This window comes from Solanum verrucosum, unplaced genomic scaffold (genome assembly GCF_900185275.1).
Source record: "Solanum verrucosum unplaced genomic scaffold, falcon-dt-bn FXZP01000182.1, whole genome shotgun sequence".
Taxonomy (NCBI): Eukaryota; Viridiplantae; Streptophyta; class Magnoliopsida; order Solanales; family Solanaceae; genus Solanum; species Solanum verrucosum.
Window position 1 is genome coordinate 6,495,358 of NW_026020378.1, and position 65,837 is coordinate 6,561,194.

Sequence of the window (65,837 nt, forward strand, 5' to 3'; positions counted from 1 at the left end):
ACTTCCTGGCTATCCTGAAAATTATGAGATGGAGTTTCTGAGTAACTACCTACAAAGGCGGGCATAGCGGACTGAATTGCTTGGCTGCAAGCGTTGGCCTTTTGGACCACTTGGAATAAAAACCTTAAACGTTACCCGAGTTCTTGGCCCTTTTTTCCCATGCCTTAGCTTGACCGTCTCGCCTTACCCCATCCACTTTCTTAACATAGTCTGTTACCTCATTAAAGCTCATCCATGCAGAAGTCATATGAACAGATAATACTTGCAACTAAGGCTGGCAAACGGACAGGACCGGGTCAACAGGACCGGTTTTACCGGAACCGGTCCTCGTTACCGGATTTCGTTATCGGAACCGGGTCTTATCGGAACCGGCTTTACCGGAAATTTCCAACGGTTCCGTCCGGTCCCTTAGTTACCGGATTGGAACCGGTTTGGACCGGACCGGAACCGGTTCTTACCGGATCATTTTGTACCGGTAATTTTTTTATATTTTTTTATTAACTTTAATTATTATATAATATTATATTATTAATTAATAAAATTATATTATTAAAAAACTTCAATTTAAAACTTTAAACTTTAAAGTTACTTTAAAGTTTCAATTGAATTTAAGTTTAAACTTTAAACTTAAAGTTTAAAATTGACTTTAAATTTTAAAGTTTATAACTTTATATTGAATTTAAAGTTTAAAATTGACTTTAAAGTTTAAAGTTTAAAGTTTATATTGAATTTAAAGTTTAAATCTTAAAATTCAATTTTATATTAAAGTTTAAACTTTAAACTTTAAACTAATATTAAAATAGTTGAAAATTAAATTTCTAAAATGACTTGGATTAAATATAAGAGACTATTTTAAAAGAAAATCAAGGCGAATAGCCGTATATTTATTCAAATAAATAAATTATACAATACAAATATTAGAAAGAGACAAAGAGTACATAATCTAGGTATTGAATATTAATTATTGTACTAACAATTGAAACTCTTTTTAAAATCTTTTCGTAACTTTTGTATCATTTCAAAAGAAACATTTTTTGGAACTTGTATTTGTCGTTCTTCTTCCATTGCTTCCATACCATCATCACTATTATCACCAAATATTTCATCTATTTCGTCTTCCATTTGGCTATTTAATTGTGGTAGTCCGGTATTTCTTCTTTCGGCATTGACCCAATCTCGAAACAACACCGATATTTCCAAACTATCTTTTGCTAATGAATATCGATGATCTCCAATCATAAATCTCGCTGCACTACAGGCTTGCTCCGAAGCGACCGATGATGCTTGAATCGCTAGCACATCTCGAAACAATCCTAGCAAGGGTCGGAAATTGATTTTCACGATTCTTCCACCATACTAATATTGGAGCTTGAAGTTGTCCTTCTACATGCCTAATCTTTTCTCGTGCCTGATTGAAATATAAATCAAAATCATTATTAGTAGATGATTCAAGCTCCATCCAATCATCCGTATCATCGCTTCTAGGTTTACAAGATGGAGGTTCAACTATTGGAATATTTTTTTCCATAGATTTATATGTATTATATAACTCTCTAGCTTTTATATATATGCTACTTTTACAATCTTCAACACTAGGAGTTTCATCATCTCTAATTTCTAAATTTGCATAAATCTTTTCAACCATTCTTTCAACACCTTTTAATTTGTAATTTGGGTTGAAAGTAGTAGCAGTCAAATAGATTTGAGGAATAGGAAAAAAATATTTTTTGAATTTTTCAATCATAAAAGCAAGGGAATTTTCAAATCGATCTTTTCCTTTATATTTTGCAAATTCAGATGAAATAGCACAAATATTTACTAAAACAGAAGAAATAGTTGGATAATATTGACCAGAAGCAGCATTTGTTGCTTTATAAAAAACACTTAAAAATTCAATAAGTTCTTTTGTATTTTCCCAATCTTCATAGCCAATTCTCAAATTCAGGTCCGCATTATGAGCATTAAAAACTAATTGTACCGACTCTTGATAAATATAAGCAACTTGAAGCATTTCAAATAAAGAATTCCATCTAGTGCATACTTCTTTTGGAACTTTTCTATATTCAAGTCCACATTCTTTACAACGATTTTTAAATTCTGTAATTCTAGCTTTTATTTTAGCTTTAAAAATCCAATTACAAACAAGTCTAATTTTTTCACAAGAAATTCCAAATTGAGAAACACCATCTTTTACTATCAAATTATACACATGTGCGGCACACTTAATATGAAAAGAATCATTATCAATTGAACAAAGTCTACATTTTAAATAATCAATTGCTTTCAAATTATTAGAAGCTTATCTAAAGTGACACTCATTATTTTATCACATATTCCATAAAATTGTAAAACAAGGCCTATTTTTGTTGCTATATAAGCACCGGTTTTAGTTTTTTCAACATATTTATATCTTAATATTCGTTTTTGCATGTTCCATTCATGGTCAATCCAATGGACAGTAATTGTAAAATAATAATTACCATTAGGACTACGTCCCATATCAGAAGTAATAGATAATCTACCATCATAATAAACAAATAAACAACGAAGAAAATGACAATATTCTTTTTGATATTTAAAAAGATCACTTTTAATTGTACTTCTTGGAATACCTTCATAATCTGGGTTATACAATTCTCGAATATACTGAATAAAACCAGGATGTGAAGGAAATGAAAAAGGCAAACCACAAACAGCAACCATTTTAGCTAATTCTCTACGATCTTTTTCTTTACTATATGTGCGGTGTGTGCTTCGGCTAGCCGGGTTAGTCATATTTAATTCACTTTGAACCATATTAGAACCTCCAACTCCCATAGAATTTTCAGGTTGAGGTATTCCATTTCTATTAGCCCTTTCTATATCATCTAGGCGAGCAAATTCTTTATTACACTTTCTCAAATGTGTTCTTAGTCGTCTCGTTCCCCCTTGTGTACCCGTAGTTACATGTTTCATGATCAATTTACATTTCGTGCAAGTAACAGTAGTTTTTTCCTCATTTTGTACCAAAAATTTCCATACTAAAGATCTTTTAACACGTACAACGGTCTTTGAAAAAGTAGGTAAAGAGGGGACTTCATCTTGTTCCGGTAATTCGGTAGCCGGACTAGTAGGGGTAGGGGTCTCATCATCTTCCTCATTTATTTCTACTTCCTCATCTAATTCTTCCTCAAAATTAGTAAAACATCTATTTAAAGTTTCATGATCTACTTCATTTTCGGAATTAAATTCAATAGGTCGTGAGTCTCGTGTAAAAGAAGTTTCATCAACATGAGTATAATCATTAGTATTAATTCTAAATCTAGGAGGTGGCAAATTTTTAGAATTAGAACTACTTCCTCCTCCCCTATTATTTTTTCTTTCCGACATTGGTCTTTTACCACTATATTTTTCAAAATTCATGTTCAAGTTTAAAATAATTAATATTATGAAAAACAAGCAAATATAATATAACAAAAAAATAAAATAACTTAATTAATAAACAAATAAAAAATTAAAGTTGGAACGAATGTACCGAGCGTCTACGTAAAAGTAGACGTATAACCAAAGCCGGAATTGAGAGATGCCAATTGAAGCTTCCGATTTACTTCAGATAAATCTCCGAAATTCGAACTCCAAGTCAATATCACAAAATAATAATTATGAATTTATGAGAGATTGAAAATTAAGAGATTTTATAAGATATTTATAGTTTGTGAATTTGTGATTTAAATGAAAAAATATGATATATTTATAGTGTTAAGGGGTAGAGAGGGGTGGGGGGGGGGGGGGGGGGGGGCTGTTTGGAGCCGTTTTGGGCCCCAGCCCAACGGCTAAAAGGGCCCAACGGCTCCTTTAACGTTCACATTTAAAAAAAAAAAAAAAAAAAAATCAAATTGACCGTTGAACCGGACCGGAACCGTTCTTACCGGACCGGATCAACCGGATAAAAATCCGGGTTCCATTTCGGTACCGGTTCCGGTACCTATAAGACCGGTTCCTTACCGGTTCAACCGGTACTGGTCTGACCGATACGGGAACCGGACCGGATCGGATAAAAATCGGTCCGTTTGCCACCCTTACTTGCAACTCAGAATTTAGTCCCCTAATAAATAACTGAATCATCTCCTCCACAGTAGTCACCAATTGAGTAGCATATCTAGACAAAGCATAGAACTTGGCCTCATAAGCATCCACAGTCATACCACCCTGCTCCAAAGCATGAACTCATCCTTCTTGCGATCCCTCAAGGTCCTAGGCACATACTTCTATAGAAATAAAGCATGAAATTGGGTCTAAGTAAGTGGAGGTAAAGTAGAAGATCGACATTCCATATAAGCTCTTCATCACTGCTTAGCCTCACCTTGAAGTTGAAAGGACACGAACTGAACACCATATTGATGGACAATTCCCAACTTATGAAGACTCTCATAGAAATCTAAGATGAACTCATATGCATCTTCATTCTCAGAACCAAGAAACACATGAGGCTTTAGCTTCAGAAACTTAGTCAATATTTCATGTTAATTACCAGTCATAATAAAACCCAATAAAGGACGGAAAAACGCATAATTACCTCCAGTCTCACCCACCTTGGGCTCAGTGCTAGCAACATGAGGATTAGTTGGAGGTTGAGTTGCTTGAGCAGAAGGAAGCACTCCAGGACCAACCAACACTTTCAAGAATGACATGATCTGTCAAGCTAACACTGGGTTTATGGGAGGAACATCGGTAGTTTCAGTCTGCACCTCTTCCTCTTGTCCCACAGCCTCAACATTCTCAACATCAACATTCTCCTCCTCAATCTCTTCAGGATGTGCATGAGGGTTATTATTCATAGTAGCATTCTCAACAAGAGCTCCATTCCCAGCAGACACTACTCTCGCTGCAGATTTCTCAACAGGATCATTGACAGAAGCTACGGGTCTGACGTCGTTGAATCTAGTGTTAACCATCTGCGTATAGAAGAGTGAAGAAGGTTAGATACCAATTTGATTCGCCGATTACCAATTGGAATCAAGTAATAGCACGAAACGAGACAAGTGAAAACATAGAGATTTTCTAAAGTCCTATAGCTTCTCAAAGAAAAGTAAAGGCATCCCCGTACTGTTCCGCGAGACTTTACTAGACTCGTTTTGGTACATTGAGATCAACGAATCTAGGCTCTGATACAAACTTTGTCACGACCCAGACCATCGTGATTGACACCCACCCTAACTATCCGGTGGAAAAACCACTACTACAACCCAAACCAAGCAACTAACCCAAAACTAAGGCATTTAAGTTACAGAAGCAAGTTAAATACTAAGGAAATAAATATAGTTCACATAAACTCTAACAAAAGTCTAACAATAATAAACTAACAATGCGGAAATAATGCCTAGAACATGAAAGTCAATGTACCAAAACATCTAACAATAAACCAAGTCTAAACAAGAAGGGATACAACCCCAACTAATGTACGAACTATCTAAGTCCGAAATATGGACATAGACGAAAGGAGAACTCATGGCAGCCCGGAAGAATTGGCTCACCCTTGAATTTGAACGACAATCACTGATCTCCTAAGCAAGGTCTGTCAGTAGCCGCTTGAAAATTACCTGTATTCAACAAAAATAAAAGCAAATGCAGAATCAGTACACAACCACAGTGTAGTAGTAGGATCACGCAGTTATCCCACTAAGTGCAACTTAAGCAAGTCAATACAACAATATAATCACATGTATATATCGAACATATATAATATCATCAACATTTATGAACAACGAACAACATTACATGTCTCAAAATACACAATTATGACAAGTCATTGGTCCTCTCATGAAACTCAAACCCAAACAGTTAGCATACCGGAACGTGGAACTCGATCCAATGTTTATGTCGAAACGTGGCAACCGATCCATTCAACACACCATAATCACAATCACAAGTATATCCTCAAGATCATACAATTAAGTCATGATTTCATGGTAACCATCATTCATCTATCTCATTTACAACAAGTGTGATCAATAATGCAACATTCTTATACATACATGTATCATAATAAAGCAAGAACAAACATACATCACACAATCATAGAATCATAACCATCACCTACCTCGAAACAAGCTTGAAACCCTAAGAAACTTGATCCTTCCCCTTCCGGATTCGTTCCTCTTGTTCTTGGTCTACAAACAATCAATATAATACGGGAATCAATAAACAATCACTAATTACCCGAATTACTAACAATTCTATGAACCCTAGAGCAAACTCATTATCCAATTATCCAAATTAGGGTTGTTTCCACCATAGAATCTATAACACCCCCTCCCCCATCAATATTCACCCATTCTATTACGTTCTACGGATCGAAAAATGGATTCGGGGAGTGAAAAGCTTACCTTTTGCCTCAAGAATTGTGAAAAACGAGTAGGAGTCGCCTGGGGTTCGTTCTTTAGCTCTAAAAGTCGAAAAGTACATAATAAGGTCGTTTAGGGTTTATTAACGACCTTAAGTCGCGTCGAGCCCGCCACAACGGCCACCACCCCGCTACAGCGGCCCCGCAAAATCGAGTTTCACGAAACATGGAGCTATTTAAAGAATTCCAAAATCCCCACTTCACAATACACCTCTAACCCACAACGCTCAAAAAATACCCTTCACGCTAAGATCGATTCCGGGAGTTCTACTCGCCCGAATTCAATTTCGTAAAGTCGTACGGATTGCTTAACGAGTTATTTAACCACTCATGTAACCAGAATCATAAATAAATCAATCGATTGTTACCAGATTTTCCTATACCTTAAAGACTCTGATTTCGTCCAAATTTGAACTAGGTTGGGAAAATCCAAATATTATGAAAAGAAAATTCGTCCCTAAATTTTCTTCTGTTGGCATTTCTATAACGACGGAAACAGGTCGTTACAGTTTCCAGACAAAATTCTGGTACTCACTCCATATTTACTTGATTAATAATAATGTATACAATTGTTTAATTTGGTCATTTCTATACCTGCATTCACTTGGTACTTTATCTCGGGGCGAAGCTACAGTATAATTCACGAATTCTGCTGAATTTAATAAATTTAATTCAAATACTATATATCTATTTTGTGAAATTTATTTATTTATATATAAAAACTAATAATTAAATAAAAAATAATAATTTAAATCTTGACTTCGACTATTATTTATGTACATGGATATCTTTATCCCACTAGTAAATAATGATTGCTAGGCTCCAATTAAATAAGTTAAGTAAGAACTTTTTATTGCTTACTTTAAAATAACAAAAGGTTACTTTATATCCCATCTAGCATCATTTTGCACAAAAAATGGTATCTAATTGATAAAGACTTGTCTACATGAAGGAAAAGAGAAAGCAAAAAAATTAAATTAGTGCACATATAAATTTTCAAGTCATAATTTATTCAATTAACAATATATGTGAACTTTTTTTAAATGAAAAGTTTATAAATATAACTTTATAATGACAAATATAGAATCATTCTTTCCACTTCCTCTCCTCCTTTGTGAAGTATCTTTTATTTATATATATATAAGACAGAAAATTAAATCAAAGTGGGAATATATCATGTCTTCCACTCTTTTTCTTTCTCAATTTGTTTAAATAATTATAATTTTTAAGCAGTTTTCCTTTTTGAAACTAATTATTTGATGAGCCCTTTAAGTTCCAAGAGATTGATTAGACAGCAGTAGGGACTTAACTTTCTTGTGAATATTTGTATTTAATTTCAAGCATCCCCACTTACCTCAATTTGTCACTTATTTTTAATATTAATAATAATAATTTGCTAAGAAGGTTAGAATTTCTAAGTTTAGCAAACACTTGGTCATTATAATTAGCATATAGTATTAGTTAATTAGATGTTTAAGTAATTAGGGGTGGATTATTTTTATAAATAAATAAGCTTAAAAACTCACTATTTTCTTGATTGGTTACTTTATCTTTATTTGTAATTTGTGCCTTTTACAATATAAATAGAGATGCTTCACAACTAATTAATTAATTTGAGTGGGTATTTTTTTAATTTAATTAACCTATGTAGATAAAGATATATTAGCACAATGCAAGTAAATAAGTTAAAATATTTGGTCTAAATTGAACTTTCTGTCATTGTTTTATGTACTTGTTAGTTTTGTATATGTGTTTTCACACTTCTAGTGATAAGCTAGTTCTCAAGTTAGCCTAGCTTCTAATAATGACCAAATACAATGTAAAGTTCCTTTGAGGCTTTCTTTATTTTAATTTATAACATTTCCCTATTCAATCAGAGACAAAAATACTAAGATGATTTCTTCTCATTTGTCGTATTCTTGGTGGTCAGAGTAATTGATATTTGTTATTGATGGAAAGTGATAAAAAAACATATCCCTATTCATTGTTTAGTTTAAACACTTTCAATATATATATAACCATATAATTATTTATGAAGAGAGAAACCCAACCTTCGAAATATTGTTTTTGGTCGGAAAGGAATTGCATTTTATATAAAATAAAAATAAAAATGTAAAAAGAACTAACTAAGTACAAAAGGTTTTCAATGAAAAAAAAAAACAATCTCTATATAGTGGCTGACACAAATTCCATTTTAACAAAAAAAAAAAAAAAGGAATTGCAAAAGGATCTAACAGTTAGTAGTACTTTTTTCCCAATATCTAACAATAATAACTAATCCCACCACCGTTTAATATTATTTGGCTCATGTTAATCTGACATATTTTTTTAAAAAAAAAATAATTAGAAGTGTATTTTATTACATTAATTTTATTAATGATATTTTGAAATTTTAAATCTAACTATTATTATTTTGTGTAGTTATTTAATGGTAAGATTGATATGGAAAAAAATTCTTAAAACTATCTTGATTTACTAAAATAAACAAGTAAAATGATTTTTGTTATAGGAGCCAAATTAAATGAAACGGAGAAAGTAGTGATATGGTACTTTTTTGTTTTTCTTTTTTCTTTTGTATAAGGGGAAAATATACAGCTTTTCGTCAAATTCAAATTAATTATTTGTTTATATTTATTTAATAATTGTATGCCTACTTAATTATTTATCCAATGTCCAGAATATATGTCTTGGCATTGTTAAGGCATTTGAAATATCATATAAATTATAGGAACCACATATTATAAGTACTAAATAACATCCTATCCCTTCTAGTTTTCTATTTACCAAAAATCCCTTAAAATTAATGGGATACATAGCGTTGTGCACGAAATACATTAGGTTTGATACATTTCACATAGCGGGATACATAGCGTTGTGCACGGGATACATTAGGTTTGATACATTCCACATAGCGGGATACATAGCGTTGTGCACGGGATACATAGGTAAATAAGAGATTTTTGAAATTTTTGAAATAAGTAGGGATAAATAGATATTAAGGTAAGTAAAGGAGTATAGTTAAGTAATTTGTCATTTCAATAGTACTCAGTTCTCAATGATGCCCATATGATATACATTATATACAGATATGATATCATAAAGGACGATTCATTCCTTAAAAGGAAAGCTTAGTCATTTATGATACCCACATGGTATATATTATATATTGACAGGGTATCACAAAAGAGTAATTCATTTTGTTCTCTTATAGAAAATTTCTCGAATTTTATGATTTTCATATGGTATATCATATACTAATAGGGTGTCATAAGGACCGATAGTTCATTCCTTCAAGAAAACAATCGGCCCCTCTATGATACCAACATGTTATATATCATATAATGACGAAATATTATAGATAACCAATTCATTCTATCACTACTCTATCCTCTATAATTCTCATAGTATACATCAAATATTGAATATACATAATTATACAACATATACATTATAGTGTGTGTGTGTGTGTCTTTGCTATATGGGCCACACAAACTAAACTTCTCTAGTCCCATTGTGATCCATTATCTGGCCTCTAGAGATCACATTGGGTTTGGATCTTTAATATTTTTAGTTAGCTAGCTAAAAGTAACTTTACCCACCTAGACGTAGTAGTTTGTAGGGAAAATTAGTAAACTAGTCACAATCCCTAACTTAATTAGTAAAAATATCTATACTTTAAAATAATTATTTAAAATGTCAAAATGTCAATATTTTAGAAAATAACTTGTATCCAAATACTATTACTTGTCTTTCATTTTATTTCTCAAAACAGTCCAACATGAAATACATTCACTACCCATTTACACTTCTTCCTAGGCTTTAATACCATTAAAAAAAAAATCCATCTTTCACATTTTCAATTTTTTTTCTCTTTCATCAACTTTTCAGTTTTCACCATCCCCATCATTCCCCTTTTTTCATTTTTTTCTCTTTCATCAAATTTTCACCATTATTCTCTCCCTCATTGTTGAAGAAGAACTAATTATTCAAGTTCATACCATTTTGTTCAGATCTATCAATTAATTCAAGAAATCTCTCAATTGATAAAGGTATTTTCGAAGTCATCATTTATTTTGCGAGATTTCATGAGATTTTGTTTTCAAAATCACAAATTATGTTGAATTTTGGATTGTATGTATTACGGATTTTCCGTCATTTTTTTATTTTTATGTGAGTTTGTTAACATACTCATCAAATATTTATGCATTTTGGATTTTTAGTATTTTAAACACTATTGTTCGATTTTTTTGTGATAGTGTTTACATATTTGAGATTTAGTAGATTGTAATTTGTAGTAATCTAAATTAGCATTCATACATAATATATTGTTTGATTTTTTTATATATTCATAATTAATAATTTCGAATTTTGCTTATAGAGTTACTAATGCACAAGTGAATACAGATTCAGATTTGGGTTTGGTGAAAAAAATCGGAAAAAAGGAACATAGCAGACGAAGAAGAAAGAGAGAGTCAGAGAAGAAGGTTGCAAAATTGTATTCATAACAGAATAGTATTCATATTAATTTTTGTTTGTCAATTGTTTTTCTTTTACTCATCATTTGTATTTTTATTAAGAACATGTATTTCTTTTTTAGTTTGTAGTCATTCAAATAGGTATGTCAAATGGATTTGTATTTTTAAGCATAGATGTATCCTATTTTTTCACAATCAATTTGTATTATTTGTTTTTAGAATATTGTATCCTTCCTCAACATATTGTATTATTTTCACTATGTATGCTATTTGTTTTCCAGAATCTTGTATCCCTATTTCTTTCATAATCAATTTGTATTTATTTTTTTAGAATATTATATCCTTCCTCAACATATTGTATTATTTCCACCACGTATGCTATTTTTTTTCTTCAGAATCTTGTATCCTTTCATAAATCATATTCATATGTAATGATTAGATTATGTTGAGATACAATCAATAATATTTTTGTAATACAAATAAAAGAAAAATATATTTGGCAAACAAGTAATACAATTTTGATCACTGAAATACAATTTGTAGTTTTCACTATGAAGGTAAAAAAATCAATTTTAATTTGAATGGTAAAGTGAGCACATAAAATGTAAAAATTATTGGTATACAATTATAATGAAAACATAATAAAAAGGAAAGTTTATCCAATCAAATGAAAAAGGGATTTTTTTTTTGAAATTGTAACTGATGAGAATTTTAAGTGATATGTTCCTTTTTAAAAAAAATATTATCTCCCTTGATTTTCTCCTTTTTAAATAATTGTAATCTTGAAAATCAAACAAATAAAAAATACATAAATCAAATACATAACAAACTAAAATATTGACATTTTAGATAATTATTAAAAGTGTGACTAAGAAAACCCATTAAATATCAAAATATTGACATTTTGAAAAAAATTCCTAGTTTGTACTCATATGTTTCATTTTATATGACACTTTTTTTAGTCTGTTATAAAAATAACGTTATCTTACTATATTTAGATATAATTCAACTTTAAATTTCTCGTTTATCCTTAATGAAAGGATTTATAGTCAAACAAATATTTGATGATTGTTTAGATCACACGTTTCAAAAATCTTCCTTTTTCTCTTGAACACCATGTCAAATTAAATGACGCCACAAAAAATGGGACCGAGAGAGTAATTTCTTTTTAGTGTATATTCAACATATAATACGTATATAATTAGTAATTGTGATTAGTATACACAATAATTATACATAGATTATACATTAATGTTACACTATATACTGACTAAAATTTATTAAAATAAAAATAAATACTAGTGTTACTTATGGTTGTGGCTTTGTTGGGAAATATGTAGTGTAAAATTCCCTATTAATAACTAAGAAACCCATGGAAAAAAAAGAGGCATTTATGAGGGATTCAATTTAAAGTAAATATATACTAGTATTATGCAATTTGTTGGGCTAGTATGTAGTTTAATGTTGCTCATAGGTCCATACAAGATTTAATATTGAGGACTAATGGACTTGAATATCACATTGGTACAATCTGCGACATAATCGAGTAGAGATGAAATGTAGCGGTGTGGGGCGGGTTGAGCTTAACCTCGATAAATTTAAACATGTTTTGTTTCATTTCGCATAACAATCTTTTTTCTTTTAACCCGCCTCGTATAGACCCGCCCGCATGAATCCTCCCGCATAATACTTTTTATATTATTTAAAAATTAAATTTGAAACTAAAAATAAAATTCATTTTCTCATTAAGTTGTATTAATTTAATAGATAATGACTTAAATTTTTATTTTATAGAGGTGAATTGGGAAGCATGTAGTGTAAGAAACCAAATTAGTTTTGATTGAACTATTTTCATTTATTATCTTGAATACTTTAGTAACTTTAAAGAACATATCTTAATAAATAATGATCGATCACTCTTATAACATATAAAAGGTTAAAATTAAGTTTGAACTCGCATAGAGACGCAACCCCCCTCCACATTAAATTTTAAAAAACCGACTTCAACCTGTCCTGCACAACATTAAAATCATCCCGCCTCGCATCTGCCCCGCCCCATTGCCATCCCTATGCGGCTATACTCGAGTAGGTAATTAGAATTTGCAGCCATTCTTTAGTAAGCTCACAAAAAAAAAGAGTTAAATATTATAGACTCCAACAATTTTTTTAATGTACCATCTTTAAAGTGATTAATAGTGTATCTTTTATGTGGTGAGTGTGGATTCATCATATAAATAGTCTTACCTTATTTGAATATAAGGCATAGTTATAATTGTTATCGTTGTTTTTGTATCTTTTTTGTACTGTAATAATTATAGGATGTAAGTAAAATATTAGTGAGCTATACGAGCCTACTACTCAGTACTTATGAACATTGTGTATGTGGATTTTTTATTAAATCATTAAGAATGTGAATTTACTAGCACAGTTAATTCAATTCTTGACCACATAACTATTTTTAAATGAGAAGTATTTTATACTAAGAGGTGTTTGGATTGGCTTAAAAGTTGGTCAAACCTACTTTTAAGTTAATTTTTAACTTCTAGAAGTGTTTGACAAATATAAAAAATAACTTAAAATAAGTCAAAATGACTTAAAATGAGTTGGGAAGTGTTTGGTAAGGTAAAAAAAATGACTTAAAACAAGTCAAAAACCAAAAGTACGTCACCCCCCTACTTTTTATTTTTTTGATTTAAAAGTCATTCCAGTTTGATTTTTTTTAATTTTTGGTATCCAAACGGACTCTAAATATTTCTACATTCACAAGCAGGGGCGGACCCATGTGGTCTCCAGGGGGTTCACCCGAACCCACTCGACCAAAAATCTCATTGTATATATAAAGTAATTTTTTCTGAATTTATGTAGATATAATAATTTTGAACCCTCTTATGAATAAGAAGTAAGTTGTAGCGTAGTAGTAGATCTCCTTTTAGATTGGCTCTCATGTCGAGGGTTTGAATCTCATTGTGGTTATATTCTATTTTTTTTTCCTTCTCTTCATAGTTTCAGGACCAATCTTTCACGTTTTTTGAAAAAAAAAAAAGAAGAGTAGATTTAAACCCAAAAAAATTCAAACGTGCTTATTCACACGTTTATATTTTTTATTTTTTAAACCCCTAAATGAAAATCCTGAATCCGCCACTCATAAGACTGACTTTCATCCTAGATCTCTTGTTAACAATATGTTTTTATTCTCTTGTCTAGTTTATTATTTTAAATAAATTTAAATTCGAGTGAAGTTAAGCTTTGATTTAACATATAAAATTTTATTTGTCGAACACAAGCAATTTCAATTCAATATTCCACAAAAGGAAGAAAAGGAAAATTTTATTATCGAATCTTTTGTCTTACTCCACAACTGCCTCTCCTTAAGTTAAACCCCCTTACAAAATAATGTTTAAAGACTATTTATAGGTGTAGAGTGTAGAATACGTCTTAATTCACCCCACTTTGGCTCCTCTTAAATTCTTTAAATCATCATGTCATAATCACCACCATCCTTTAATCATATTATGTGAGTATAATTTTTAATCATTATTCAATAATTGCATATTCATTATTGAATTTAGTTTTCCCGTTGTCTTCAACAATTTTGTCCAAATTCCCACATTTTTGCAATGTCTAAAAGTTCTAAAATATGAGGTAAATAATAACTACTCGAATTATCTAACTTGTATTGTTAAAAAAAAAAATATAGCTCAAGATTTACATTACAATTTTTTTGTCCAAAACACAATTTGATATACAGTAATATATATTCGGTATATAGTAATATACAAACGTTCATAGATTATATTTTTATAAAAGTATTTAAAAACTTGGTATACACTAATATACAACACAAAATTATTTATAAATCCATATATAATATATCAATTATTATACAAAAACAGAATTTTGTCAAACATTGCCCACTTGATTTCTCTCAAATGACAAGATAGAGTCTTTTATCCCCAATATATGAGACATCATGAATTGAATTTGATCGGGTTTTTTTTTTGAAGCAACCGACACTTTGCTCTTGAATTTTGCATTATTAATCCGTTTGTAATTTGTGATTTTTTTGGAGTTGTAGATGGAATTTTGAGACGATTCACATTACATTGGATTCGTCTCTTCAAGATCTATCATTTGGCTCGGAGTTTGGATTTTTTATAGTCCGAGAGGGGCTATGGCCTCATGGCAACCCTCTACTCTCTAGGGCCCTTAACCTCCTCCCCAATTAAGTGGCCATTAAAAACCTTGATTGAATTATGTAAAATAATTTTATGGACCTCACTATAGTGTAATTATCTCATAAATATATACAATCATTTTAACAAAAGCAGGAAATCCACATACATAAACTTAAAAAACAAAAAATAAAATAAAAATGGATACATAACATTTGGTAATTAGTAGTAGTAGTTGCATACTCTTTCTTACACCAAGTTATCAAAAACCAAGAAATATTTTATTCAAACTAAAAATCTAATTTAAATTAAAGTACTACCACTAGAGTTAGTGAAATAAGGTTTCACATATCTCTGAGAAAACCTCAAAAATAATCTTGTGAAAAGAAGGTGAATTTAATGATAAAAAACAATGCAAAAGCCTTTGAAGATCTTTGAGTCCAAAGATTTGTTTTTCTACTATCATCTCTAGCATTGATGTTCTGAAATCATTGTATGGATCATTTGTGTTCTTCTCTACTGCAATGCTCTCTTCAATTCTTCCATCAATTACAATTTTAAACTTACCCATTTCATCAGAGCTAGTTGAACTTGATTTCTTGATTTTCCGGCGACATTTGGTGGTTTTCCGGCGAGTATCCCTAGTAAAATCGCTGTAATAATCGAACTTTTCAACCGGGATGGTTTTCCGGAGAGTTCTTCTGCTGGATCTTGGGGATGTTTTATTGCTAGTCTTTCCTCTGTTTTGCTCTGTTTTTGAGGTGGTGAAGTCAAGTTCGTTTATTGATTTAACCCATTTTGACTCGTCTAAATTTGAATTCACTCGCCCGTTTATCCTTGACAATGCGGAAGAAGAAGGAATCATTTCGGATTCCTTCTGATTGGCTGTTTTCCGGGCTGTTCTGCTGGTCTTTCCTCTGTTTTGCTCTGTTTTTGAGCTGGCGAAATCTAACCCGTTTATTGATTTAACCCATTTTGACTCGTCTAAATTTGACCCAACTCGTCCATTTGTCCTCGACAATTTGGAAGAACAATGAGTCATTTTAGAACTGTACTTTTTCCGACAAGTTCCACCTGTTTCCCGGGAAGTTTTGCTGGCTTCTCCTCTGTTTTGCTCTGTTTTTGAGTTTCCATTTCTTGATTTAACCCATTTTGACTCGTCCAAATTTGACCCAACTCTCGAAACAGAATTCACTGACAACTCAGAAGAACAACGACCCATTTCAGAACTCTTCTGATTGTACATTTTCCGACAATTTTCATCCGGTTTCCGGCGAAACGACTCGGAAAAATAACCAGAAGACAAGCTGAAAAAAGCATCCTCTGTTTCATCATTTTCTCCTTCACTAGTAAACCACCCACTATTTGATGAAGAACTCTTCATAAAAGTGTTCTTGTTTGATTTGGATTCTTGAGTTTTGATCGACGAATTGGTTCTCGAAGAAACTCCGGCGAGAACATTATTATGGAGAAATTTAGAGTTTTTGGAGATTATGAATGAGTTTTCAACAACATCTGGTATATTTCGAAACTGACAAGAAGTGAAAGAGGAAGGGAACAAACGAGAGAATTTGTTTACAATATGATTATCCATCATCTAATATTTCAAAAAAACTGTCATCACTTGCATGCATATTTATAGTAGGTAGAGGTAGAAAATTATCAAGATTCATAGGATTGGGACTGTTGAAATAAATATAAAAAAAAGCAATATCTATCCGTTTTTTGGAGTTTGTTGTTTGGTCTAAAATGGTTTTAAAATACTCTTAACACAGTGTAATATTATTTGTTTTGGAGCTAACTTTGTATTTAATATCTTATAAGTATTTTTTTTTAGCTATCAATGTGAGACTTTATTCGCATATCAATAATTTTACCTTCAAACTAAGATCCATATGATGAGTCAGAGAGTTAACGTGTCTATACAGTCAAGCTCAAAGGGTGTGTACGTGTCTTTAAAGCTAAGGTAAATGTTATAAATCGGCCTATAAACAGGCAAAGATACTAAGTCGGTCCGACTGCATGCCAACGTCATCTTCATACCTGTCCCGTCAAATCATTGACTCTGATACTAGTTAATGTGCTAAAACGGTCCATGAATACTCTTAATTGGGTGTAATGTTGTCCTTTATGGGTCAAACTCACACAATTTTCTCAAAAATCTCACACCATTAAGAGTATTTTACATCTTATAAATAACTTCATTTTTCTTTTCTACGACCAATATGAGATTTTGGTCACGCACCAACATTTGTCACTACTTGATCCAAGCCTATTTTAGTGAGTTGGATTATTCAATTTTAGAGGAATCATACAATCGTTAAATTACTTCACACCTAGACACCTTGAGGTAATGAAAATGAACTCCCTTTCGACCTATCTTGTATTCACAGTCTTTTGATTTAAGTAGTCATCGACCTTTTAATACACACATCTTCCAAAATATCTCCTTGATTTAGAACAACGTCAAGCTGATACATACGATAGGCAAACAAAAAAAACCCTCATTTCATTGTGTTTAGAAAATGCAAGTTGATCAAGAATTGGATAGGAGAGGATATAATTCTGTACATTTAATTTAATTGGTTGGTGTAGTTTAAGTTTATTCTTAAAAAAGTTAATTAAAATAAAAAGTATAGAAGATGAAATTTGCAGTCCACATATATTCAAACTTGTGAATTGTAAATTTATGAAGATGTGTATCACATACTCACATGGGAGCAGTAGGATTGAATCATTCCACCTCATTTATACACATGATAATCCCCTCCCTTTTTTTCTTCTTTTAAATAATCTTGCATTAATTATTTTTAAAAAAAATGAACAATAAAAGTAGGGGAATTCAGAATATTAACGTCAAGTACGTTACTTAATATAGAAACTTCAAATCTTTTGAAATAAAATTAGTTCCATTGAAAAGTAAATTAATTTTAAAATAATTCATCAACTAATTTAATTGGGTGGAAATGTTTTGTATCGTCATCAATCATCATTGTTCAAACTTTGATCACGTACATGATTACAAATACTAGATGGAATTAGGACATAGAACATTTTAAAGATTATTATTACATAAAAATTTTAAGTTTGTTGACACAAAATTTATATATTTGAAAATAACGTAAAAAATATTGTAAATCATAATATTTAAAAGAATATAAAAAAATCTCAATCAAATAAAAATTTATTTTAACTTACAAATTTCAGAAAATATCATATAGATTAGAACAGAGAAAATAATACGTGATGATTCTTTCAGTTCTGCACAACTTGAGTAATCCATTTCAGTATTTGGAAGCAATCTATGAACCTAAAAAGGTGATAAAAATAAAGAAAAAGCTAACATGACATAATTAGCAACAAGAAGATAAGGGGTTTCCTGATTTCAGGAAAATATCCTTAATATATTTAAATTTTAATGATGTGAAATATGACCAGCTAAAATTATAATCTTCTTTTATAACTAAATACTTCAATCTATTTCATATTAATTGATTTTTTTAGATTTTTTAAAAATTTAAAATAAGTGAATTGTTCAAAATTCAAGATAAATAGTTGAATATTTTTTCATTTTTTTCTTTTAATTTCATTTTCTTAATAAATATGCATTGCCTCACAATTCACTTAATATAGAGTAGATCTGGAGAGAGTAGTATTTGAAATTTAATGGGTTATCTAACTTAGAGGGTTCATTAAAATGGCAAAATGATTTCTATCATGAATTTCTCCGTTTCTAAAGCTTGAACTCAAAATAATCGATTTTGCAAAAGGGTCACTGTCATCCACGACTAGTTAGAAAGAAATAAATATTTTTTCATCGCGAATCAATAAAAAAATTATTTCTTAAAACATGATTTTCTCACTTATTTTCTATCGAATCAGATCACTCAAAAAATGCAGTGAAAAACTTCCTATTTTTCCTGTATAAAAATATTATTACTATGTTTTTCTCATTTAATTCAATCAAAATTTAGTGAGGAAATAGTGATTTTTTAATAGTGAGCCTACCATGCCCGTTGATGTTAATTTTTACTTTTATTTGGTTCCTTTATATTCAAATTAATCTCAAACTATTGGTTTATCACATGCAGAATATAAATCTGACCAAACTTTGTAGCTTGTGATTGAATAGGCATTTTTGGGAAACAAACATCCAAAAAATATTATTACTCCTCTTTGATGTTTTCTGACCTAGTTGTCTAATTCATTTCAAACGTACACCACAAGTCAAGATTATACTATACCTTCATCTATCCAATAGTAAAATTGATTAGACATAAGTCAAAATTTTCATTAAGATGGTAATGCAAATAATTCATGCTTACCTAAGCGTCAAATTCAAAACAATGCAACTACAAATGTTAAGGAGTTGAAGGATCAAAAACGCATTTAAACTATATCATTTTTTTGAGTTTCATACTTGAACTATTGAGAGTGTGAGTTTTTACCTGAACTATCACTCAATAGTTAGTGACACCCTGACTAATTTCTGATGATGTGTGTACACTCTCTCTTCTGTTTAAAAATTCTGTCACGTGGAAAAATAATTTCACCGTGACAAATCTAAATAAATTTATATTAGGCTAAAAGCTAAAGTTAAAACTATCACCGCATAAATTAATTTATTCCAACCGTGATATCCACCATTTTTTTCTCCACTTTCTTAGTCGTGGTGTCGTCTTTCTCGTGACATTGATATCTCTGACTTGAAAGGGGAGAGTTTAAGGTTTTAAAGAAGTTAGTTAAAAATATATTTTAACTAATTAATGTGTCAGCAAATAGAGTCGTTATATATGTCAGGTGGACGAAGATCTTAAGGAGAAATTTGCTTAGAAGCATTTCTAGACAAACATTTGGTCTAGTCAACATCTAGATGTGTTACGCTAACTATTGAGTGACATTTCATATATACAATTCATATTCTCAATAATTCAGATATGAGACTCAATAAAAGAAGATATTTTTTCCATTCTTAGCTCAACGGTAAATGCCTACAAACTAATTCATGGTACTAAATTAGTTTGGCCTACTCAAGTTATTTTATTTATTTTCTTCTTTTTCCTTTTCCAACTTTTGATATCTACTTCCATTTCAAATTGTTCATTAGATTATAATACTTGAATTAAGAAGTTACAAATAGATATAGATTAGAGTATATGAGCTCAGAGGAGAAGATTCCAACACGTAGCAACTCATTTTTTATGTCAAAATGTCAATATGCCTTTGTCTTATGCCTAATTCCTTATATTAAAAGACAAGCAAATTACTATTTTAATGACCTTTTCATAGGAATCCCCAACCCCACCAACAGAAAAAGCACAAGTCTAAAGATACAAAATAAAATATACTATGTGTTTAATCAATATTATAATGGTTATACTATTAGGTAACTTATTTTTTATATCAAGTAATTTATCTTAGTTTTCAAGTACTACACTAAAGAAATAAAAGTTCTTTTCTTTATCACCGCACAAATCAGTGTAAACTTTGTACTAAAGAATATGATTTTTCCACTCATGTTTTTATTGAATTAGTTTACTAAGAAAATGCATGATGGAAGATAGATCCTCAAAACTTTCTAATTTTTTCGTATGAAAATATTATTATTTTTCTTTTCTCACCAATTCAAACAAAATATCCATGTGAATAGTCACTAAACATTTTTCAGTAGAAAAATATTGTAGTACTGTAATTTTTAGTAATGTTAAATGTTAATCCCATTTTTTTCTATGAATTATGAGTAAATATATTTTAGGCGACTTGATAGTGTGTAAATCTGATGCATATTAAACTCGTTTAAGTTATATGACCGTTACACTATTAAGTCATCCAGAAAAATATATACAATTGAAATTTGTAATCTTGAAATAAGTTAATGTTCCTCGCTATAACAAGTAAAGCAACATGATGATATAATCAATTTTTTCTTACACTAACAAACTATATATAAGTATATAACCAATTAACCTCATATATATTATGAACTGAAAAATTTAAATGGAAAGGGCATCAAAAATATGAAAGAACTTCCAAGAATATAGGACCAAATAACCACAAGAAATAGTGTTTTGAAAACTTCATATTCATATCCAACCAAAAGCAAAAAGACATTATACTTGTTGGCTTCATTTTTCCATGATATATATTGAGTTTACAAAACTTAATTTACTCATTATTGCATTCATGTCAGCTCATTTTTCTCCCACAAAATGCCTTAATTTTGAAATTTCAAAACGCTTGTTAACCTAATTTTGTATATTTCCTATTTGTCCCTCTTAAGGATTTTGACTTATGGGTGATTTAGGGTTATGGATTCTTGAGTTAATTTTGTCTTTTACATTATGTAGTTATTCCAATATTAGCATAAGGCACGAAATCTTAAGTAAAAACTAATATTTTTTTTGTTACTTGTGATTAAATTAATGCACATACTACGTTAACATGATGTCATTGCACAAGTCTGAATTAATTTACCTGCAGCTAAAGTAATTTTTGAATGTATCTTGTTTGTTGTTCTCTTGCAAAGTGTCAAAGGGTTTAATTAAGTTTGGCGCGGAGATAGAACTCCGGATACAAATTCAATCGATTAAAATAATGTATTTGTGTATGTACAAATATTATTTAGATTAGAATTCAGTACTGCCACTTGAAATCGTCATTTTAAAATTCAAAACTTATAAAGTTGAATGATTCATTTCGCGCCTATGAATCTGTTAGTTATATATTTACTTTATTTATTTAGATTTGAATTTGGTACTCTCTTTTTTATTATGAACATGATGTAATGGTATTTTTAAACGAGGAGGAGAAGGAAAGTGTTGGAGACGATTCAGAGAAACTGCAAATTTTGTGAAGTGCAATTTTCAAGATTCTAAGTTTTGATTATCTATTTGTACTTTACTCACTTGCTGTAATATGCTTTTCCATGTCAAATTTCACGCAGTCAGAGGCGAAGCTAGGTGGGGTTCATAGGTTCGAACGAACTCATTAATTTTTTCGTAAACTTTATATTTATATTAGAAAATTAAATTTTTTTTTATGTATTTTAACTTGTAAACCCCCAAACAAATTGATTTAGAACCCCCAAACTCCTAATTTTGACTCCGCCTCTGCACGCAGTTTCGTTTTTTTTTTTTCAACTTATCATGATGTCATAGGCTCATAGCTATTGGAGTCGGAGTCATGAATTTTTTTTCTCACAATTGTTATCCTCGGTTCAATTTTATTTGTCTATTATTTTAAAAGTAGATTTTTCTTTTTTACTGTTTCTTTTAATAGGGGTAACATGGTAAAACAATTATGTTAGCTATTATTTTCTTATAATAGGTATGTTAAATTCAAATGCGACAAGTAAAAATGAATAGAGAGAGTGACATTTATCATTTGTACACCACATAATTTTTTAGCTATATCGTTTGGTTGGGAACAAGTTATTCCAAGATTAGTTATCCTGGGGTTAGCTATCCTGGAATAACTTATCTCACCATGTATATGAGATAACTTATCCAATCACTATGATATAAATTGTGGGATAAGTTATTCCAAACATGGTAGCCAAACAAGATGCAAATTTTTTTATCTCATCACTATTTTCTTATCCCATCACTATTTATCTTTATCCCTCACACCAAACGACCCCGTGTGCATCAGACCAGTACCCTTCGCCTAAGATAGCTCCATCCTGGGTCATTGCAACGTTGGAGTTAACAAAATAAAATTTAAAAAAAAAACTACTTCCCTTCATTTCAATTTGTTTGTCTTACTTTTTCTTTTTAATCCGTTTAAATAGAATGTCTTTTTAATTTCCTTGTTTTAACAATTTTTTAATTCTAATTTTCCAAATGACATATTTAAGATCGTAAAATTAAAATATATTTTGATATACCTTACATATTTCAGTTTAAAACAAAATTAAAAATATTCTTTTTAAATTTTACTTATTTTTTTCTTGTATTAAGTTAATATCAAATAAATAAATTAAAACGGAGAAAATTATCAAACTAGCAGTAGTCACATCATTTTTTCCCCTCAAGCAATATATATTGAAGGCAACAAAATATTATCTTCTCATCATTTTTGTTGTAGAGATTCCACTTGTTTTTTGTTTTTTTTCCAAAAAGCAAATGTTGTGATGATCTCATCAACTCTGACTCTAGACTTTATTTGAAAGGGCACTGGGTAAATTTTAGGGATGGTATTTAAACAAATGATTAATCGCATTAAACTAAATTTATAACTAGAATATAATTTACCCAAATTCTACCTTTATAGAATGGAACAAAATAATACAAACTCATACTTTTCGTATGAAAAAAATAGTTTCCAACAAAATAAATTCACAAATTATTTTTTAAAATCTAACATGAGTCAAGCTTGATTGAGATAGTTAGAAAGACAAATTTGTGTGGGCGTAGGTTTAAACTGGGATAATATGTGCTATGGACTTGGATCATGACAAATATGATATCAAACACTTGTATTCTTGCAGTACGATGATGGGGAAAATCTCGGTGAGTACAATGAGTCACACATGATATTTTAAGTGAATCTCACTTCAGAAAAAGGGAAAAAAAGTGAACAGTTTTACAAGACATAACTCAAGTTCACATGATATGCATGTTTTTGAAGCTTCATGGAGCATAAGTCAAAAGACAAATTTATACCAACCTAGGCCAAAAATAAATTATATATGTCATGAACTTAGATCGTGACATCAATCCAACTCACCTCTTACTAACTTTTTAACACATTTACCCCTTAGCCAAAATATCTATCCTTTTGCAAGAGTTCATTTTAACAGTACTGGGGATATATATGGCATCGCAACGCCACAACTACTGATATTTATTTTATTTTATTAAATAAAAAAAACAATTGTAGGCTAAAACAAAGTTATTTGATGTGATGAAAATATACAAGATGGTAGTCTGCAACACATAATGATGTGTGATTACGAGCTCATCTGATATTTTGAACTTTTTGATATATTGTGCATTCAAAATGATTTATATTTGAGATATGTCATATTTTATAATTTGAGCATCGAAGATCTTCAATTTCATGAACATCAACTCAAAATTTTTGATATGCTCCTCATAATATTTAGATTATTTTGATATATTATTCACTTGAAATTTTTTACATATATAATAGATCAAATTTTAAAATCTAAGTGTTAAAAGCTCTTTATAACGAATTTCAGACTTGAATATGGAAGATATTGTGCTGGAAAAAAGAAGAAGGAGAACAACACACACATACAAAATCTAAGAAAGATGTAAAATAAAGGGTACTATTTTAACAAAAATGGCCATTTTTGGTAATAATTTATAGAAAATGGGGTCATGTTGAGTTAAAACAGTGATCGAAAGGCCACTTCCATTAATTTTCCCTTGAAAAAATTGGGTGTAAGAGGTAAATAAGTTTTAGAAGTTTTTGAATTGGCTTTTTAAATATATCGCAAAAAGTTAAAAGTCATAAGTTAGTCATACAGTAAATGTTTATTTTTATATTTTTTAGTCTAAAAATAAATGCTTAAAAACATTTTTATCCTTTTCAAACACCACAAAAAATAAAAAAAGAATTATATAAGTCAAAAACACTTAAAATAAATTAATCATAATCCCCTTTTAGAATAATACATGTAATTACAATATTTAGTATAGATTGTGTAAAGGATCCCATAGATGGTGGGTTTATTTATTTTTTTTGGAAATTTTCACAAATAATCATTATAATAAACTTAATTATGATGGCTATAGTTTGCATATTTATGGGATGTACCTACAGTTTAAATTGTCTTATTTATATAATTCGCGAGGTGAGTTTGTATTAGCAGGTACATTTGTATAATTGAACTTTTTTTTTTATAAACTCGAAATAATGAATATATGCAAACATATACATCTGAACTTTAAGCAGTTATACAAAAATACATCATACAAAAGTTATACAAATTCAGAATTATATAAATGTGTGAATTATAAAAACTCTAAACCCCAACCCATATAATTATCATTGAATGTTGGTCGTGAGTGGTAATTAACTAAAACCATAGCTATGATGACTAATTAACTAATATATATTTGCTTAACTATGTAATTTTACCTATTTGTTACCCTAAATATAAATGATTTCTAAATTGGATATGTTTTAAATAGTTTCCTTCTAATCCAACCAACCAAACAAACAATTGCAGGCCCAAACAAAGAAACAAATGGACTTCATTTCCAGGCCCAAATCGTAAAGCAAAAAACCAAATAAAAACACTGAAAACCCTAAAAACCCTACTTCCTTCTCGTATAATTTTCTAGCCAAGACATCGTCGAAGCTTAAGGAAAAGCTGCACAAATGGTAACTCTCCAATCTTCAAAACTCATAAATGGTTCAATTTTGATTGTGTTTAATTATTGTTGTTTGATGTATTAGGGAAAAGGAACAGGAAGTTTCGGTAAGAGGAGGAACAAGACACACACACTGTGTGTTAGATGTGGTCGTCGTAGCTTCCACATTCAGAAGAGTCGCTGTTCAGCTTGTGCTTACCCTGCTGCTCGTCTCAGAAAATGTATGTTCTTCTTCATTTTTGAAGCACCCTTTTCTGATTTTAGATGTTTCAATGTTAGAAATTGATCTATTTTTTAGTTGATTTGAGGGTAGGTTTTGAATCTTATTAAAGTATGAGCCTGTTTTGGTTGGATTAGATAAAGGGTATGTGGTTGTTTGCATAAGTAATTATGTAAGGTATCTGATGGAGAAAGTTAGTTTTACTGAGCTAATAGTTGCTATTAGGTTATAAAGCTGAATTTTTTGTACTATCAGCTAACTGAGATTTTGATTAAAGAAACTGGGTATACAAGGTGAAATAGTGGAAGCGGGTTTTGAAATGCATGGTAATATGAGTGCACTTGTTGGGTCTAACAGTGTTTAGGAGGGATTCTGATTAGGGGACATTTTTTGTATGATAGTTCTTAATTGGATGTTGAAGAGTGATGTATATTTTTTGTCTATTGATAAGAGCTTAGTGTTGAATCTCATCAAACTTAGGGTCTGTTTGGTTTGGATCATCCTTTTTGTTTCCAATTGTTGAATAAGTAATTACTATAGTATTGATTGACATTGTTACTGAGTTAGCAGTTTACTATTAGCTCAAAAAGTTGATTTTTTTTGTAAATACTGGGTAAATTAATGGGAGCCATAGTTTTTTTGGGGCTTTATAATATCTGGTGACAAAGTGTAAGTTGCAAAGAGATGGAACTGGAATTATTTTGATACAAGTCTTTCTTAGAGTTGGTTGGTGTAATGACAATGAAGTGAGTATATTTCCTGTAGCTCCACTTTAAGTGGTTAATCATGCATGCTTAGTAGTCAAATAATTGGTATTTGAGCATGCCTAGAACCCTAGACAACTAAGAATTATTGTCCAAGCGATCTCGAGGAAGTTGGTTTCAGTGTGCAGCTGTGTGGTATTAGTTGTCCGGAATTTTCCCTCTACTGATTAGGAATGTGTGTAGATACAAATGGATTGAGTTTATCATCCTTGTGGTATTGGGCTGCTGGGTACTGGAAGGTGGTAGCTTAGTTAATGATGTCTTACTGGAATTGTAGGATTGTAACTTCATTCTTCATATTTGACCTGGAGCTTCAACTAATGAATTGGATTCTATAATTATTATTTGCATGGTATCATGCTATGCTTTATAGCTATTGTGTTCTTCTACACTTTAGTATTTTCATTTAGTATGTGTCTCACAGCGTTGTTTGACTAAGCTTACTCTTATTTGGAAGGTCTTAAGTTTGGTTCGTGAATACACATTGTGTGTTTGTTGGTTTGGAAAATAGTGTTTGGAGTTGGTTATGTACCTCTGATAACATTAATTATAAGAAAATTGATTCAAACTGTTTGCTACTGAACTTCATTTTTGAGTAATTAACTTCAAGCCATATGGATCAAACAGGGGAAAGGGAAAATAGTTTGGGCCTGTCAGTCCATTAGGTTAACCAACTGTCAAGCATAAAAAAGTGGTTTTAAAATATGGCATTATAGATGATATAAAGGGGTATGAGTCCCCATGTGGGCGCTTCATGAAGATTGGTTTTCAAGTATCTGTTTCAAACACAACCTTATCTTCTTATCTGAAAGAAATAAAGGGGGTATGAGAACTCTTAACATTACAAATAAACTGAAATAAGGGTTATGGCTTATTTCTGAAGCCAACTCGGAGATCCAATTGGATTTTTGAGAAACAATTGATACAATTGTTTAGTTTCAGAAAGCAATCCAAGCTCTGAGTGGTTTTTGCAACCTATTAAGGGGATAGTGTTTGCTGATTATTGTATTTCGCTGTAGATAACTGGAGTGTCAAGGCACTTAGAAGAAAGACCACTGGAACTGGTCGCATGAGGTATCTCCGCAATGTTCCCCGCAGGTTTAAGACTAACTTCAGAGAAGGTAAGTTTTCATTTTCAACTTTTGTAAATAGAGTATTTTTTGTTGGACTTTAAATTTTACAACCCTGTGCATCTAACCCTGATTTAGCAGATTCTATTAACTTAATTGTCTAATAGACAAGCTAGCTATCCCATCACACGAATATTACTAAATGTAAAACTTTGAAATTGAATTTACTTAGTTTGAACAAAAGCATTTGTGAAAAATAAATAAATAGGGGAGAAATTAAAACATCAGATAGTGTTTAGCAGATGCAGGCTTAAGTTCAAGTGGCTAAGATTGAGGAACTTGTGAGTTAGATCACAGGTTCGAGCGCTGCGCCGTATGAACGAAGCATGGCATTTAAGTGGAGTAGGGTAGAGGGCAGCCCCATTATGCCTGAGTTTTGAAGGCTGCGAATGGCCCCTAAGGGTTGGCGCTGGATGAGCTCTCTGTTTTTCATCATAAAAAATGGAACACAAACTAGCTAGTCCTTGCAACCCTTACAATTTATGTTTTCATGCGTGCTTTTTCTAGAGGTCACTATCATCTTCTAGGTCTCATTCTGAGGGAAGACTGCTATTTTTAGGACATGAATACTGTAAAATAAATCTTTGCCTCTTCTTTCGGCTACAAGGACAGAGATCTGAGGATCGATTTCTTGATGGCTTTGTTCTGGGGGAAAACATTTATCTCCTCCTCCAATTTGAGGGTTTCTTTTTTACCAGATTGTGTTTCCTCTCTTTATCTGGGTTCCCTCTGTTTGGTACATTTCTCTTGTAATCTTTTCTTTCTTATCCATTATTTCACACACTAAATGAACATGTCTGTTTGGAGATAAAGATTATCACTCACTCACTCAATACTTAAGTTGTGGGTTTACGGTATATAAGCTTACCTAGTTTCCGTTTAAGATGGATGTAAAAGGTTAAATGTGCAATCTATAGGATGCATTACCACATCTCTTGTAAAAATACTTGATGCTTGCAAAGTTTGGTCTGTTAAATCGTTGATTAATAACTGGGTTTATTGTTTTCGTGGGCACTTCAGGAACTGAAGCAGCTCCAAGGAAGAAGGGCACTGCTGCGGCCTCTTAAGTTTCTAAAGAAGCAGTTTGACATTGTTTTGTTTTGATTGTCTTTCATGAATCAAAGTTTTGAATATTTGTTTGTGGAATATTACCTCTCATCTGTTGGATTGGAGTTCTTGCTGTTTAAGATATATTTCCAATTGACTGCTTTCTGTGTTTGATATTCCACTCTTCTTAGCCTAATCGTTTAAAGGCTAATGATATACTCTTCTTAAATGTGGTATAACTTAGTATTGTTTAGGATTGAAAAAATTAAATCAACCTGTCAGCTGCTATGTTAGTATTGAAAATTCACTTAATATCTCTTAACAACTCGAAAGAGAGATAATACCAAAAATACATTCTGGCACTATAGCTGTCACTGCATTATAATCTAGTCAACCACTTCAACAACTCTTAGTCATCTGTTGACATGAGGAACAAAGATATATTTTCTGATATCATCAAAAAATAATTAAAAAGGAAAACAAACACATCTTCCCAACTTCCCAATGAATATTATTGTTAGTATCGATTAGTCTAATAACAATAATATGATTATAAGGAATCACTTATTCTTTTTACACGTCATCCTCACTATAAATAGATGGTTTATAATAATTGTCCTTTTATAAAATCAAATGCATAAATTACAATACTCTTTTTGTTATACCTTTGATGATTAATTAGTTTTGAAAATAGATATTTGACCAACCTAAGATAATTAATATTCATTATAATTTCTTCATACATTGATTAATTACTCCCATCATTGTATTACTTTATAAACAAGTTTCTATATTTATGTGGTAATAAATATCTCATTAACCGTAAATGGAATATCTGATAAATATGTAGGAGGTGTTGATTAATAATTTTAATTTTATTCTAAAATAAATCATCTCATCCTTTTTCTTCAAAAACCTATGTGAGGACTTCCATAATTAAAGTATAGATAAAGGGTAGGAACTTAAAACTAAAGGACATTGCTAACCTACACATTAATTAAATAAATAAATAAAATAATAATAATAAAAAATATAAATAAAAAATAAATAAATATATATATATATATATATAAATGAGAAACATAGACAAGGTGATGTGGCACCTCCCTATGGCCTCCATTTGGATTTAGGTGATGTGGCACCTCCCTATGGCCTCCATTTGGATTTTTTTTTCTCCTTTTTTGGCATTTTTTATTTAAATTAATTATTGTATTATAAAATCAAATTACTTAATTTATTATAAATAAATATTTTATTAATGGAGTAACATTTATAACAACGACTCTTCACATTCTTTTTTTGCTTTGTTAACCTCACTTCTAATTATAAAATTATAATATATTTTAAGTGTTTTTTTCTTTATTGTTTAATTTATTTACAAGGAGTAATTATCCATGACCTATACCTCTTTAATTTTTATTTTTAATAATATTGAAGACTCTCATTATTTTCATGTCCATAACCTCCAACATTAACTTGTAAGTTTATGATGTCTTATGGTATTCCTATATTTTGCCTATATAAACTTATATTTAGTTTCATGGATATTCACATTCAAGATTATTCTTTCCCTTCTTCATCATATTGGTTTGTGAATTAACTAACATGTAGCAAAAAAGAAATACATGAAAAGGTGAGAAATATTTTATTCCCAAGTCTTTCTTTTTATTTTCTACATTTTGCCTAATTTCATGAAAATTCACATTTTAAGAATATATTTTCTCTTCTTCATCATATCAGTTTGTGAATTAACTAACATGCAAAGAAAAAGAAGTACATGGAAGGTAAGCAATATTTCATTCTCAAGTCTCTTTTATTTTATGTATTTGGACGTGCTTTCTTAATATTTTATTTATGTATGTATTATCATTCTCCAAGCAAGTATGATAAAATTTTTTTTGTAATAATGAGCAATGTGGTGTTAGTATGCGATTGTTCTCTTTAATAGTCAATTTGCGGAATATAATATAGTTTGATTACAATATTTGTTAGATTTTAAGATATGCTTATTATTTATTGTTTGTACAATTGAAAAAATAATTTACCGATGTATTACATATAGTTTAGATTTCTTTCTTTCTTTTGTTATAATCACTTTCAATTGGTATGATATTTTATTTATTCATAATTTTTTTTTATTCAATTAGTAGCATATGATGAAGAGTTTGACATATGAAGTACAAAATATGATGGCGGATTTCCTTGCAAAGAAAGATGGTAGAAGAAAAATATTTTTTGAAGCATAATTAAGAATTATTTTTGTTATATATATATTTTTTACTTTGACTTGTATTGGTAAGGTAGATACTTTTGCTATAACTTTTTAAACGTTAGTTTGTATAAGTAACTTAATTAACTACAGTCTACATGTATGGACAATGCTACTCATTTGGTTCTTTACTATTCTTTTTTTTTTTTGGTTATGAAGCACATTTAATATAACTATCTAAATTTTTTAAAAAAATATGATGATCGTGAACTTCATTTTGTTATGTTTACAAGAAAATAATTAAAAAATAAAATATTAATTCTATGATGTCTTTTTTTTGTATGTAACAATCTGTTTTCGTCACTATTTTTTTTTGTTTGAAATGTATTTATATTTTTATGCAATCACCAATTATTATTATTTTTGTTCATTATGTATTTCTATCACTAATTTCACATTTATTTATTATTTATTTTTACAAATAAAATTAATAGATGATTATTAATGCAATTAATGTCTAATAAAATTCATAACTCATGCCTCTTCATTTTACTTGTAACTTCTATTCTTAAATATTGTTGTAACTTTTTCATGTTTCTTTTTTCATTATTTTTATAAATATTTAATTAATATTTAAAATTATAATAGACAAATTTAATAATAAAGACACAACCAAGAACTTCAAAAGTTTTTTTATGAAATTAGAATTTGTGTAGAGGATCGTAAAAAATATGTGATACAATATATTGTTATTTCAAAATATGATCTCTTATTTTCATTTACTTCACCATGATAAATATTTTATTTTACTATATACTTATAAATAGTTTACACTTAAAAGATGTAAAAAAAAAATCAATTTTATATATTTAAAAAAGATGAAAAAGTGTATCATATCACAAATGAAGAAAATATCAATGTTGTCTATACATCTGATACTGATCCAATAAATATTTCTTATAGCCGCCCAAAATGCGGCCAATTTCACTAGTATATATATAATATCAATAATTCTGTTGCTAAAGCAGACACGTTCATAATTGTTGCGTAATTCAGAAAAAAAAAAATCAAGCTGTCAGCGTAAAATCTGCTAGGTTAGAATTGAAAATTCACTTATATTATCCTCTCTAACAAATCAAAAGAGCTGTAATACCTAAAAAAATTAAAAAATCCTGGCCGCTGTCACTGTATTATATTCTAGTCAACGATTTATATGTGTAACAAAAGAATATAGAGAAATTAAAGTGAGTTTGTGTCAAATGGAATTTTTTTTTCTGAACTAAAAAATAAAATAAAAATTAGCTACGTACAAAATTTATAGGTAAATACTAAAATTCATTGTTAATTCTATTTAATAACGACCTAACAATAGATTATTAAAATTATATTAGCTACCAGAAGTTCGAAACTAATTTCAATTTTTTTTAACAAAAAATGTGCTTAAAAGAGAAAAAAGAGAACTATTTCGATTTCACCTTATTCTTTTTTTTTCTCCTTAGATAACACCTTATATTTATTTTAATCTTTGATCTAATTTCACATGGTGTGATATGATTATATATGTTACCAAGAAAGCCTTCAACAGCTTCAATTCATTAACTCTGGTGATCTGTTAACACATGAGATAAAGATCTATTCTATGAAAAATAATAAAAAAAAGAAAACAAACATATCTTCACTAATTTCCTAGGAGAATTATTGTTAGTTTCGATTAGTCTAATGACAATAATAATAATAATAATAATAATAATAATAATCTAATTTTAAGGAACTTTGATTTATTACTTTATGTGTCTGAATTTATGAGATACACATTTCTTTTTAAAAAAGAACGTCACCTTTTTCTATAATTAAAAACTAGTTTATGTCACTAACTACAACAACAAGAGATAGTAGAGTACTGTACATAAACTTTATTCCTATACTGCACACAGAGACAGAGAGACTGTTTTCGATAGATCCTCCTCTCAAGAAAAATAGAAACATAGTATTATTAAAAATTATATTAACTACAACTAATTTATGTTCGAAACTAATTTCATTTTTTTTTTTTAAATGTGCTTAGAAGAGAAAAAAGAGAAGTACATTGATTTCTCCTTGTTCTTTTTTTTTTCTCCTTAGATAACACCTTGTATTTATTTTATTCTTTGATCTAATTTCACATGGGTGATATGATTAAATATGTTACCAAGAAAGCCTTCAACGGCTTCAATTCATCAACTCTGGTGATCTGTTAACACATGGGATAAAGATCTATTCTATGATATGAAAACAAAAAAAAAAAAAAAAAGCATATCTTCACTAATTTACTAGGAAAATTATTGTTAGTTTCGATTAGTCTAATGATAATACTATAATAATAATAATCTAATTTTAATTAAGGAACTTTGACTTATTACTTCATCGAATAGGAATTTATGAGATACACTTTTCTTTTTAATCCGTTTAAAAAAGAACGTCACCTTTTTCTATAATTGAAAACTAGTTTATGTCACTAACTACAACAACAAGAAATGGTAGAGTACTATACATAAACTTTATTCCTATACTGCACACAGAGACGGAGAGACTGTTTTCGATAGATCCTTCGCTCAAGAAAAACAGAAACATAGTAATATTGCCTTTTATGACACTTATATAAGGAAACACATGATGAGTATATTGATGTAGTTTCTTATAGCTACTAGTTATAGTGTGGAACTCTCAATTGCTGGTTATGGCGATTCGAATGATAACATCTCGTCTCTCTCACTCTTCATCCTCCTCTTTGGCTTACCTCTTTCAAGGTATCTACTATATAGTATGTATAAAAAGTATGATTTTGTGTCCAAGAAGGTTCAGATGAACCCCTCGGCCCTACCTCACTTTATTTGTTCTGATAAACTAGTAGTCAAAGACTCTAGATAGTACATGAATGAAGAAAAGTTCAAAACATATATATGTATTAGAAGTAGTATTTGTGCAAAATGTTGTTTCAAATCTTTATCCAATATTCATGTGTATACTATATCGTGTAAAGAAAGAAAGGCAGATCTAAGATTTAGAGTCCGTGGGCACATGTTGTTACCTATTGTTTCATAATGTATCGTATTGTATGATACAACATGTAACAACTATCCAAAAACATTTTGAGTGAATTATTGTGTTTTGTTCAGGAAGAAACTCTCGTGTGGCCGCAACAGCAGCTCTTCGATACACCACAGCAGCTCCCATTGCTCAAGACCCCATCAAACCTAGTGTCAATGTAGAATTTACTAAACTTTTTATCAATGGACAATTTGTTGATTCTACATCAGGTTAATTGTTGTGTTCCGAATCTTCATTTCTATATGATTTTGACTATGTAATGTACAATTGGGGCTGAGCTTTGTGCAATGTATATATATAGGTAAAACATTTCCAACACTTGACCCCAGAACAGGGGAGGTGATTGCACATGTTGCTGAGGGTGATGTAGAAGATATTAATCGAGCAGTAGTTGCTGCTCGTAATGCTTTTGATGAAGGACCATGGCCTAAAATGAGTGCTTATGTATGTATATACACTTCTTCTTTCAGTATGTTCCAATATGATATTAATGTTTACACCAATCCAATTCTTCTTCAGGAGAGATCAAAGGTATTGTTCCGCATTGCTGATTTGATTGAAAAACATAACGATGAAATTGCAACACTTGAGACTTGGGACAGTGGGAAGCTATATCAACAAGTTGCTACAATTGAAATACCAATGATTGTACGCATACTGCGTTATTATGCTGGTAAGCTAGCCGGTGAATTTAGAACGAGTGTCATCTTATTATATGTATACATTTTGAAATAAATTATAAGCAAATATCAGGCTTCTAAGGTTAACTTGTTCTGTAGGTTGGGCAGATAAAATTCATGGTTTGACTGTTCCTGCTGATGGACCATATCATGTTCAGACTTTACATGAGCCAATTGGGGTTGTTGGTCAGATTATCCCATGGAACTTTCCTCTTCTCATGTTTGCTTGGAAAATTGGACCTGCTTTAGCTTGTGGCAATACTGTTGTGCTAAAAACAGCAGAGCAGACACCGTAATCTGCTCTCTATGTGTCGAAGCTATTACAGGAGGTATATATAGTAGCTTAGCACCAAACTTTCTTCGTATATAGGAGTTTGTTTTACTAATCGATTTCTCTTCTCTGGAACAGGCTGGCCTACCTGAAGGTGTTGTGAATGTCATTTCTGGTTTTGGTCCTACAGCTGGTGCTGCTCTTTGTAGTCATATGGACGTGGACAAGGTAAAAATCTCCGAATTTAGTTCCTACCACAACGTGTGGCCATATCTTGTGTATTGGCTTTACTGTTGCATACTGATTTGCTTTTGTTTTATACTGCAGCTTGCTTTTACTGGATCAACAGATACAGGGAAAACTATAATGTCATTGGCTGCTAACAGCAATCTTAAACCTGTCACTTTGGAACTTGGAGGAAAATCCCCTTTCATTGTTTGTGAGGATGCTGATGTTGATCAAGCTGTTGAGTTTGCTCACTTTGCTTTGTTCTTCAATCAGGTATTTCATCTCAGTACTTCTGCATAGGATGCAATTGGTTAGGTTCATAAATCATAACATAATCCATCGACTCTATTGTGAAGGGACAATGTTGTTGTGCTGGATCTCGTACATATGTTCATGAGAGTATTTACGATGAATTTGTTGAAAAAGCCAAGGCACGTGCATTGAAACGCACAGTTGGTGATCCATTTGAATCAGGCAATGAACAAGGTCCTCAGGTATTAACAAGTTTATAGTTGCTCTTTACAAACTTGGAGGGATTACATTTTTATCTGTGTAGAAATTGTTTCTCCTTCGAATACTAATCAAATCAAGTTCATGACACACCAGATTAGTTCAGAACAGTTTGAAAAGGTGTTGAAGTATATTAGATCTGGTGTTGAAAGTGGAGCTACACTTGAAACTGGAGGTGACAGGCTCGGTACACGGGGATACTATATTAAACCCACAGTTTTCTCCAACGTTAAGGTAGATATACTGCTTCACTTCATTAAAAGATAACTGATTTCCAGCATCAACATCTTTATATACTGTCATAATGTATACATTGTTGAATTCAGGACGATATGCTGATTGCAACGGATGAGATCTTTGGTCCAGTGCAGTCAATCTTGAAATTTAAGTACGTATGAGACAATCTAATGGTACAGTATATCATTTACCCTGTAGTGACGAATAATTTTCATTTCCTCATTACAGAGATCATGATGAAGTGATTCGAAGAGCTAATGCCACAAAATATGGTCTAGCTGCTGGAGTCTTTACGAAGAACATAGACACAGCAAACACATTCATGCGAGCATTGAGAGTTGGAACCATATGGATTAACTGCTTTGATATCTTTGATGCTGCAATTCCTTTTGGTGGCTATAAGATGAGTGGACAGGGAAGAGAAAAGGGAGAATACAGTTTGAAGCAATACTTACAAGTAAAGGCAGTTGTCACCTCATTGAAGAATCCAGCTTGGCTTTAAGTCAAAATCATCTGTATGCTGTTTTGTATCATGTCTTTGGTTATGTGTTGCTTTGAAAGTTCTGTCATGTCGTTGGTGAAGTGAAAAATAAACAGCAATTGTTGAAACATTTATATGTTGGCAATGCATTTCGATCAATCCATTTATTCAGCAAAACATACATTACATAGATGATAACGAGAGCTGTGTATATACATACTCCGCGATCTATTCAATCTAGTGACAAGACTCTCTGACTAGGTAAATGTGGAGAAGGATAACTAGTTCTAAGAAAGTATAACAATAACAAGAATTGCTTAAGGCAGTCACCACAAGGCTCTTTTGTTCCAATAACTCAGGCTTCCAAGGCACCCGATTCTTGATTGATGCCACTTTGCACCATGCACATCCTTGTGATTAACCATCGCTTAGGATTCTTCCATAAACACTCGTCAACACAGGTTAATTTAAGATGTTCAACAAAATTTAGTCACAGCACCAATAAAGCGTATGACGCAAACTCAATGCTTGAGCCAATAGTTTCGCAGCTGGGACATGTGCAACAGTATCTCATCTCGGCCTTGGTTGGTGACACTACTGGTCATAATCCAAGGTGGTGCAGTTTGGAAGAACTTCTGGATCAACTCCAGAAAATCCTGCAAGTTCTCTTCAGGCTTTTTACCTCCAGTCTTCTTCTTTTTCCGCTTATCACACTTGGTGAAAACTATTGTCATTGGGATCTGAAACAGAGCACACACGATACAACACAAAACTTAGAAAAGTGTCTTCATAAATAAACAGAAAAGCATCACTATTTTAAAAAAAATAAAAATAAAAATTGGTCAGGCATTTCTGATATCGATTGCTAAGGTTGGGGGCAAATGATCTCCAAAGTAAGTGTGTGTGGGGGGGGGGGGGGGGAGGTATTCTATTTTTCTCTAATATTAAGTGTAATAAGGAGTCATCTTGGAATAGGCAGTATAAAAATAACACTTCACAGAATCATGCAGATAGAAAAGGCAGAGAAGGAACTACGTAAAGAATACGGTAGAAAAATCCGAACTTGGAATGACGAGTACATGGCAAAAGAAGGCCTCATATTCACATGATGTGATCTTACAACTTTGTTGTTTATTAAAATCAGAATGGAGATAAGTTAGACTGAATCACCTTATTCTCTGCCAGCCAACTTGCATAGTCAAGATCAATCTTTTTTGCAGGAATGCTAGCATCTATGAGGAGGAATACTGAGACAAGGGTTGGCCGGTTTATGAAATAATCTTTGGTGAACTTAGCCCAATCTGTTCGTACTTCATGTGGTGCAGCTGCATACCTTCACCATATAACAGAAACTCAGCATTTAATCTTGAACACACAAGTACTGTTAACAATGACAGTTGTAGATGAAATTGGCACACAAAAAACATACACGTTGACGATGTCAATTTGAGAGGCATGAAAAGGAACAAGATTATTCTAATGTATGGTTGAGAGTGATAGAAAGACAAGGAAATTTGCAAAGTATGATTGAGAGACAAAGTTTGTACAGAAGTTGATCGCCATGAAGATAGACAACAAAATAAAGCTGCTTGCAGCTGCGCGCGATAATCTAAATGTGCAAGAAAGAGGCTTTGTTCTAAGTGGATTTACAGAAGAGAGGAATACAACACTCAACTGTTACATAAAGCCACTCAAAAGAACAAGTACGTAGGTGCTCAATCATTGAATGAACATCTCAGTCTGTCTCTCGGACAGCTCGCTCAATCCAGTAAACTCAGCTAAAATTTGCATCAACCTGACTATCATAATATGATGTGTAATTGTATTCAATCTGGCACTTTAACCATATCCCTTGACCAAGGCTCAATATCCACACACTCTGCACTATGCCAGGTTCTGATTCACATTTACTAAGAATCAATTTAATTTATTTATGAATTTTAATCTTTTCTTATAAGAAATAGATTACAAGTATATTACTTCTATTTTATGTAATTTAAATTCTCCTCCTCGTGAAATAAAATATCATCTATAATTTAGTCAACTTGTTTGACAGACATAGAAGGACAGAGCACGGAGTTCTGACATTTCAAACTACAACAGGTAACAATGACTTATTCACAAAACCTTATGGAAACCATCAGATAAGCTTATCATGAAAGTGCATTCGGCAATGACAGAATGCGAGTATCACATTTTACGGTGATTTTCTTATGTTGTTGATAATTGTGGTGTAAAGGCAGCATGTGTGCACCTCGATTAACTTTACAGGGTACCTGCTACCAACACAGGTCCAGGTAAATCTATCACCAAGGCTTGGACATATGGGATTTGAACCTGAAACCTTATGGTTTTGAACCCACTTTATTGACCACTAGGCCACACCCTTGGGTGCATTCTTAGAATAGTTTTTTAGATGCTGCAGAAAGTAAACAAAGCTTTATTTGAACATTCTTCAGTGAACTCCATACCCGTAACCTGGTAAATCCACAAGATGCCAGCTATCATTTATCCGGAAATGGTTGATGCATTGTGTCTTTCCTGCAATTAGATAAAAGAAAAGGTTTACTTTAATGGTTCCTTATATCAAATCTGTAAAGAACATCTACAAAGGTAAAACATATTGGAAGCTTCATAAGATAGTGCTGATATGTACGTTGATTTAGCTGCTTAGAATTTAGTTTCCAGTCAAGTTCCTCAGAAAAATTGGCTTGGCTATCTAAGTAAAGCCAGCACTTACAAGAATCGAATTTATCAAGAAAAATTAAGTCATTATCACACCGTATTTATCATACCTTATGGAGAAAAGCTTACAACCTATACAATTTTTTTCGAACAAGTAAAACCTATACAATTTCACTGGAGTGAATAAAACTCAGCTCAGCTCTCACAGTGTATCAAGTTTTGATTGTGGTCATTCCAGGAGACTCCAGTATATCAAGTTTTGATTGTGGTCATTCCAGGAGACTCAATAAGAGTTGCTCAGCTCTCACAGTGGAATGACAGCTGATGGTAATCAAAAGAGGCTGAAGCATTTAGAAGGAAATTGGATGAAAGAATGAGCATAAAACTGCTGCAACTGCATTGAGTCTTTCTTCCCATACAAAGTAGAGAAGGTATGGTTATATAACTTAAGTAATTAAGGAGAGTGACATTTGCAGGTTGAGCTATTAGCTGGTTATGTTTTGGTTTCCTGCTCATAGGCTGCTTTATATAGTCTTTGAAAGGTCTTTGACTAGCTTGTTTCATAGTCTCCACGTTACTATTCTTATACGAGCGTTAAGCAGATGTTGAAAGAACAACTTCAGAACATGCAGTATTGTTTTCCCTTTATCCACTCCTCCTATCCTTCTTAATTATTCTCTGTCCTTACAACCTAGGTCCTAGCTATAAACTGTACTTGTGTTCCTCCATCTCTTCCACATCTGCAACTAAGCCAACTATTCCAGCTTCTTCTTTTTTCTGTACAGTCTATAGTCTACTACAGGAAAAAATCTCAGCATTTGTCACTAAAAGATCCCTGTGCATCCCTCTCCCTCCATTTCATCACCTTTGTCAATTTGTTAATCTAAAGCCCCCTACAACTCTATCCGGTCCTACGTACCTAGGGGTGTGCATCGGTCGGTTTGGTTTGGTTTTATGAATTATCGGTTCGGTTTATTGGTTTTCGGTTTTTAAATACGCTAAACCAATAACGAACCAATAGGATAATTTTTTTTCGGTTTTTTTTATAACGGAGAAATCTGTCTATGACCCGCCCTTTTGGACCAATCACAACCTTCGGTTTTTGATTTATCGGTTTTGGTCCTTAACGGTTCGGTTTTCGATTTAACCAATAAGAATATGCTTAAAACAAATATATGACTTCTCTAATAAATTTGACACGACAAGACAATAATGTAACTTTACAAAAGCTCATAAAATAGAAATAATAATAACAAACATGAAAAAAACTATACATGTGTAACACAAAGAGAAATAAAGAGGAATATGATTCTTACTTTAGGTTTTGACGATTTGTATAATGTAAAGTTGTGAACTCAAAGTCACAGCGAAGTATGAATTGATGGCTAAATGACAAAGACATAACTATTAAGATATTGAGATTAATATTTATTAATATGTATGTATATGTAAAAAGTATTAAATTACTATAGTCTTTAACTCTTAATGGGTTATCGGTTTACCCAATAACTCAATATTGAAAACCAATACCGAACCGACAACCCATTTGTTTTTATATATAAAACCATTAAGAAACCGTTAACCCAATAGCAATAAACCAATAACACTTTTTTCGGTTCGATTTATTGGTCGGTTCGGTTTTTGCACACCCCTATACGTACCTGAACTGTTTTATGATGAAACCTATGTCCTCCATCAGTGGGATTAGCAAGGCAAGAGAGAAATGTAAAAATAACCTACCTAATGGACTATACTATCCAAAATAACAAGACTTTCTTTCTTTTCATCTTTAGATAAAGTAACAATATTTGCTATTCATTAGGTTGAGGGTTTACATCACCAAGGAAGCAATGTGGGAAATGACCAATATTGGGTACTGGTTAGGGGTGAAGTTTACTGCATCAAAAGATAAAAAATCACTTGCTCCTCATTAGACTGTCTGAAATTTCAAAGGGGAAATCAACCCCTAAAACAAAGCTCACTTTCAGATGACTTAACTACTTGGAACTTGTTGATAGCTACAATTGATTTGTTTATTCTTCTGTTATTGAATCCTTTCTGCTATCTTTATTACCTTCTAGCTTCACCAAAAACTTGGCTATTAAAGTAATCCACCCAAACTTTACCTTGTGAGAAGTTGATATAATGCTGAAAGCCACAGTCCACAAAAACATGTAATGGAAGGATCATAAATTTCTCTATCAAGTGAAGATCAAACATCTTAAAAATCACATCTTTTCTACAGTCAAGAATCACACTTTATCAAATTTACAGCTACTCTACAAAATACTTCAACAAAGAATATATGAAAAACCTGGTTTCTTGGAAGTAAGAGCAAGCTTTTTACGCCTCACAAGCGAGTTGAGCAAAGAAGATTTTCCCACATTAGATCTCCCAACAAGAGCAAACTCAGGCAATCCATCAGAAGGACAGGCCTCAGTATCCACACTACTCTTCACAAACTCAGCTTGCTCCACTTGAGCATTCCCAGCATACTTACTAAGCACAATATTTGACCCTTTCAAAATCCTACTACTCAAAGGCCTTGAACCAGAAGAAACATCAGTGTCAGGAGGAAAAAATAGCTTTTCAACTGAAATTTCTACATGGGGTTTCTCTAAAACATCTTCAATTTCCAAATTCTTGGTTTGTAACAACTCTGGTGTTTGAAGAAGTGTGTTGGCGGCTGCTGTGACAGATGAAAAATGGGAAACTGGGGTTGTTTTGGATTTGGATAGAAGTGCTGAGGTGATGATAATCTTGGGTGTTGAGTAGAAAATGGAGAAGTGGGAATGGAGCTTTGGAAGATGAGAGATAAACATCTTGTTTTTTTTTGGGTCTTTCACTGTGGAGTCGCTGCCACCATTGTTGAGTTTTTGCTGTGGTTTGTAAAAGATATTTCAATGTTCTTTTTTGCGTTGGTCCTTTGGGATAAGATAATTACAGAACAGTACTAGATATATTAGTACAATCACAAATTGCTCCTATAAAGTTTCACATGTGCTAAAATTGAACTTTGGATTTTGGTACAATACCTAGTTTTTTCCTTTGAACTTATTTGGTTTTTACAAAGGGATAAGGATCTGCAAAATATCTCAACTTTGGTCGAATTTGTTGTTGCGATACTAAATTTTCATGAGGACCTATTACCTTCCTAAACTATTTAATACCGTATTTTAAACATATATATTTGTCCACGTGGACATAAAAAATAATGTAAAATTATAAATAGTAATGTGTCCACATGGACACATATATACCTTTAAAATACAATATTAAATAGTTCAGGGGGTAAAAAATACGGTATTAAATAGTCTAGGGAGGTAATAGGTCCTCATGAAAGTTTAGTATCATAACAACAAATCCGACCAAAGTTGGAATATTTTTCAGACTCTCATCCCTTTTACAAACAAACACTTAAATTTTATCGCATCATATGACTTTCTTATATTTGATCAAAGAAGAATAAGTTTTGAGCCGACATAGTATCTAGAAACTTACATAAATATACTATATTAAGAAAATATTTACCATTTATAGCAATAACATTTTTTTCATTTGACCGCTTTTAATTAATAACATTTTTTTCATTTGACCACTTTTAATTAATAAAGGAGAATAAATTATGAAGCACATATAGTACAAGTTTTATTGATGAATAATACATTTATCACAATTTTAATATACTTATAATACAATGTGACAATTTCTTATCAAACAAACATAATATATTTTAAAACAATTATAATACATAAATATTGCATACATAATTCACTTTGATACATATTGCAAATTTATCATAGTATTGATATATATTGCTATAAATGGTAATAAATACAAAATATTGCTAAAATCAGTAATTATTTATTAAAAAATACCTATTCAATTAATTTTTCCTATTATCTTTCATAAAATCTTAATAGTGTGTGGGATAAAAAAATATTTATCTAACTATATTTATTTACATATCATTTTTTTAATTAATAGTCTTTTACTATTTTTTCATTTATTCTATTTGTTTTACTCGAAAATAAAATGGACTTGTTTCGAAAAATCAACTAAACTTATGACTTGAAGAAAAATCGATTTTTCAAAATAGAGTCGCCAATTAATTTTTGCAAGAAATTAAGAAAACTTAAGGTTTTCAAAAGATTTAAACAGATGAAACCAATTGAGAATAAAAAAGGGTTCGAGTTCAATGTACATTCCGAGAAGGTATTAGGCCCTTGAAATGTCCGTTAATTTGCGGTTGACCGGCGATTTGACTAGAATGACTTTTCAACTAACTTTTAAAAATTTAATAAGTTTAAGAAATAAAAAAAAATTAAGTTGTTACTTTCAAGGAAGAAATTCAGCATAATTCATATTGAGACAAAATAATTAATATGTAACCAAATATATAAATAAAATAAAAGGTGTTTCAAAAAATAAGAAAGGTTATCTTGGAAAACTTAATTAAATTAAATCATAAGAAAAAAAAAAAGTTAGTTAATCAATAACAACATAAATAATAATAGAGGGGAAAATAATTAGACTTAGGGTTTTGGGCGCAAATCCAATTAAAATGGCCTTTTGGGCCACCTATCCTAAAGTTTAAAGAGAACAAAACTTATGTGTTTTGACCCATTTTAATCCAAAATAGTTGTTGGTTGTCTCATTGGGCTTTGACCCATTTTCCTGCTACTTGGACATGCTGTAATTTCCTTGGGCTTTTGGCCCCTTTTTCATTCTCATTTGTCATGATATACACCAAGTGTATATTTGATGTATACACCATGTATACAACTGATTCTTGAACTCTCGAACCTATATTTTTATTCAAACATTATATTTTCTGCATTTTTTCACCTTGTACTTCCACGTTTGAACCTGCATATTGTATTTTTGACTATACCCGTGTATACAACAGGTATATCAATGTATACAGCCCCTTCTTTGGGCTTTTCGGACACCTAAAATTCAATGTTTCAGCCCATGTATCACTCTCCAGCCATGTTCGTCTTTTCAAAACCCGGTTGACTCGATAAAAAATAGAATCGGACCTCTAAGACCCAATCAATAGAATGCAAGGAAAAAGAGTCTCCAAGGACTCGGGAGGAGCCGGTTCACACATAGAAAAATAACAAAACAAGATAGGAATTAGTAATGGAGCATACTTTAAACCTGTATAATACAACCAAGACACATGAAAAAGAAATAAGACAAAATAGACATGTGACTAGTTCACTGCCAATGTTATGCATATATGACAAAGGAATACATACAATACTTAAAGAACTTTCACTTAAATTAACTAACTTCACATAATGAGATGAAACACCAAATGGTAGTGATAACTAAACATTAAAACTAACAGTGATTAAATGGAGTGGATTTAGGCCTAATTACTTAGACAAAGATAATGACAAGAAAGTAATTATCAATCAAAAGTGGAGCAGACCATTGAAGTTGATATCATTAAAGCTAAAAATGCAATATGAACCATAATATGGCAGTGTAAACCTATGCATCAATAGAATAACTTGAGCACTTTACACATGAATAAATCAGCAAACCAAATTAACAAAATAATGCTACTGTTTTGCAGAATTTTTAGACATGAATAAGAGAGGGGTCTTAGCATTTTTTCCAACTTCACTTGAAGAGAAGGGACAAGGTGCAGGCAACATAACATTTTTTATGGTAACTTTAACACAATTTTCATACACTGAGGCATGTCTTGAAGGATAAACAAGAATGCATTAGCACTCAAACTTTAAGACTATAATCTTGTGAAATGAGACTCAATCAACAGAAGCCATTATAAAAGAAGAAAAAAACACAACTCATGCTTTGTTAATACATACGAGAACAAGACAATCACGAAAACTGGAAAAAGAGTAGAACGAGTTGTTGCATCTAATGGACAATAGATACAACAACATTCAATCTCTATATTAGCCATCTTCGAAATTCTGAATCAATATTGCAGTAGTAAGATGAAAGAGATTTTTAACGCTAAGAGACAACTAAAACAAGAAAATGTTGATTCGACAACATCAAAACGAGTGTACGCAAAATAAAATAACCACGACAATTTTAACAAATAAGCATGGAAGCAACAATGATAAATATATAAAACAGGATTGACTCGACCTCAAGATCGAGTCACTGAAATCGATTAAGAACAAATACACCATACCAAATAACACTAAATCAGCACTTAACAGCGAACCATCTACATCACAAGGCTTTTCTAATATCAAATAATATCAATTTTTTTGAATCAGAAGAAGAGGCGATGAGGAATATTATAAAGGAATGAGCATTACCTTCTTTCGGGTAGCGAACCGGATGAAACGAATGAGAAAGCAGCAACTTCCACTTCTCCAAAGGAATTCCAAGTGATTCCGGCAAAGCTTCGAAGAAAACTTACGAAAAGAGTGTCTTAAAGAAATAATCGATGGGTTAACAATAACAGTATTTCTGCCTCAATTTTTGCTTCAATATTGTATATCTTCGTCACCCTCTAATTGAAGACTGGAGAGGGGTTTATATAGAGGGGAGATTGGAATTGAAAAAGAGGGAAAACGAAATTCCATTTCGAATTTGAAATTTGAATCGCTCTCCAAGGATGAGGTTCAGGAGTTGGAATTCGTACTACTTCTAACAGATAAATGAAGGGAGCCGCTTGATTTTCGAGCAAGGACGAAGAAGCACCGAGATTTTGACACCTGGATATTCTCCAACGTTCTTGTACGACTGGATAAGGGAGAGAAGGAGACAGACGCGGCTAGGCTACTCGAGGTGCTGGACTCGGGTCGCGTTGCTGGATTGGTTTTTCGGGGTTTTGCTTCGTGATGGAGAAGAAGACATAGTTGGGGTCGGCTGGGGTCGTTGTTATGCGTATTGTTGTTGTTATTGTAATGGGTTTTTCTGAATGAATGGGTTTGGGCCGGAAGTGGGCTAGGATTAATTGGAGTTGATTGATTTTTATTTTTTTTATTGAAAATAAAGGAATGGGCTATCTATTTGGGCCAAAATTGGTCTTAAGATGGGTTGGAGGTGAGGTTTAAAGAGTGGCTAGATCTTGGAAATTAAGAAATAGCCAAATTGAGTTAAATTAACAAATTCGGCTAAAACCTAAGTAATACGAATTAATATTAATTAATTAACGAGCTTCTTAATTTTAATAAAATAAAAATAATTAACTTAATTATAAACTAATAACTCAAAAATATAATCATAATTTAAACTAAACTAATTTAATAAAATATTTACTAAAATTAAAATCCTTTTTAGATAATTTTTGAAATGTTTATAAGATAAACTAATTATATAAAACATATATGTTACTTAAAAATGCTAAAATTAATTAAAACTAACTTGAGAAAATATTTTGAACTTTATAAAAACTAATTATTTCAAAGGGATAAGGGTCTGAAAAATACCCAACTTTGGTCGGATTTGTTGTTGCGATACTAAACTTTCATAAGGACCTATTACATCCCTAGACTATTTAATACCGTATTTTTTACCCCCTAAACTATTTCATAGTGTATTTTAAAGGTATATAAGTGCCCACATTGACACACTACTATTTCTAATTTTGCATTATTTTTTATGTTCACGTGGGCAAATATATATGTTTAAAATACGATATTAAATAGTCTAGGGAGGTAATAGGTCCTCATGAAAGTTTAGTATCTCAACAGCTATTCCGACCAAAGTTGGGGTATTTTTCAGATCATTATCCCTATTTCAAATAGTTTGGAATTTAAGAAGCTCGGTGATTAATTTATATTGTGGAGGGTCAAAATTGGGTGTCAACAACTGTCCCTCGTTTGACTTGGATTGATGAAAGAATTCGAGGAAAACGAAATTGACAAATCCAATTTTGTCCGACCACATATCCATCTTTTTAGAAAAGGGATTTTGGTGCGAACTTTAGGAATTATGCTTGAACCCCGATATTCGGGTTTCCTACATATCTAAGGCTATATGAGAATTTAGGCCATGTGTAGTTCGATACGCTTGATTTGAAGCACGATTTTGAAAGAATTCAAAAGTTATCCCGATATCGAATTATGAAGATACCGGAATGCTAGGGAATAACCTTTGAGATAGGAGGTCGGAATACAGCCAAGTTTTCAATATTGAGCTCGCCTACATATCCCTCAACATTGGGAATCAGACTGTTTGTAGTTTGACTTGATCGGTTAAAAATGAAATCTATTATACTAAGATAACCTTTGATTCTGGAAGAGTGACGAATAAGTCGAGCATGAAAAAAAGGCTTGCAACCTCTTAGCCATGAATGTGGTGCACTTTACACCCATAAGTAAGAACTTACATGGACATAATTTCCAAAACTCTTGGAGCATTGTCACTCAGATTGAAAAGTTGCCTCCGGTGAAAATCAAAATTTTTCGGATGCGAAACTGAAACCGATGAACCTAAGAAAAACCCACATGACTTCTGATAGGGGTGTGATTTTATTGTGGTGGAAGTCGCTCCTTAGCTCGCGTCCTAAGAATTTGATACTCCTCTTCAGACTATGTCCCAGTTCTGTGCTAAGAAAAAGTTCCACGTTGTGCTGCATCCTTTTTTATGTTATCCGCACATGTGGTTTGTTTTGAGAATTCATCCTCTCGGATGCTCTCGACAAAGACTGAGATAAAACTCATTAGTATAAAAATATAATTCAAATGGAGAGATCGTGTCTTTTACCATGTTGACACTTAATTACTCTCTTTGAACATTTGACGTTAGTTTCCTTCAGTTTGGCGTAAAACAAATAAAGCTCATATTTCATATTTGTAATATAATCTTCAATATACTCTTCCTTTGATATCGAAGTAATAAACTATAGACTGATGTAATATGTTCATGGATATCTTAATGCCGTTCTTGCAAATGAAAATAACGATGATGATTCTTCATGGATAAAATAGCGATAATCCATTGGTAGGATGATGTCGATCCATTGGTAGGATAATTCTGTTACATGATAGGATGATGATGATGCTCCATCGATAGGATGATGATATTGATGCTCCATTAGTAGGATAATGATTCTTCATTGATAGGATGATGATAATGATATGATGATGATGTTGCTCCATCGATATGATAATGATGTTGATGTTACTTCATCGATTGGATGATGATGATGCTTCATTGATAGGATGACGATAATCCATTAGTAGAGTGATGTTGATCCATCTGTAGGATAATGCTACTTCATCGATAGGATGATCATGCTCAATCGATAAAATGAAGATTAACAGTGATCCACTGATAGGATAATACTGATGAAGATCCATTGGTAGGATGATGCTAATAAAGATCCGTCGGGATGATGATGATGAAGATCCGTCAGTAGGACAATGTTGATCAATTGGTAGGATAATGATAATGAAGATCCGTCAGTAGGATGATGTTGATGAAGATGAAGATCCGTCGATAGGATAATGTTGATCCATTGGTAGGATAATATTGATGATCCATTGGTAGGATAAGGCTGATCCATTGGTATGATAATGATAATGAAGATCCGTCGATAGGATGATAATGTTCCATTGATAAAATAACGATGATGTCCCTCTGGGTGATGGTATTATCTCATTTGATAATAATCTGGGAATGTCCATCCGGGTGGTAAAGAATATGTCCCTCTGGGTAGTTCACCGTACCGCGTTTGATATTGACGGAATTCGTGAATATTCTTCAAACGTTCTTAATGCTGAAAAATACAATCTTTTGTCATTGAAGATGCTTGTATATGTTGAGAGTGATGTTTTCACTTGTTCTCATTTTGAACACTTTGTTTTCGATATGACTCATGCTTTGCTGAGAATTTAAATGAGGTGTTGTTGCTTGTATTCTGAACTCTTTCTTTTTCTTCTGAAAAACTTCAATGACTTTCCCGCATCCACATAAAAGTAGTCAATTTTGGGGAGCTCTTCGCCCTTTTAACTTCTCCATATTTGTTGAATGAAAAAATATGATGAACTTGAGGCAATCTTATAGACCTGCATCCAAAAAAAAATTGTTAGTTTTTAAAACAAACTGATATGTGTTGCCTTCTTCAATCGCTTGCTCCTTGTCTTGCTATCTTCAGTTGATCACTCTGATCTCTTGCTTCTCGATAGACAAGGAAAAACATTTTATGCAAAATTATTTGAAACATATAGATAAAATCTTTAAGAAAAAAGTTTTCAAAAAACTGTAATTGAAAAAGAACACTGTCAAGCGTCATGTCACGTCAAGCTTAAATGAATGTCCTTGGTTCGAAACTTTGGTGTGTTCGATAGCTTGTTCTGGAGAATTCAAAAATCTTTAAAGCTTGGGAAATTTCTAGCATTGTTCTCCCGAAATCTACTATAATCGGAAAGTTTTGTAATTGACTCTGAAATCCAACGATGCGGGAGATTGTTAAAGTTAACTATGAACTTTAACGATGCCAAAGATCATTTGAAGTTAGTTTTAAACTTCAAATCATGCTCGAAATATTCAAAATTGACTACAAACTTCTAGTGATGCTTGAAGAAATTTTTAAGGGCATCCTAAATTTTTTTGTCCCAGTTAGATGTCTTAGAGTGTCTCGAATTTTGATATATGACTTGTAAAATTTTTTAGACCCTCTCAAAAATTCTGTCCCAATTGCAACTCTCAATGTATCTTCAGTCTTGATTTATTGTAGAGATTCTCTTCTCGAGAATTTTTGAGTCCCTCTAAAAAATTCTGTCATAGTTTCTATTGTAAAGAAAAATAGAAATGTTATGGGAGATATGACTTAGCCGTTTTGGCGCCTACGTATCTTGTTGAGGCAGGAATCAGGTCAAACGTAGTTTCCCCTCTCGTGGGTTAATAAGAAATTTTAATAAGTAAACGATCGAGGCCGACACAGGCCGCCTACGTATCTCATTTTTTAGAATTCAGGTCGAACGTAGTTCAAGTACAGAGGAAACATTAAAAAGGGATAAGTGGGTGACTGAGGCCGACATAGGCCGCCTACGTATCTCATTCTTGAGAATTCAGGTCAGACGTAGTTCATCACAGAGGGATAAATTCTAAGCATAAACGATTACAAACAAATAAAAGCGGTTACCGAGAAAAAATAGAAATCGAGTCTTCAAACATGTTATCTTTTGACATCATTTAAGTAGATCAATAACTTGTGAGATCCAATGTTCATGATCAACCATGTGATGTCATCAAACAAATGTATTGATGTGTTCTCCAAGCAAACTGATGAGTTCTATCTCTTGCGCTTTTGTCATAGAGGCACCAATTTTGATTTCTTTGATACATTCATCATTTCCTTGATTCACTATTTCGACCTTTTCAAAATTCGGCTCTTCGTGACTTTTGAATTGTCTGAATTCCTCAACCAGGTGTTTGGGTACCATGATCTTTTCATTGTAGTCTTCAAATTCATCTGCATCTTCCCCATTTTGTTCATTCAACTTGTGACATGACATGATATTGACAAATTTGAAAATATTTTCACTGAAATCATACTGAGATACTATTAGAGAGCAAATATAAAGCAAGCAAAATAATTTTTCGCAATAAATGAGGTTTCCATTTGAAATAAGAAAATAAGAACGTTGGCCATGACAATAAATCATTTTGTCCTTTTCCAAAATATTAGGAGGGAGATTAAAACATATCGTGGCAAAAATAGAGTAAAGGATGAGTCTCGAGCCTCATTCGAAACACCATCAATTTTAGAAATAACATAGAAAATTGTCTATTTCTACCAAGACGAGCGAGAAATCAAGAGCGGAGTGGATATCCAGTTAGGCATTTGCTCCTTCGGCTCGTTGTCTAGTATTACTGGAGACTCAATCATCTTTTCAAGCACAATATCACCTTCTTTGAACAAATTTTCGATTCCTTCCCCTAGACCATTTTGCATTGGAAAAGACTGATATGAGTGAGGCAATGATTTTGCAAAAACTTGATCGATCTTCTACTTGTTCTAACCCTCCTTTGTCACTAAAGAAAAAGCTTGATGAGGTGTCATGATAACAAATTTGGATTTCTCTCTTTTGGTTGGAGAGGCTACGACTTTCTCAAGCTTCTCAAGGATGGCTGAGATTATAACTTTCTCCACATTCAAATCTTTCTCGACTTCAATCATATTAATAGTCACTCTTCCAAGATTCGGCATAGGGTTACTATTGACATTATGAGTGGCAATCTGAAGAGTGACGACCTTTTGATCTATCAAGTCTTGCATTTTATTCTTCAAGTTGATATAATCTTCAATAATATGCCTAGCACCTCCTGAATGGTAAGCACAGTGAAGATCAGATCAATAAAGCTTGGAGTTGACTTTGATATTTTTTAGATCAATTGTCTGTATCAGGCCAGCTGATTTTAATCTTTCAAAAAGTTGTGTTCGGCTCTCAACCAAAGGAGTAAAGACTCTAGAATGTTTTTTCTCAAGATTTGGGCGAGGAGGATTGTAATTATTTCCTGGATGTGAAGGTACTTGATGGTAGTTTGGACGATTTTGGTGAGTTGGTGCCTGCGTTTGGAAATTTGTGTATTGTAGAGCTCGGTAGCTAAGAGGGGTGCTTTGGTAGCACGGGGGTGGAGTTTGGTAAATTGATTGGATATTTGAACAATTAACTGATGGAGCTTGGTAATATGAATGTGTATTCTGGTAATGTAGAAGTGGAGTTTGGTAAACAAGAGGTGGAATTTGGTAACTCGGTGGTGGAGTTTGGTAATTAGGAGGTAGAATTTGGTAACTCGGTGGTGGAGTTTGATAACCTGATTGGGTATAACAAGCTGGATATGAATTTTGAATAGCTCGAGGATAACCTTTGTATGGTGAGGATTTTCTGAAGTGTCCTTTTCCATCAGATGCGCAGGAAATAGAATACACATCATATCTCTTCTTTTTCAACAATCCTGAAGATTCGGTTGAGGCAGCAACGCGAGAAATCTTTCTCATTTTAATCCCATCTTCGATAGCCTCACCTACCTTGACTATCTCCGAAAATTTTCCTCCAATGAGCAATATTATCCTGTCATAATATTTTGGCTCTTGAATGCGTATGAACATTTCAACGATTTCCTTCTCCGACATAGAGGGTCGAACCCGGGCGACCTCTTTCCTCTACCTATACGCATATTCACGATAACTTTCAATGGATTTCCGCTTAATTCTCTCCAAAGAATAGCGATCAGGAACGATCTCCACATTGTAGGCGAACCGTTCGACAAAATCCTTAGCTAGTGCATTCCAACTAGACCATTGCCTTATCTCATGAGAGGTAAACCATTCCAACGCTTCTCCATTTAAACTTCGGCTAAAGAGCCGCATTAACAAGGCTTCATTCCTGCCAACTCCTACGAGTTGGTCACAGTAGGCTCTCAGGTGCGCCAATGGATTCCTTGTTCCTCCGAAAATGTCAAATTTTGGCACTTTAAACCCTTCCGGGAGGTCCAGATTCGGATGGATGCACAGATCTTCGTAACTCAACCCATGGACTTCAGGAATATAATACAGCTCCTTCATGGCTTTCTAATCCCTTATTTTATATTCAACTTGGTTGTCTCTTCCTTTGACCTCTACTCTCTCTCATGTTCCTCATAGTGATCAAGATTAGAACAATTGGCATATGATTCATTTGAAATTGGAATTAGAAAAATAGTTTTTTGAGGAAATGGCGGAGCAATGGAGGGATTCTAGATATTTTGAGTGGCTTGGTAATTTTGGGGGAAAGTCTGGGGGTTGGTATGCTGATTTTGGTGATGGGGGAAGGTTTGCGGATTGTTAACATTTTGATTTTGAGGGGAAGGACAAGTTTGTGGGTTAGTGTTTTGAGGAGGAAGTGGCGCTTAGTAAGAAGCAGAAGCGTGAAGGGGATTTGAGGCAGTTAGATCAATGATGGGGGAGTTTTGAGCAGGGTTAGGAGATGGGTTCTGAAACTGTTCTGTGCTTGGAAGAGGAAAGTAGAGCGGAGGTCTTCCATCTCCTTGAGGGTTAAAAGCGAAAATTGGATTATGCAAATCTTGTCTTCTTTGCATTTCGACCCTCATTTCGGCTATCTGTTGCATTAATTGCATAATTAATTCATTTTGATCAGCATCAACGGGTTGAGCCGTGACAACATCAGTCAAGCCAACCTCGTCATTATTATCACCTATTACTGTCTTTCCTTTTTGCGAACTTTGATTGGGGAAAGAATCTTTAGGAGCCTTAGTTCTTGTAAAATAAGGGTGTTCAGCCAGCGTATCAACGCAGATCAATTCTAAGCACCTGATAGAAGATAAATAACTAAAAGGGAAACTTGTTAGTGCCTAATGGTGATAAATAGTGTAAGCTATCACACATTGGTGCAAACACACAAGAGTTGCTTCATTTGAAGATAGACTAGCCCACAGATATAGAAAAGATGACTAATAGACAAAAAATTGTCTATTTAACTTTGGGATTTGTGGCAGAAAGATTGACTTCCGTCGAGCCAAGATTATTTTTTTTGCATCTTTCATTGACATACTTTTGATTTTCGATTGAGATGAAATTCAAATCTCATTGCAAGAGTTGAAAAATATAAAATTTCTCCAAATGGGGATCGAGCCTTGAAATGCTATCTACGTATCTCACGAGGGAGAATTCAGGTTCTACATAATTTGACCAACTTGAATTTCTTTCAATTTGAGATGATGAATCTTTTTCTGATATGAAAGTAAGATTTGAAAAATGAAGTTTGATTTTTTTTAAAGGAAACTAAAGACTCGAAGAGTATGTCAATGCAATTTTGATAGTGACTTGATATTTATGCTTAGGGGTTCTAAAAACAATTCGAAGAGGAGTGAACTAGAATATCTTCAAATAAAGCAACATATTCACACAAGCAGTTATAACACATAAACAAATATTGCGCAAATATGTAACCCTTTTATACCAAGGGTAGGCCTAACGATTTGAAGAATGTATAACATCATTTGAAACATTCATTGCCCCAAAACCCAAATTTATAAAAAATTCACGAATAAACTGAATAGGGATACATAACAAGGGAAATATGATACAAAATAATCAGTCCCGCGCAGGGGTACAATCTTAAACTACGCTTCCAAGGAAAGATCTTTCGTTCTTGAGCTTCTTGCCATCTCTGAATGCCAACATCTTCAGATGCAAGGGTAATTTGTTCCTTCTTTGACCCGAACAAACAATTAAACTCCCAACCCCAAGAGACAGTGATTTGCCAAATAACGTATACATCCTTCGAATTTAAACACATAAGTATGATTGTCTTTTTATTGACCAATGAGATAAATAGACACAAGGTAGGCTTCTAATGGGCCCAACACGCCTTGGGTGTTGGGTCAACTTAGTTCAAATGCGCTAAATCTGAGATTTGATTTTGCTCTACTCTAGTTGACAAAAAGTGACTTTTGAAATACTGGAAACCTAAGCGGACTACTTAGGCTGGAACTTACGACAACCATTGGACGCATGGCGAATCGATAAATTGTCAATCATTCTAAAAAGGGTTGAGTATAAAAAAGTTCGGCTGCGATTTCGCAAAACCGTTCTTTAATATACTATATATACAAGTTGAAAAATGTAATGAATGCAATGACAGTTTATAGAAGTTTCACAAGTAAAGCACATAAATAATTCAACAATTAATAACAAATAGTCAAATAGTCAAATCTTATGGTTAGAACTTAATTAAATATCCAACAGAGTCGCCATTTCTATTTTACTTGAAAAAATAAAAATGGACTTGTTTAAAAAAATTGACTAAACTTATGACTTGAAGAAAAATCGATTTTCCAAAGTAGAGTTGCCACTGAATTTTTGTATAAAATTAAGAAAACTTGAGGTTTTCAAAAGAATTAAACAAATAAAATTAATTGAGAATAAAAACGGGTTCGAGTTCAATGTACATTCCGAGAAGGTATTAGGCCCTCGAAATGTCCGCTAACTTGTGGTTGACCGGCGATTTGACTAGAATGACTTTTCAACTAACTTATAAAAATTTAATAAATTTAAGAAAGAAAGAAAATTTTAAGTTGTTACTTTCAAAGACGAAATTCGGCATAATTCATATTGAGATAAAATAATTAATATGTAACCAAATATATATATAAATAAAATAAAAGGTGTTTCAAAAAATAAGAAAGGTTATCTTGGAAAACTTAATTAAATTAGACCATAAGAAAAAAAATAAAGTTAGTTAATCAATAACAACATAAATAATAATAGAGGGGAAAATAATTAGACTTAGGGTTTTGAGCGCAAATCCAATTAAAATGACCTTTTGGCCCACCTGTCCTAAAGTCTAAAGAAAACCAAAATTATGGGTTTTGACCCATTTTAATCCAAACTAGGTGTTGGTTGTCTCATTGGGCTTTGACCCATTTTTCTGCTACTTCGACCTACTGTAATTTTCTTGGGCTTTTGGCTCCTTTTTCGTTCTCATTTGACATGATATACACCAAGTGCATATTTGATGTATACACCATGTATACAACTGATTCTCGAACTCCCGAACCTGTATTTTTATTCAAACATTATATTTTCTGCATTTTTCACCTTGTACTTCCACGTTTGAACCTGTATATTGTATTTTTGACTATATACCCGTGTATACAGAGGGTATATCAGTGTATACAACTCCTTCTTTGGGCTTTTTGAACACCTAAAATTCAATGTTTCAGCCCCTGTATCACTCTCTAGCCCTGTTCGTTGTTTCAAGACCCGATTGACTTGATAATAAATAGAATCGGGCCTCTAATGCCCAATCAACGGAATGTAAGGAAAATGAGTGTCCAAGGACACAGAAGGAGCCGGTTCACACAAAGAAAAAGAACAAAACAAGATAAGAATTAATAATGGAGCATACTTTAAACATGTAAAATACAACCAAGACACATGAAAAAGAAGTAAGACAAAATAGGCATGTGATTAGTTCACTGCCAATATTATGCAAATATGACAAAGGAATACATACAATACTTAAAGAACTTTCTTTTAAATTAACTAACTTCACATAATAAGATGAAACACCAAATAGTAGTGATAATTAAACAGTAAAACTAACAATGATTAAATGGAGTGGATTTAGGCCTAATTACTTAGACAAAGGTAATAATAAGGAAGCAATTATCAATCAAAAGTGGAGCAGACCATTGAAGTTGATATCATTAAAGCTAAAAATGCATTATGAACCATAATATGACAGTGGTAAACCTATGCATCAATAGAATAACTTGAACATTTTACACATGAATAAATCAGCAAACCAAATTAACAAAATAATGCTACTGTTTTGCAGAATTTTTAGACATGAATGAGAGAGAGGTCTTAGCATTTTTTCCAACTTCACATGAAGAGAAGGGACAGGGTGCAGGCAACAGAACATTTTTTATGGTAACTTTAACACAATTTTCATACATTGAGGCATGTCTTTAAGGATAAACAAGAATGCATTAACACTCAAACTTTAAGACTATAATCTTGTGAAATGAGACTCAATCAACAGAAGCCAATATAAAAGAAGAAAAGAACACAACTCATGCTTTGTAAATACATACGGGAAGATGACAATTACGAAAACTGGAAAAAGAGTAGAACGAGTTATTGCATATAATCGATAGTAAATACAACAACATTCAATCTTTATATTAGCCATTTTTGAGATTCTGAATCAACATTGCAGTAGTAAGATGAAAGAGATTTTTAACGCTAAGAGACAACTAAAACAAGAAAATATTGATTCGACAACATCAAAACGAGTGTACGCAAAACAAAATAACCACGACAATTTTAACAAATAAGCATGGAAGCAATAATGATAAATATATAAAACGGGATTAACTTGACCTTAAGATCGAGTCACTGAATTCGATTAAGAAGAAATACACCATACCAAATAACATTAAATCAGCACTTAACAGCGAACCAACTACATTACAAGGCTTTTCCGAAATCAAATAATATCAATTTTTTTGAATCAGAAAACGAGGCGATAAGGAATATTATAAAGGATGGAGCATTACCTTCGTTCGGACAACAAACTGAACAAAACGATTGAGAAAGCAACAACTTCTACTTCTCCAAAGAAATTCCAAGTGATTTCGGCAAAGTTTCAAAGAAAACTTACGAAAAGAGTGTCCTAAAGAAATAATCGATGGATTAACAATAACAGTATTTCTACCTCGATTTTTTCTTCAATATTGTATATCTTCGTCACCCTCTAATTGAAGACTGGAGAGGGGTTTATATATAGGGGAGATTGGAATTGAAAAGCGGGGGAGGGGGAGAACAAAATTCCATTTCGAATTTGAAATTTGAATTGCTCTCCAAGGATGAGGTTGAGGAGCTGGAATTCGTACTACTTCTAACAGATAAATGAATGGAGCCGCTTGATTCTCGAGCAAGGATGTAGAAGCACCGAGATTTTGACACCTGGATATTCTCCAACGTTCTTGTATATTGGATAAGGGAGAGAAAGAGATAGACGCGGCTAGGCTACTCGAGGTGCTGGACTTGGGTCGCGTTGCTGTACTAATTTTTTGGGTTTCTGCTTCGCGATGGAGAAGAAGACATAGTTGGGGTCGTGTGGGGTCGCTGTTATGCGTATTGTTGTTGTTATTGTAATGGTTTTTTTTAATTAATGGGTTTGGGCCGGAAGTGGGCTGGGATTAATTGGAGTTGATTGATTTTTATATTTTTTTGCTTAAAATAAAGGAATGGGCTGTCTATTTGGGCCAAAATTGGTCTTAAGATGGGTTGAATGTGAGGTTTAAAGAGTGGCTAGATCTTGAAAATTAAGAAATAACCAAATTGAGTCATATTAACAAATTCGGCTAAAACCTAAGTAAGACGAATTAATATTAATTAATTAACGAGCTTCTTAATTTTAATAAAATAAAAATAATTAATTTAATTATAAACTAATAACTCAAAACTATAAGCATAATTTAAACTAAACTAATTTAATAAAATATTTACTAAAATTAAAATCTTTTTTAGATGATTTTCGAAATATTTATAAAATATACTAATTATATAAAACATATATGTTACTTAAAAATGATAAAATTAATTAAAAGTAACTTGAAAAAAAATTATTTTGAACTTTATAAAAACTAATTATTTCAAATCGTTTAGAATTTAAGAAGCTTGGTGATTAATTTATATTGTGGAGGATCAAAATTGAGTGTCAACACTATTTATCTGTTTCTTCGTTAACAAAAGATTATCAATTAGTGAAAGCTTGCAGAAAGTCATGTTAATTTGAAAAGAGAATGCAATGTTGACAACCAATAAATTAAATATAATACAATGAAAGAAAGTTGACAGGCGTGGATATATAAAATTGAGAAAGCAATTGAAAATAATTGTTCGGATAATTGTTTATTTTACACTCTTTAAAGATGATAATATTTAATTGATATGAAATTATTAATTAAGAAAGTATTATAAATCAATTTAAAACAAATATATTAAACAGTGATTTAATTTTATTAAGGGGACAACCATTATAATTTCACAAAAAAATAAAGCATAAAAATACTAATGACCGTATCTTTACGTCAAAAAATAACTCTTACAAATTAAATAACCTCTTTCTCACCAAATTCCAGCAGGATGTCTGAATAGTGGAGAATTTCATCGAAAAACTTGAGCATTGATGTTGACCACCATTGATCGGCCTCATTCTTTTAAGACACCATTAAAGTTATCTCGTATTTACATAAATACACCTTAACTTTTAAAGTGTCCTATCACTCTACAGAACTATTTAATATCTTCGTAAATGAGCCATTTTGACCCATTCCCTTGTCTGCGTTGTTACCACACACATGAGGCGCGTCATGCAGTGTTTTCAATGTCATGGACCAGTTTAAAAGTGCCACGTGTCATTTTCTTTCTTTATTATTAATTATTTAATCACTTTATATATCTTCCCCAAATTTAAACCCAAAATAGCCGTTGGTAGCCCTAATTTTTTGATTTCATGGTTTTTTTCATAGCGAGATCAATGTTGGTGCTCTTTGTTTGACGAATTCATCATCTTCCTCAAGAAAATAAGGTAGAAATTCATTTTATCTTTTAATTTCCAGTAGAAAGCGTTAATTTGAAGTTGTTTATGGTTTGATTTTTTCTTAATTTTCTAATTAGGTTTTGACTGAAAATGTCAAATGCAATGTTGAATCGTATTTGTAATGATGAGAATGATCTGATGTTGCGAGTGAAATTGCAACGCAAACATGGTGACTTACTATCAATGCAAACTTCATGGTCGGAGCATAATCTGGCTCGAAGATTTTGGTCTTGTCCATGCTATCGTGTATGTTTCCTAATTCTTTTTGGAGATCTTTTGTTTATGTATCTTTCTTTAATTTGTTTTTTTTGCATATTTTAGAAGGATGCGTGTAACTACTTTAAATGGAGGGATCGTGAAGATGTTGATATACGATCCAAGTACGTTATTTCGAGATTGGCAAAGAGAATTAAGGAGTTGGAAGAAGCATTGGCATCTTATGAAAGTCGTGTTGAAAGTAACCAAGTCGTGATGAAGGAGAAAAAGAAGAGCAAATGTTGTAACTTGAAGCTAATTGTCTTGATCATTATTGTGTGTTTTCTATTTTTAAGTCTAACCAAGAATGTGAAGGATGGAAGTTGTAGGTGTGTGCAACCAAAATTGCCATAGACATCTTTAGTTACTTTCAAGTTTTTGAAGTCGTAGGTGTGTGTAACTAGAAGCTAATTGTCTTGATCTTGCTAGTTGCAGGTGTGTGTAACTTGAAGGATGGAAGTTGTTGAATGCTCAAGGTTTTGTTGGTCTTTGTTGTCGAAATAGTTATGATTTGAATAAGTTGTTAATGTATTTGGTTCTTTTGTCTATATTATTGTGGTAACCATTTGAGAAACGTTAAAAATATGTTCAACTACAAATAAAAAGGCAACAAAAAAACTGATAAAAAAGAGGACTTCATTGCAACATAATCATTCAAGTTTTGTTTGGTTACACACAAAATTGAGTTTGATTCCAACCAAAAACAACACCAAAATATACATAATTAAATTTTGTTTGTCAAAATGAACAATACAACATCAAAATGCCCTACTTCCATGGCACAAAAGTCTTCCTACTTAACCTTATTTGACTTTGGCTATTAGCAGTAGCAGCAACTGCAGACCTAGTTTGAATAACCTTTTCAACTCTCATTCTTTCTTGGTTACTACTGGTAATAGTTGTCTTCCCCTTCCATTTGAATCCACATACTGGTGTGTAGCCAATATCACCAGTAACAACATCAACCCTATTTGTCACTCTTGTACTAGTATTGATGATTTTTATACTTGGCAATCGAGGCTGCTTAGTCAAATAAATACACATTCAAATCAAAAGACATTTAGGCCTACATTGACAATTGTAAACTTACATTGAGAGTTGTAAATCCATCTTCAACTTGGTATATGTCAACACCTACCATTGTTGGCCTTTTAAAATGTCTTGTTTGTCCTCAACTGGTGTCCTCATGTTCTACTGGTCTCTTTCCTCTTTTTAGGCATCTTCCACTGTAGGTTGCTTCAGAACTAGTTTGACTATGTTGAGTCATTCATCTTCCTCTACCTAGTCCTTAATTCACATTTCTTTCTTGAGACATTCCTATTCTTGTACTTGTTCTTGCTCTTCTACCTCTACATCTACCTCTCTATCTACCATTTACAGTTTGTACTTTGAAACCAAAATATTAGAGCATATCTATATTGTTTATAAATGATAGAATAATTAGATATATTACCTCTGTATTTGTAGCAGTTCCATATGATTGAGTTGGAACACCTATAGAACTTGAAACTCTTCATGTGCCTCTTCCTCAACGTTGGTGCTCTTTATTTGACGAATTCATCATCTTCCTCAAGAAAATAAGGTAGAAATTTATTTTATCTTTTAATTTCTAGTAGAAAGCGTTGATTTGAAGTTTTTTATGGTTTGATTTCTTCTTAATTTTTTGGTTAGGTTTTGACTGAAAATGTCAAATGCAATGTTGAATCGTATTTGTAATGATGAGAATGATCCGATGTTGCGAGTGAAATTGCAACGCAAACATGGTGACCTATCAATGCAAACTTCATGGTTGGAGCATAATCCGGCTCGAAGATTTTGGTCTTGTCCATGCTATCGTGTATATTTCCTAATTCTTTTCCGAAGATCTTTTGTTTATGTAGTTTTCTTTAATTTGTTTTTTGCGTATTTTAGGAGGATGCGTGCAACTTCTTTAGGTGGAGGGATCCTGAATATGTTGATATACGATCTAAGTACGTTATTCCGAGATTGGCAAAGAGAATTAAGGAGTTGGAAGAAGCATTGACATCTTATGAAAGTCGTTTTGAAAGTAACCAAGTCGTGATGAAGGAGAAAAAGAAGAGCAAATGTTGTAACTTGAAGCTAATTGTCTTGATCGTTATTGCGTGTTTTCTATTTTTAAGTCTAACCAAGAATGTGAAGGATGGAAGTTGTAGGTGTGTGCAGCCAAAATTGCCATAAACATCTTTAGTTACTTTCAAGTTTTTGAAGTCGTAGGTGTGTGTAACTAGAAGCTAATTGTCTTGATCTTGCTAGTTGTAGGTGTGTGTAACTTGAAGGATGGAAGTTGTTGAATGCTCAAGTTTTTGTTGGTCTTTGTTGTCGAAATAATTGTGATTTGAACAAGTTAATGTATTTGGTTCTCTTGTCTATATTATTGTGGTAACCATTTGAGAAACTTCAAAAATATGTTCAACTACAAATAAAAAGGCAACAAAAAAACTAATAAAAAAGAGGACTTCTTTGCAACATAATCATTCAAGTTTTGTTTGGTTACACACAAAATTGAGTTTGATTCCAACTAAAAACAACACAAAAATATACATAATTAAATTTTGTTTGTCAAAATGAACAAGACAACATCAAAATGCCCTACTTCCATGGCACATGAGTCTTCCTACTTGAGCTTGTTTGGCTTTGGTTATTAGCATTAGCAGTAGCTGTAAACCTAGTTTGGATAACCTTTTCAGCCCTCATTCTTTCTAGGTTGCTACTGGTAATAGTTGTCTTTCCCTTCCATTTGAATCCACGTATTGGTGTGTAGCCAATATCACCAGTAACAACATCAGCCCTCTTTGTCACTCTTGTACCAATATTAATAACTCTTCTACTTGACAATCCATGCTGCTTAGTCAAATAAATACACATTCACATCAAAAGACATTTAGGCTTGCATTGACAATCGTAAACTTACATTGAGAGTTGTAAATCCATCTTCAGCTTGGTATATGCCAACACCTATGTACCATTCTTGGCCTTTTAAAATATCATGTTTGTCCTCCACTGGTGTCCTCATGTTCTGCTGGTCTCTTCTCTCTTTCTAAGCCTCTTCCGCTGCAGGTTGCTTCAGAACTAGTTTGACTATGTTGAGCCATTCCTCTTCCTTTACCTAGTCCTTCATTCACATTTCTTTCTTGAGGCATTCCTCTTCCTCTACTTGTTCCTGCTTCTCTACCTCTACCTTTCCCTCTACTATTTACAGTCTGTACGTTGAAACCAAAATATTAAAGCATATCTATATTGTCTATAAATGATATAATAATTAGATATATTACCTTTGTGTTTGTAGCAGTTCCATGTGATTGAGTTGGAACACCTATATAACTTGAAACTCTTTTTGTGCCTCTTCCTCTACCACTTTCATTATTTGTGGTGGCCTATGAAGAAGCTCTAGGTGATTGAGTTGAACTACTAGCCCTTGTTTTGCCTTTTGCTGCTCTTTCAGTAGACTATGTATTGATATATCAATACATATACATGTACATATAACTTACATTTGAAAGTAACAAATAAAAATACTGTGTCGGAGAAGATGGTTCAGTTGACTGACTTAGACCAGTACCTCTTGCCTGAGAAGATGGTTCAGTTGATTGACTTGGACTAGCTTGGTTTCTTGTAGGACATCCTATTTTATTGTGTGCTTGTGTACCACATTTGCTACAAGTCATAACAACACTTTTTTTTCTAAGCTTTCCAGTTTTTCTGCTTTCATCTGCTTCCTTTCTTCTAACCTTACTTGGTCTTCCAGGCATCTTCTTGATCTTTGGTGGCTTTACAATTGGATTATTTGATGTTGGCCACATTTTTATGTTATTCATTGGCTGAATAAAATGGGCATATGTGTTGAGGTAGGTTTTCTTGCTATAACAACTAGCCACATAATTGATTGGTTCCAACTTCTTGTAATGAAGGGCAACAACACCATGAGGACAAGGAATCCCCTGAGCTGCCAGGATCTGCAACTACAACTCCTACTAACAATGTTCACAGTATGTGTAAATCGATGGTGTTTAATCTCAAAACCTCTTTCTCCATTCCAAGTCAAGTTACATTGCATAGACTTTTCAATATTTTCTTGCAAAATCTTCAAAGACATAGGAGATCTATTAGTGATCCAAATGTTTGAGAACTCTCTCAAATCACCAATTCTTTTCATCATCTTCACCCTTATCTCCTCAAGCATTGTGATGATTGTTTTATACCTTGCAGGTATCCAAGCATTAAAACTTTCTGCCATATTGTTGTCCACAATATCACATTTGCTATAGTCTTGAAAATACTTCTTGCACCATGTATCCAAGTTGTACTATAAAAGATCATCCAAACAGTCTTGTCCTAATTTCTTCATTGCATGTATATTATCCTTCAACTCAGCTTCAAATGTGAATTTAGCAATCCTCCAAAATACTCTTTTTCTTTCAACTCATTTCCAGTTTTTACACCAATTTGCAAGAACATGTCTTGCACATTTTCTGTGTTCAACCAGTGGCAATACATCTTGAACAACAATTTTTAGTCCCTAACAAACCAACATAATAGATAAAGAATAATTAAAATGCAAAACTCAACAACAATAAAACAGTAAGACAATAAAGGTCTTACCTTTTACATATCAGTAATGATAGATAGTTGATGTCCTTCTCCAAGGTCAAGATCATTCTTCACTAGTTCAAGAAATCATGTCCATGTAAACTGATTCTCAACCTCAACAACTGTCCAAGCAATAGGCAACATTTGGTTGTTTCCATCTCTACAAACTACCACTAACAACTGGCCTTTACACACCTTTGAGAAAACACCCATAAAAACCAATCAACCTCCTAGCACCTTCAAAAAATGCTTTCTTTAAAGCATTGAAGCAAACATAAAATCCTTCAAAAAAATTATGCCCAGTTTCATCTTCTTCTCCAACCTTCACTATGTAAGTACTACCTGAATTACTCCTTAAAATTTCAGCTTTATAATAAAAAATCTTACCATACTCCACAATGTGATCACCCATGATCTCTTGTAACACTCTAGTCCTAACTCTTCTCACTGTTGTCCTACCAATATGAATATCCAACTCCTTTATAATAATGTCCTGTAACAACGCAATGCTGATGTTTGGCTGTTGAGTTATTCTTTCTTTGTATTTGGTGGCCAAAAACTTTGAGTTGCATGCAAAGATAGTTATGAGTTGATGTCAAACATTTATGGACAGGGTTGTATCTTTTAACAATGAAATCTCTACTAGTTTTATCATTACTTGCACACAACAACCAAGGACAAGTCTCTTTACAACATCACACTCTAACTCTGCTAGATTCATTCACATATTTTTCAATTTGAATATGTTCTTGGACTGCATATCTTGTCACTGCCACTCTAAATTCTTCAACACTTCCAAAACCAATCCTAATTCCCAAACAATCTTTTCAGAAGTTGCATCAAACACAACTTTATTTGGGATTTTCTTTTTTCTAACAGGTTTATTCACTACTTGATCAACCTCTTCACCATCTCCCCAACCTGTTTCATCATCTATTTCAAAGCTAGGAGTTTTATCACTTAGATAGTAAGGTTTATCACCTCCTAGCTTACCAACTAAGCTTTCCCTAATACCAATATTTGTCTTATCATACCGTATATCTGGGCCTTTTCATCAATATTAATCTGATCTGAAGTAGTGCATCTACTTCTCTTTTGTGACCTTTTGAAATGCCTCTTGTTTGTCCTTATATCTATATACTTTTGATGGACATCACTGTCAACCTCAGTATCTTCATTAGTATTCCCTTCAGATCTTGATTCATCTTCCATTTCATCATCAGTTGGATCATTATCTATTATCGGATCAGATAAAGGTACAGAGGAAAAATGAGGCACAGTAGAAGGAGAGGGTGGAGGCACAGTGGAAGGAAATGGTGGAGGCACAATAGTAGGCTGATCTTCAAATTGAGTGCTGGAAGTTTTAGAAGGACCAGTTGTAGGTTGGAAGGAAAAGTAGAAGTAGGAGGCTGATTATTAGGGTTAGAAGCCTCATTAAAAGATTTCTCACCTACCCACTATCACTCACATTAAGGACAAACTCCAATTCAAGTGGGCCTGATTAACTTCACTAACCCCATGAAAAACATACACCTCAACTGTATCCCCATTATTTATCATATTGAAAAGGTCAAATATAACCTTATCATTATCAACAAGGACAAATAACCCATCCCACTTGATGAAAAAATCACAATCTATTGTATATCCTAGTTCTTTTATATAGTCCCTCAACTCAAAATAAGACATCCTATCAACATCTACATCTAGGAATTCTGTCGCATGCCCTTCAATATATTTAGGTGGGGGACCACATTATATTACCCCCCATGATACCATCTTAATGTTATCAGAGTAAAATTCATCCTGAAAAAGCATGTAACAAAGACAAACACAATTCAAACACACATTTCAAGAACAAACTCTAACAAGCTGTACATAACAAACATAATCACTAACAAACAACAGTAGCAGAAACACTAACTAACAAGAGTAGAAAAAACACTAACAGTAGCAGTAGCACTAACATTTAGCCCCATCACTA

The 65,837-nt window shown here is 32.3% G+C and overlaps 2 protein-coding genes and 3 pseudogenes across 2 annotated transcripts; 2 read left to right on the forward strand and 3 right to left on the reverse strand.

Annotated features, from left to right (window-relative positions):
* The first annotated feature begins 25,290 nt into the window (after positions 1-25,290).
* LOC125838554 (60S ribosomal protein L37) lies at positions 25,291-28,699 on the forward strand. Its single transcript, XM_049517600.1, has 4 exons — positions 25,291-25,382; positions 25,458-25,593; positions 27,376-27,477; positions 28,507-28,699. The coding sequence occupies exons 1-4, from the start codon at positions 25,380-25,382 to the stop codon at positions 28,551-28,553; spliced, it is 288 nt and encodes a 95-aa protein (XP_049373557.1). The 5' UTR covers positions 25,291-25,379; the 3' UTR covers positions 28,554-28,699.
* A 4,759-nt stretch (positions 28,700-33,458) lies between these two features.
* Positions 33,459-36,327, forward strand: LOC125838551 (benzaldehyde dehydrogenase, mitochondrial-like; annotated as a pseudogene).
* A 58-nt stretch (positions 36,328-36,385) lies between these two features.
* Positions 36,386-41,785, reverse strand: LOC125838553 (GTP-binding protein At2g22870). The gene is made up of 4 exons (XM_049517599.1): positions 41,236-41,785; positions 38,708-38,777; positions 37,407-37,569; positions 36,386-36,976 (listed from the first exon to the last, which is right to left on the reverse strand). The coding sequence occupies exons 1-4, from the start codon at positions 41,741-41,743 to the stop codon at positions 36,758-36,760; spliced, it is 960 nt and encodes a 319-aa protein (XP_049373556.1). The 5' UTR covers positions 41,744-41,785; the 3' UTR covers positions 36,386-36,757.
* Positions 41,786-60,013: 18,228 nt separating this feature from the next.
* On the reverse strand, positions 60,014-60,560 carry LOC125838815 (uncharacterized; annotated as a pseudogene).
* A 1,295-nt stretch (positions 60,561-61,855) lies between these two features.
* On the reverse strand, positions 61,856-62,406 carry LOC125838810 (uncharacterized; annotated as a pseudogene).
* Between the last annotated feature and the right edge of the window lie 3,431 nt (positions 62,407-65,837).

Bases quoted from the DNA above. Each gene is read 5' to 3' on its own strand.
- LOC125838553 (XM_049517599.1), bottom strand. From the start codon at position 41,743: ATGTTTATCTCTCATCTTCCAAAGCTCCATTCCCACTTCTCCATTTTC. The intron at 38,778-41,235 runs GTTTTTCATATA...ATCTAATTGCAG, and splicing joins TCTTACTTCCAAGAAACCAG to GAAAGACACAATGCATCAAC. The intron at 36,977-37,406 runs GTGATTCAGTCT...GCTCTGTTTCAG, and splicing joins GTTGGCTGGCAGAGAATAAG to ATCCCAATGACAATAGTTTT.
- LOC125838554 (XM_049517600.1), top strand. The intron at 25,594-27,375 runs GTATGTTCTTCT...ATTTCGCTGTAG, and splicing joins TGCTGCTCGTCTCAGAAAAT to ATAACTGGAGTGTCAAGGCA. The intron at 27,478-28,506 runs GTAAGTTTTCAT...TGGGCACTTCAG, and splicing joins TAAGACTAACTTCAGAGAAG to GAACTGAAGCAGCTCCAAGG.